Source organism: Oryctolagus cuniculus, chromosome 8 (assembly GCF_964237555.1).
Source record: "Oryctolagus cuniculus chromosome 8, mOryCun1.1, whole genome shotgun sequence".
In the NCBI taxonomy this organism is placed as follows: Eukaryota; Metazoa; Chordata; class Mammalia; order Lagomorpha; family Leporidae; genus Oryctolagus; species Oryctolagus cuniculus.
This window is the reverse complement of record NC_091439.1, coordinates 107,822,634-107,893,252: the sequence shown is the minus strand read 5'-3', so window position 1 is coordinate 107,893,252 and position 70,619 is coordinate 107,822,634. Positions and strand designations below refer to the sequence as shown.

General features: G+C 51.8%; 1 protein-coding gene across 1 annotated transcript; it reads right to left on the bottom strand.

Annotated features, from left to right (window-relative positions):
- Positions 1-59,360: 59,360 nt before the first annotated feature.
- Positions 59,361-66,961, bottom strand: SPINK2 (serine peptidase inhibitor Kazal type 2). The gene is made up of 4 exons (XM_051820245.2): positions 66,803-66,961; positions 66,217-66,260; positions 61,686-61,795; positions 59,361-59,644 (listed from the first exon to the last, which is right to left on the bottom strand). The coding sequence occupies exons 1-4, from the start codon at positions 66,855-66,857 to the stop codon at positions 59,599-59,601; spliced, it is 255 nt and encodes an 84-aa protein (XP_051676205.1). The 5' UTR covers positions 66,858-66,961; the 3' UTR covers positions 59,361-59,598.
- Between the last annotated feature and the right edge of the window lie 3,658 nt (positions 66,962-70,619).

The window sequence follows — 70,619 nt, the reverse complement described above, 5'->3', positions numbered from 1 at the left end:
GACCCTGGGTCTCAATTCCTCTTGAGCTGTAGGGCCTCAGTTCCTAATGGACTGTTGGATTAAAGACCTCTATTCCTTGTGGGTTCTTGGATCCAGGGCCACAATTCTTTATGGGCTTTTGACCACAAGTTTCCCTCTGTTCTCTGCCATTTAGGCCTCTCCAATATGGAAGCTGGCCCTACCAAAGCTGGCAGAAGAAAGGACATAACTTAATCATAGATGTGATATCATCATTGCCATGTGAGTTTCACACAGGTCACCAGGTCCAGCCCACACTCGAGGGAATTAGATCCCATAAGAGTGTGAGTACTGAGAAGTGGGAATCACAGGTGGCCCTTTGAAAAGTGAAGTCATCCCATCACAACTGCCTCGCTATTCCTTCTTCCCCAAAACTTAACACCTCCTCTGCTGAGTTTAATTCTTCACTGACAGTTGTCTTCGCCATCTTGGTTGAACCAAGGCAGAAAAAAAAATCTCATGACCTTAAGTTTTCCTGTATGAATAATAGCTAATGATTATGTAGTGCTAATTATGAGCCAGGCTTCGTGTGAGCTTTGGATAAGCATTATACATATTCACTCATTTAATCTTCACAACTTCCCTCTGAAGTGGACACTCCTTTAGCTCATTTTGCAGACAAGGCAACTGAGTCACAGAGCAGCAAGTGCCTTGGTCGAAGGCAACACAGCTATTATATTAGTGAGGTTTTCACCCCTACAACTAAAATACCGGACAAGGACTACTTAAGAGGAAGATTAGTTCAGCATACAGTTTGGGAGGTTCACAGTCCAAGATTGGGTGGCCCCAATAGTTCAGGCATGTGGTGAGGCTGGCGAGCCAAGAAGCAGGGAACCTCCATTCAGCCACACCCACCTGTCTGTCTTGGTAAAGTCACCGTGATTCCATTGCAGCCTCTTCATCCAATCTGATCATTTCCCAAAGGCCCCGCCTTCAGACATCACAACTGGATTAAGTCTCTACTCAGAATCCATTCACTGTCAATATAAAACTTTGGGGACCAAACCCCTAACACAGAGGCCTTTGGGGGTCACCCAAACTAACATCCAAACTTTGGTGATTATTAACTGATAGAGTGGGGTTTGAGATCCAGGAGCTTGATGCCAGGAGCCTGAGTTGAAGCCACCACTTGCGATGCCAGCATCTCACATGGGAGGCTGGTTCCAGTCCTGGTTGCTCTGCTTCTGATCCAGCAAATGCCCCCTGGGAAAGCAGCAGCAGATGGCCTAAATACTTGGGCATGTGGGAGACCCAAATGGAATTCCTGGCTCCTGGCTTTGGCTTGGTCCTGCCCTAGCTGTTGTGACCACTTGGGGAGTGAATAAGCAAATGAAAGATCTCTCTCTCTCTCTCTCTCTCTCATCACTCTGCCTTTCCAATAAAATAAATCTAAAGACAAACAAACAAACCAGAGTTTGATTCCAGAATGCATCTTGTCAACCATTATGCTACTCTGTAGCCCACATATGAACTGGGACGTAATGTTGTCTAATTTGGCATGGCGTGACATTAAAACAAACCTTAAAGATATAGTTGAGCAGCCAAAGCAACATTCTAACATCTATCTAGCATCAAAAGAGGTTCAATCCATATCTTAGAGCAATGCATTTGAATCTCAGAGCCTCTCATTTGTCAACTCTGCCCTGCGAGTGTCCCCAATACCTAGTCCTGTTTTTTAATTTATTTTTCTCCTTACTTCTCTCTTAGCTCCTGAACATAGATTGACTCTGTCTTCCGGCTTTAGTATTTAATAGTCTGCCAATTGAGCCCCCTGTCTGAGTTGTGTATACCAAAGGGTCATCATGGAACTGCCCCAAGCAAGAATTTTATCCTTTTTCCTCCTGCTCTCTAGTGTGACTTCTCTCTCCCTCTTTCTGTATCATAAGAAAAACAGAACCAGTGTATCGGTGAGGTTTCTGTTGCCAAAACTAAATACCTGAGGCTAGGATCGGGCAGCCCCATCCATCTGCCCTCTGGTGAGGGCCCCAATGGCCTGCTTACTGCATGGCAGATGGTGTCACTGTAGGAGCAGACAGGAGGCCAGAGAGACTCGGGTCCAGACTTGCTCTGCTTCTTTTTTTAATTTTAATTTTTTTAAAAAATTTATCTGAATGCAGAGTTACAGAGAGAGGGAGAGACAGAGAGGGCTTCCATTCCCTGACTCACTCCCCAGAAGGCTACAACGGCCAGGGCTTTGCCAGGAAACTGGAACCCCATCTGAGTCTCTCACGTGGGTGCAGGAGCCCTTGGGCCATTTTCCTCTGTTTCCCAGGCGCATCAGCAGGGAGCTGGATCAGAAGTGGAGCAGCCAGGACCAGATGCCCCTACGGGATGCCAGCGTCACAGGCAGTGGCTCAACCTGCCAGCCAGACTTGCTGCTCTTATAGCAACCACTCTCGTGGGAATCACCCAGAACTACATCAATCCCTTCAGAGGGGGCACCCCCAGTCTCACACGGGGCTCCACCTCTGAAAGCTTCGCCTGCCTCAGCACCAGCACCGTGGGGACCAAGCCCATGGACCCCCGGGGACCCACTCAAGCCAATCAAACCCAGAACAACAGCAAAGACAGAGCTCCTTTTAGAGAGAAGGGGCGAGGGAGAAGCTGAGCAAACCGGGAGAGACTCTAGCTGGAGGGGCTGGTTAGAAAGCACCACTGGCTGGGAACGCACACATTCGTGGGCTGGTCCCTCCCACGAGATGCGTGATTGGGGTGCTATGCTGTGTCCTCGTTGTCACAGACGAGGACGCTGGGTTTCTTATCCAGAAGAGTACCTGCTCCCTTTTGCTTCTGTTGGGCTGGCCCGACAGAAGGGAGGGCCTGGGGCCTGGCAGGCAGCTTCGCTCCCGGCTCGGCTCTTCGTGGTGCTTCCTCTGACACAGCACATGGCAAACCAGGGAGAACGAGGGGTGCGTCTGGCTCTCCAAGCCCCCAGCGGCACTCTCAGGGTCCATGCTTTGCTTTGCTTCCGGGCCTGGGGGGTCTGTTCATGGGAAGGCTGCTCTCTGTTCTGACTCAGGGGAGCTCAGGTAGCCACACCTCACGTTCACTGCAACATGATTCTTAAATCCCACGGTAGCCATTCCCCGTGACCTCTTACCTGTTCCTATTGCCCACACTCTTGGTCATCATTTCTTCCCTCGTCTACTTCACCTGTCTCCCAAGTCTCTGTCTACCGCAATCCATTCCGCGCGCCACTACCAGTTTAACGTCCCCAACTGCCAATCTGATCACACGCGAAATCTCTCACTTGTTCCCATTTCCCTATGCGTCCCTCACCTGGAACTCAAGACCTTGAAGGCCTCTCTTCTCATGGATCATGGATTCCTTCTAAAATTGGTGACTCAAGGCTGGTGCTGTGGCGTAGCGGGTAAAGCCACCACCTGCAGTGCCTGCATCCCATATGGATGTCAGTTCGAGACCTGGCTGCTCCACTTCTGATCCAGCTCTCTGCTATGGCCTGGGAAAGCAGTAGAGGATGGCCCAAGTCCGTGGGCCCCTGCGCCCATGTGGGAGACCAGAAGAAGCTCCTGGGCTTCAGATCAGCCCAGCTCCAGCTGTTGTGGCCATCTGGGGAATGAACTAGCAGAAAGAAGACCTCTCTCTCTCTCTCTCTCTCTCTCTCTCTCTCTCTGCCTCTCTACAATTCTGCCTTTCAAATAAATAAATAAATCTTTAAAAATAAAATAATAAGGCTGGCGCCGCGGCTTACTAGGCTAATCCTCCGCCTTGCGGCGCCAGCACACCGGGTTCTAGTCCCGGTCAGGGTGCCGGATTCTGTCCCGGTTGCCCCCCTTCCAGGCCAGCTCTCTGCTGTGGAACAGCTCTCTCTGTTGCGGCCAGCGCACCGCGCTGATCCGATGGCAGGAGCCAGGTGCTTCTCCTGGTCTCCCATGGAGTGCAGGGCCCAAGCACTTGGGCCATCCTCCACTGCCTTCCTGGCCACAGCAGAGAGCTGGCCTGGAAGAGGGGCAACTGGGACAGAATCCAGCGCCCCGACCAGGACTAGAACCCAGTGTGCCATTGCCGCAAGGCGGAGGATTAGCCTAGTGAGCCGCGGCGCCGGCCACAAATGCATGTTACATGTTCAATAAGTAGTAGCTGATTTGAAATGAAATGTATAGGGCTGATCTCTTTCTCTTTTGTGATCTAATTTATCGGTTCACATCTTTCGCTAGAATAGGTGGAGATGGTGCAAGCAACATTCCTTTGAAGAGGGAGGGTATGAGGGAAAAGCACAGGCGAGGCCCTTGACCTGGGCACTCACGGTCATGTGCATTCCACGGCTGGATGTCACCAGAGCATTTAGTCTCTGGGTGTTGCTTCGTGAGCACCGCCTTGAGCCAGCCTGACCTCATGCTCCTCAACCCTGTCACCTGCCACTGTCACAGGGCATGTCAGACAGGAAAGACAGTCACATCCGTTCACATCTACCCACTCAACACCCCTGTCAAACGCTGGCGATACGAGCCAGACGTGGTGGGCCGGGATTCGGCGCAGTGAGATGTCCGCTGGGATGCCTGCATCCATACCCAAGCACCTGGGTTCGAGTCCTGGCTCTGCAGTCAGTTTCAGTGTCCTGCTAACGTGTAGCCCGGGAAGCAGCAGGTGACATCTCAGCTATGGGTCCCTGCCATCTACGTGGGAGGCTTGCATTCAGTGTCTGCTGCCAGCTTCTGCCTGGCCCAGCTTTCGTTGTTGCAAGCATTTGGGGAGTGAACCAGTGGATGGGAGATACACATACACAGATATATTGATATTTGCTCTCTCTCGTGCACGCGCACATGCTCTCGCTCTCTCTCTCTCTCCCCCTTTCAAATAAATACAAACTTGTCAAATCTTAAAAAGCAGAGGAAGGCTGGATGTGGCTCTGGCACCTCTGGCATATAATTCCAGTAAGGGTAGCTCCAGGACACCTGCGTTATCACACTCCTCATGACCATTCCCACCACTGCCCTGATATTACAGATGGGAAAAGGGGGCTTCAAAGAGTTTCAGTATTTGTCCTGGATTAGCAGGTTGTGGAGCTAGGGTTTAAACCTAGGGTTTTACAAGGCTATTTCAAACAAAAACAGAACAAAAAACTAAGCTTATTTTGATGCAAACAACAACAACAACAACAACAACTTTAAATCCATACACACAGAGAGCCTTCCAAAAGTTCATGGGAAAATGTGTACTATGAAGAAACTATGCAAAAATTTCAAAGTTGTTTGCACCCAAACAAACTTATCTTTTCATTCCGTATCACGGGAGCTCTTTGTATACTCTTGGAAGACTTGAGTCTGTTCTTAGAAGCACTACCTCTGCCTTCTCTATGGGTGTTTTCTTCTCCCATGGATTCTTTCTCCCCTCCGTTGTTGAGTCTTGCAAAGACTGGCTTTGGGTGAAGGCGTGTATGACATAAACAATCTCGCCTTCCCGAGCCTCTGGAGATTCCACTGTGCTTGGAGCAATCTCTCCCTGGATTTTTCCAGCATCCCTCCACCCGCAACACTCACACACCAGAATCCTCGTGGGCGGAGGCATTGTTTGCTTAGACATCTTCAAGCACCCCTCCCCTTCCCTTCACCCTCATACTCTCATACGTGTTTGATCTGTTCCCATCGTGTGTATGTTTGCAAATTCTTTGTGAAACAGCTAAGGCACACAAGGAAATAAAAAAATGCGTTGTGCTACTGCTGCTCAGTGTGTCACGTGCACGTGGAATACTAGACGCCGGACGTGTGGAGACGTAGAGGGTGTCTTCCCCGCTCTCACTGTGTTTCCCAGAGATGCTTGTCGGATGTACTGGGCTCCTCACCCCCACTGCTTCTGGAGCTCTCCCCCTGAAGCCCTTTGCACATGGAAATTCCGGGAATGTTTCCCCCAAAGAATGGATTCTCTGGCTAATAGAAGTTCAAGTTCTCATGGGCTCTCTTTCACTTTGCTGGCTGGTGGAATGTAAACATGGTGATGCCAGTTGGAAAAGATTAAGACTGTTCCTTAAGAAATTACACAGAGAGGCCGCCATTGCACATTTGGATGTACATCTCCACGAACTGCAAGCAGGAAGGCAAACAGATTTGCATTCCTGGATTGATAGCAGCACTGTTCACAATGGCCCTAAGCTGGAAGCAGCCAAGTGCCTAGATGAATGGAGAGCCGAGTGTGGTGTGTGCATCCCATGGAACGTCGCTCAGCTTGAAAAAGAAGGAAATTCTTGCAGATGCTACGACATGGATGAGCCTTGCAGAAATTATGCCAAGTGAGATAAATCACACAGAGAAGGGAGGTGCTGGGTCCACTTCCATGAGGTCCCTCGAATAGTCAAACTCACAGAGACAGAAAACAGACTGCAGATGGCCAGAGGGTGGGAGCAGGAAGGAGTGAGGAGTTACTGTTGAGCAGGCGTTGAATTTCAATTTTGGAAGTTGAAAAAGTTCTGGGAATGAACGACAGTGGTGGTTACACTTAATGTAAATGATCCTTTGGAAAAAAAAAAAAAAGGTTTATTTATGTGAACATCAGAGTGACAGAGAGAGGGGGCGAGGCAGAGTGACAGAGAGAGACAAAGAGAAAGGTCTCCTAGCCCCTGATTCATTTCCCAAATGGCCACAACAGCCAGGGCTGGGCCATTCTGAAGCCATGAGCCAGTAATTCCATCCAGGTCTCCCACATGGGAGGAAGGGACCCCAGCCCTTGGGCCATCTTCCACTCCCTTACCAGGCACATTAGCAGGGAGCTGGATTGGAAATGGAGCAGCAGGGACTCAAATCAGCACTCACATGGAATGCCAGAATCACAAGCCACGGCTTAACCCTCTGTGCCACAGCGCCAGCCTCATGTAAATGTTTGTAATGTTAGTGAATTTGAAGCTGAAAGATGGTTAAAAAGGTAAAATTGCTGTTACAAACATTTTATCACATTAAAACAAATTTGAGTTTCATGTTTTATGGAAAGGGAACCCAAGTTTCAAGGTGAAGTGGCTTGTCCAAGGTCAATCGGCAAAGTGAGGGCGGGGCTGGGACTAGAACCCAGGGCTCTTGGCCTAAAAGGCAGTCCCGCCTCCCTCTAGGAGAGGTCCAGGGGAGACCCCAGGGGCACTCCTGCCTCCTTCACCCTCTAGCATCCCCAAGTGTTTCCACAGTGTCCTCCTGCTTGGGCCTGGCCATGCTGTCTCTGCCCCACTCTGCCCTTGAACAAACGCTCTTGACAGAGCAGGCGAGGTCCCCCAGAATCAGACAGGAGCGGCGTGGGCTCCGGTGGAAAACAAAGCGTGGATGCGAGTCTCTCTGTTTTCCCCGCTCTGTTGGCTCCAACCGTGAAGCCTGCATTCCAAGTGGAGTTTGCAGCACTGGGCTGGCCCCTGGTGTGAGAGCTCTGTTTTTTCCATCTCTCCTGAACTTGCTGGTTCTCTTTCCTGGACGCCCCTGGCTGCCGGCCTCCTGGGGCTCTGCCCAGCCTGCTTGGCCAGGGCCTCCGTGGCTGCGGGCGCGTGTCCTGGCAAGCTTGGAGGGCATGTCCTGTCCGGCCCGAGGGAGGGCACACCCTTGGGAAACAGGTCGCTCCAGCAGCCACAGCAGCATCTGCTCATTGTGCAGAGGGGAGGCTCACGCAGACCCCAGTGGTCTTTCTTCCTCTGTGCAAGCTTCCTGGTGGACAGACGTCTCTCCCAGGGGTGGGAACGCAAAGTGAGGTGCTGGGAGCGGGGCTGGCGGGGAAGATGAGCCTTCCCCGGGATCAGGCAGCGCCCTGCAGGGAAACAGCTGGTCTCGGGCTCTGCGGAGCATCTGCTGTGGGTTCCGACGCTGAGCTGGCAGCTGGGGGGTCACTGGTGAGTGAGGGAGGCAAGGCTTCTGTCTGCGTGGCTCCCAAGGTCTAGTACACTAGGGAGCAGCCGCAGAGACAAGACCCTTGCAGGAACAGGTAGATGATGGCAGGGAAGGGTTCAGGAGGGTGAGAGCGCTGTGGTGGATGCCCTAGATAAGGTGGTCAGGAAGGGCTAAGACTGCTGCCAGCGATACCAGCATCCCCTATGACTGCAGGTTCGAGTCCCGGCTGCTCCACTTCCCATCTAGCTCCCTGCTGGTGCACCTGGGAAAGCAGTGGAAGGTGGCCCACTGTGTGGGAGACCTAGATGAAGCTCATGACTCCTGGCTTTGGCCTGGCCCAGCCCTGACTGCTGTGGCTGTTAGAGCAAGGCTGGAACCCGGACAGTCCTAAGAGGCCAAAAATGTGAAGAGCCAGGGACAGCATCAAGGCTCAGACAGAGGGATGCTAGCCTGCGTGCAGACCAGGGGCTGCCAGGGTGCGGAGCCCTGGACGGAAGGAGAGAGGTGAGAGGCTGGTGTTCACAGGGCCTGGGGGCTACAGAAGGAGTCTGGCCTTTGTAGAGGTGAGGAAGGGTGGGAGAGACCCGGGAAGGGGCACCAGGCTCAGGCAGAAGCAATTGGCTCTGGGGGTGCACAGTGCCATGTGCGACTCTAGGCTCCAGTCCGCGTTCTGCACGCACTAAGCAGAACCGGAGGATGGGGCTCTAGCTCCAAGTGCTAAGCAAACACGAGATCACAGACATGCCAGTGACCTGATTTAATCAACTGTAGTTGCCGACGACGTGGTTAGGTGTTAGGCTTTTGCTCTGAGGACAGCAGGAAACCTTTGGAGATACAACACAAGCGGAACTGGTTCTTAACCGGCCTCACCTCCTTCACGGAGACCTCCCTGCTCATTCCTCTGGCCTCAGTTTCCCGGAAGCTCTTCTCTGCCCCTGCCCCCCGCTCATGGGCAGAAACTGGGCAGAAGTCCCAGAGACCGTGTGGACTGGACTTGGTTTAATCAGCATCTCCAGGCCTCCAATGTCTTGAATACTTTTAGGGATTGGAACTCAGCACTAAAATCTCCCTCCTGTCCGAGGCGTGGCCAGGCAGGAAGCGGGCGGAGAGCACTCGGCCGGCCTGCTCACATCTGGATTGAACATCAGGCCTGCAGGCCCCCCCACGGCAAGCCCCTGCCACACAGGACAACCCAACTCACTCCCCATCACCATGGAACTGGAAGCTGCTGTCTGAGAGCACACGGGCCCTTTTTCTGAAATCGTAACTCTGATCTGTTCCCTCTGATCCTGGATGGGGCCACAGACTGACGGCCTCAAGAGACACAGAGCAGGCCGGCGCTGTGGGGCAGCAGGTTAAAGCCCCAGCCTGCAGTGCCAGCATCCCATATGGGCGCTGGTTCGAGTCCCGGCTGCTCCACTTCCAATCAGGCTCTCTGCTATGGCCTGGGAAAGCAGTAGAAGATGGCCCAAGTGCTTGGGCCCCTGTGCCCGTGTAGGAGACCCAGAAGAAGCTCCTGGATCCTGGCTTCGGATCAGCTCAGCTCTGCAGTCATTTGCAAAGTGAATCAGTGGATAGACGATCTCTCTCTCTCTCTCTCTCTCTCTCTCTCTGGCTCTGCCTCTCTCTGTAACACTTTCAAATAATTAAAAATAAATCTTAAAAAAAAAAAAAAAAAAGACACAGGGCCATGCGGCGGGAAGCCTGGGACTCCTGACCGCTGGGCTGACCGCACACACTCTCGCATGCTGCGTTTGCCTCTCCGACTTCAGGCTCGCCGCCATCAGCGCTCAGTGAGCTCCTCCGCTCCTGCAGCTCAAGGCTGTGCATCCTTCCATGCCGGAAGCCAGTTCCAAGCAGGTCCCTTGCTGATCTAGCAGGGGGGTCTGCAGGCAACACTGGTGCTTTACTCCTCCCAGGAGGCGCTGGTGAGCCTGGAAGTAAAGGAAGCCCTCCAGCCCCTAACACAGCTGGATCCCCAAGTCCCCGTGCAAAGCTCTGTCCTCATGCTGGCACGCGGCCCCTGCTGGGACGACAGCTCCCAACTGAGGCTGCAACCCCCTCCACCAAGACGAGACCCGGAGACCTCCTCTCGCCATTGCTTTTCCCCGGGACTGTCTCCTTTCCTCCCTCGCCCCAGCAGAGCATCTCAGAATGGCAGAATCCTGCACTGGACAAAAGGATTCCAGGAGTCTGGGAACCCTCCATGGCTGGCTGGGCACAGGCGTGGGCCTCAATGCCGAGAACATGGGGGCGCTCGGCTGAACTACGTGACTCTACCTTGTTGGGCCAACCTGTTTTAAAACATCAGATCAGTAATGATTCTGACGTGGTGGGCAGAGCCCACAGGAAGTTTCCAGAAAGCAGTAGCAAGACGGAGAGAGCAGCGTTCATGTCCTCAGCTTCTGCTGAGCAAGGAGCCCTGTGTGTCGGTGACAAGGGGAGGAGGAAGGAGAGCGCCTCGGGCTGTCCACCGCTGCGGGGCACAGCGGGATGCTGGCGGATGGCTGGACTTGCCCTGGAGAGCGCTGGGGGAAGAGGCCGCCTGCCAGCCTCCTGGTGAGACACAGACAGACAGACAGACAGACAGAGCTCGAGCTAGGAGCGGCCCCCACACCTTCCAGTTCTGCGGACGGCTGAGAGAAAAGGTTGCTGATGAGCTAACCATGTCACACCCAAAGTGAGCGACATCCCAGTGGATGGTGGGAAGCATGACCCGGATGCAGTCCTGCGGCTGGAGTTCTTCCTGCCAACTCGCTTCTTGAGGGGAGCAGAGTGGAGGTGCGGGGGGAGGGGGGAGGGGGAGGGGGGCCGTGGAAGCGCCGCCTCGTCTTACACCCACGCTGTGCAGGCCTCACGGTCTTACCACGCGGGAGGAATTCATTCAGCAGAGGGTCCCAAAGGCGTTGCCATAGAACAAGGTTTTCCACAAACTTGGAACACACCGGAAAATTTTCCTTGGTCTGCAGCCAGGTCCCTGGTTTCAAAAATAAACTGTTATTTGTTGTTATTATTTTTAACTTGTAGATTTGCTTGAACTGCTATTTTTTTTTTTCTGAAAGAGAAATACACTCGTGGGAAAAGGAGTTGTCAATGTGATGAGTGGCAAACTATTTCTTCTTTTTATCTGTGCTTCTCTAATAATGAATATTTGAAAGCTGTGCTGTGGACGGCTAGCTCGCAGCCTGCATCGGCTTTTTTTTCTGTCATTGATACTTCTGTCCTCTATGTGTGAAGGAAAGCAGCATTTTGTCATACCTATTTTAAATATTTTTATTTTTTTCTTCTGTCCTTTTACTTTATTATTTATCCATGTAGAATTTTTAAGGGTTTTTTTTTTTTTTTTTTGAGGGGCAGGGGGAGGGACAGAGAGAGAGAGAGAGAGAGAGAGAGAGATCTTCTGTCTACTGGTTCATTTCCCAAAAGCCTGCAGCTGCCAGGGCTGGCCAAGGCTGAAGCCATTAATCAGGAACCTAGTCTGGGTCTCTGACACTGGTGTGGGTCCCCAAGTACTTCAGCCGTCACCTCTGCCTCCTAGGGTGCTCATTAGCAGGGTCCAGCTGAAGTCCAGGCACTCTGATGGGGGACAGGGGAGTCCCCAGTCCAAGCGCCTGATCCTTCCATGCACAAATAGACTTTAAGATTATTTTTGATGAATCCAGACTTTCCTCTGTGGATTTTAAATAGTTTTTCCAAATGTTTTCTTCTAATAAATCTTAGGTTATTCTCTCTTTTTTTATTTTTATTTTGACAGGTAGAGTTATAGACTGAGAGAGACAGAGAGAAAGGTCTTCCTTCCGTTGGTTCACCCCCCAAATGGCCGCTACAGCTGGCACGCTGCACCAATCCAAAGCCAGGAGCCAGCCTGGTCTCCCAAGCACTTGGGCCAGCCTCCACTGCCCTCCCAGGCCACAGCAGAGAGCTGGACTGGAAGAGGAGCAACCAGGGCAGAATCCGGCGTCCCGACCGGTACTAGAACCCGGGGTGCTGGCGCCGCAGGCGGATTAGCCAAGTGAGTCACGGCGCCGGCCCGGGTTATTCTTTCTAGGTTGATACTGCTTGTCTGTATGAGATTTGTTTGGGTATGAGAAATTACCCAGAATCCCAGCTTTGCTTTCTCCAGTTAACCAGCGCCCTTCACTAGCAAATCCTTCTTCTGTAATTTGAATGCTGGGGCTGCTGCTTGGTGTAGTAGGCTAAGTGGGCTAAGCCTCCGCCTGCAGCGCCGGCATCCCATATGGACGCTGGTTCGTGTCCCGGCTGCTCCTCTTCTGATCCAGCTCTCTGCTTATGGCCTGGGAAAGCAGCAGAAGATGGCCCAAGTGCTTGGGCCCCTGCACCCACATGGGAGACCAGAAAAAGCTCCAGGCTCTTGTCTTTGGATTGGCTCAGCTCCTGCCATTGCGGCCATTTGAGGAGTGAACCAGTAGATGGAAGACCTTTCTCTGTCTCCCACTCTCTCTCTGTAACTCTACCTCTCAAATAAATAAATAAATAAATAGAATCTTTAAAAACAAAAATAAAAACAAAAAATAAGTGAATAAAAAGAAATGCCACCTTCATTGCATCCTGAATTTTCAGTTTTTAGGTTGATTTCTGAGTGCCATTTTCTGAACTACTGGTTTGCTTCCTTGAGACACGGTTATTGCCAGGGCTCCCGAGACATTCACAGCAAAAACAACGAGTCTGCAGCCAAAAAGTCAAATCGCACATTTTGGTTCACCCTGCTCTCAGAAAGAGCTGGCAGACCCCTGGACCTAACCCTGTCAGGATGTGAAGTCGGAAACTTCTCTCCAGGAGGGCGAGCATTTGCCTGGTGCTTCCTCCCACGTTTTCTGCAACCTCATTCCAAACCAAGCCGCGGGGGTTCCGTTACTTGCGGAGACGCTGTTTGTGGGAGCGGGGAGGCGGTCACAGCCACCTCTCAGCATGAGCACAGCAGGGAGGAGCCTGAGCGAGCGGGTCAGGAGGACTTGACCACTGCGGCTCACCCAGGAATTCCCCGGGAGGCTGCTTCACACCTGGCTGCAAACACATGTGCGAACTCTGACCCGGAAGGAGTTGTGAAGAGCCAGGGCTCTGATTTGGAATTCGCTTCGGTGACCCCTGTGTGAAGGGCGTGGCCCCAGAGCACCAGCTGGTGAGAGTAGAGACTTGATCCAATTACGGAGAACAGAGCTGCGCCTGGTGGGAGATCCTTAGGTCACTGGTGGTGGGCCCAGAGATGCACCTGGTGGGAGATCCTTAGGTCACTGGTGGTGGGCCCAGAGCCGCGCCTGGTGGGAGATCCTTAGGTCACTGGTGGTGGGCCCAGAGCCGCGCCTGGTGGGAGATCCTTAGGTCACTGGTGGTGAGCCCAGAGCCACGCCTGGTGGGAGATCCTTAGGTCACTGGTGGTGGGCCCAGAGCCGCGCCTGGTGGGAGATCCTTAGGTCACTGGTGGTGAGCCCAGTCCCTCTCTGTCTCCTGCCTTGCCCTGCGATCACCCCCCCCATCATTTACCAGATGAATGGGGCCACCCCACCCAGGACTGTGAACCTCCAAAACCATGTGCTGAAACCAACCCTCTTCCTCCAGCCGTGGCCTCTCCGAGGTGTTTGAGTTATTGTGACCAAAAGCTGACAAGCACAGGGGGGAGGGGAGGGTCTTCTTTTCCCGTTTCCCATTCTGTTAAAGGAAGCGCAAAAAAAATTCACCCAGGCCGGCGCCGCGGCTCACTAGGCTAATCCTCCGCCTTGCAGCGCCGGCACACCGGGTTCTAGTCCCGGTCAGGGCGCCAGATTCTGTCCCAGTTGCCCCTCTTCCAGGCCAGCTCTCTGCTGTGGCCAGGGAGTGCAGTGGGGGATGGCCCAGGTGCTTGGGCCCTGCACCTGCATGGGAGACCAGGAGAAGTACCTGGCTCCTGCCATCGGATCAGCGCGGTGCGCCAGCCGCAGCACACCAGCCACGGCGGCCATTGGAGGGTGAACCAACGGCAAAGGAAGACCTTTCTCTGTCTCTCTCTCTCACTGTCCACTCTGCCTGTCAAAAAAAAAAAATAAGTATATATAAAAAGATTCACCCTTTGCTCTTTGATTGACACATGCATGCATGTATTAGGTATGTATTTATGTATTAGGTATGTATTTATGAGATGTAATGTAACATTTTGATGCGTCACACTTGTTCTTTATTTGGTGAAACAAAACAAATCGCAGGCCTTTTTTTTAAAAAAAGATTTATTTTATTTGAAAGGCAGTTACAGAGAAAGAGAGAGACCTTTCATCCGTTGGTTCACTCCCCAAATGGCCACAGCCAGTGCTAGGGCAGGCTGAAGCCAGGAGCCAGGGCTTGTCCCACAAGCACGTGGGCCATGATCTGTTGCTTGCCCAGGTGCATTAGGAGGGAGCTGGACCGGAAGTAGAGCAGCCAGAATTCAAACTGGCGCCCATATGGGTCGTAGTTGGAGTCGTAGTTGGTGATTTAACCCACTGTGCCACAATGCTGGCCCCCAAGTCACAGAGTGTTTGTCTATGAACTGGGAAAAGAATGAAAGAATATTTGGACTAATGGCTCATTTTAATATTTAAAAAGATATAGCAGATGAAAAAATTAGTTAATTTTAATCATGCTACTTATACATGATCTCAAGAAATTTTTTTAAATACACAACTGTTGATGAATTTGAAAAGAAAGTATTTGGAGAGCAATTGACAATAAAATTCCAATGAGAACATTTTTATTCCATAATAATTCTTTGTGCCTAAAGCATCAGCTTGCTATTAAATTACTGCCACTTCCTACACTCACATCAAAGGATTGCAATATGTTTATCAACGTTACCTGAGACAGTGACACTTCCTGTCCTGGCTGAGAGTTTATGACCCATACGGTGGAATTTCAGCTTTTCTCCTTTAGCTGGAGGTAGCTTCAGTAGGTTTCGCTGTTCTTGGCTGTCCAACGACAGAAACTTGAAAACCATTAGGTCTGACGGGCGACACACATGGCCTTGGCATTGGTCCAGGATAATGGCTCTGTGTGGGATCAGAGGCCTAACTGGCTTTTCAGGCTCCACAAAGCCTCCCTTCCGTGCCTCCCCCAGGTCGTGGGGGTCACTCCCTGCTCCCTGCTTTTGTGGCCCATCCTGTGGGGCAGCTGGAGGTTTACTGAGTCTGGTGCTTTGCAAAACAAATGTGCTTATTAGAAATAAATATGTAAATATTTTTAAAGTGAGCTACACTCAAAAATTAACCTTTTTATTGGAAAATATTTTACTGAGGTACTGACAGCACTACAAAATCAGTCCCTGTTTTGTTATAAGTATCCTAAATGTCCCTCATAGGGAACAAGTTAAAGAAGAAACTGCTGGAATCAGCACTGTGTAAAGAGAGAGAGAGAGACCTGCTGATATGCACACATTGAAAGGACTAGCTATACTCTTAATATGTGGATAAAAAAATTCCCTGACATATAGTATAAAACAAAAAATAAAGTTTCAAAAACAGCACGTATAACAATGGAATATTAAACACCAATAAGAGGCCGGCGCCGTGGCTCACTAGGCTAATCCTCCGCCTGCGGCACCAGCACACCGGGTTCTAGGCCCGGTCGGGGCGCCAGATTCTGTCCTGGTTGCCCCTCTTGCAGGCCAGCTCTCTGCTGTGGCCAGGGAGTGCAGTGGAGGATGGCCCAGGTGCTTGGGCCCTGCACCCGCATGGGAGACCAGAAGTACCTGGCTCCTGCCATTGGATCAGTGCGGTGCACCAGTCGTGGCGGCTTTGGAGGGTGAATCAATGGCAAAAGGAAGACCTTTCTCTCTGTCTCTCTCTCTCACTGTCCACTCTGCCTGTAAAAAAAAAAAAAAACACCAATAAGAAAGAAAAAATTCAGAGCCATTGTCTGTCAGTGTGAAGAGTCCGGAACATCATGGAGGGCAAAAGAAGCCAGATACAATCTTCTTTTTTTTTTTTTTTTAATTTCATTTATTTATTTGAGAGGTAGAGTAACAGTAAAAGGGAGAGACAGAGAGAAAGGTCTTCCTTCTATTGGTTCACTCCCCAGATGGCTGCAGCGACCAGAGCTGCGCCAGTCTGAAGCCAGGAGCCAGGAGCCAGGAGCTTCCTCCAGTTTCCCATGCGGGTGCAGGGCCCAAGCACTGGGCCATCTTCCACTGTTTTCCCAAGCACGTTAGCAGGAAGATGGATCACAGTGGAGCAGCAGGGACTCGAACCAGGTCTCATATGGTATGCCCACATTGCAAGTGATGACTTAGCCCACTGCACCACAATGCCAGACTCTCAAATAAATGTCTAAGGTAAATAAACAGAATCGTGGGGACCCTTGAAGGAAGCAGTGGCTGGGAAGGACACAGAGACCCTGGAGTCAGGCTGTGATGCTTTGTGATCTGATGGTGCCCATGTGGATTACTGAGGCGTGTACTTTGCTTTGAGTGTGCTACACATCAAGCACAGGGTTTGCAAAGTGTGCATAAGATGCTACTGCTTATGCAAAACAAAATGAAGCAAAACCCTCTGGAAGTGCAAGGAGAAGCAAACAGCCCGTTTCCTATGAACAGAGAAACAGAGTGGTGGGAGAGAAGCCCGGTGGCTGGAGGACATTGCTGCTTTCGTAGCATTTGAATAAATTACTTATTCAGGGAATTAACTGTTTTTCCAATGAGCCTTATTGTTTTGAAGAGTGTGTGTATTAGTCTGCTTTTCATTACTATAACGAAGTGACCGAGACCGGCTACCTTTATAAAGAACAGAGGTGTATTCAGCTCACCGTTTTAGCGGCTGTGTCTCTCCATGGTGCACGGCACTCTTATTGGCAAAGAACCACGGTGGCACCTGGCATTAGTTACTTGGCAAGAGACAGGGCGTGCCTGTGTGTGACTCACTAATGGCTTCTCCTCCTCTCCTGGCAAAGCCGCCAGGATCCAATCACGAACTCCTGCCTGAGTTTGCAAGGACAAACCACGTTCAAGCCATAGCAGCGAGACACACTGGGAGCAAACCCCACTGCAACATTCCTGGCCTTGGGTTCCCGAGTCGGCTGCACAAAATGATGTCACACAGTTGTGGGGGCCGGGAGTGGGGATGAAGGAGCGGGCAGCATCTCTCTCCCTCCAGGAGCACCAGCGGGTGACCCATTCCTGTCGTCTTCTGTCTTCTCACGGCTGTCCCAGCAATTCTGGACGCATCGTTGCAAAGCTGTCTTCACACTGCATTCTCCTCGGTGTGTCTCTATTGTTAGGACACCTGCCATGGTGTTCGGGGCCGGCCTGAAAGAAGACAGCATCACACCTGCGAAGACCTTTTCTTCCCAAGGGACTCATGGTCGCAGATCCCGGAGTCGGACGTGGACTTCGGTGGGGTGGTGTTTTTGTGGCCTACTATACTTCTTTATGTCCCGAAACGAGGTGAGACCTTAAAGGAGGTGGGGTGCTCCCTCCCCCACCCCGGCTTCCCAAACGCAGTGATTGCGGGCAGTGGGGTAATCAGCATTCAAGAGGAACTTCCTGGGACAGCCGGCAATGTTTACCAGGAGTCTGCACGCTGTTGCATCCCTGCATTAGCAAGGGGGCAGCAGGGGACTAGCATCCCCTGTGACTGTGCTGTTCAGTGGCTTTGTGCAAGAGAAGTCAGAACTCAACCAGGGCGGGCTGGCGTGGAGGAGTTGGGGAGGAGGCCCAGCCTCCTCCAGTTGCAGCTCCCAGGGTGCAGTGGGGCACGGCTAAGGCCGGTACCTGTTGAGGCTTTACCCCCTGCCTGGTCCCGTGGGGAGGGCTCTTTCAGGATCTGGGTGGTAGCCCTGGCCCCTGCTGCACAGATTTCAAAGAGCACCCCTGTGGGGTATCCCCCAGGAGGGCAATGGCCAAAGCAGCCAGAGCCAGAGGAGGCTAAGACGTGGTCCACGGGGGCGCTGGAGCAGGGCCTGGCAGAGCAAGCCATGTCCATGGAGACCTGGAGCTGGGCGGGTCTGGACGTTGCTGGATACTGACGGGTGAGACATAAGATCGCGCTGCAGACCTGAGCTTTGTTGTTTGGGGGCGGGGTGGGGTAGGGTGGGGTGGGGTGGTGCTAAAGAACACACAGGTGCAGATTATGCTACCGCCTTTCCCCCTGGCCTGCAGCACCCACCTCCTGCATGGTGGCCCCTGCCCCAACTCCTCAGGCAGCCAGGGCTCCCCAGCATTGGCTCCCAGGGGCTCCTGACCAGCCATCAGGAGGGAGGGCTGATGGGTTCCCTGAGCCTTGGCCTGGAAGGAGGAGGGGTGAGGAGGGAGGGCTCAGGGGTTACCTGCCAGGCTGGACTGCCCGGGAGAGGTGGGGAGGCAGTGGCACCACAGGGAACTGGGTGTTCCTTGCCCCAAGCCTGTTCCGCTCTTCAAGGGCTGGACTCAAGTACTTTTTTTTTTTTTTTTAATTTGGTTGTTTGTTTTGGGCTCTGGCTTCCTGCAGTCAGTTTCTGTCAGACCAGTTTGTAAAAGAAGTACTTTGGAAAAAAAAAAAATACCAGAGGACAGGAAGAAAGTAAAAATCGTGGCACTTACGGGAAAAGCATTGCTTGTTACATAACTTGAATTTTAGCTGCTGCTCAGGGCTCCACACGGTTCTCCTCTGGGCAAAGACTGGCAGGGCTCAGAGAGGCCTCACACAGGTGGGGCCTGGCCCCGGGGCCCAGGAAGCGTATGGTTGCCTCTGCAGGCCTCAAAATAAGACAGAAAACACAGGGGAATTGGACACTTTTTTTTTTTTTTTTTTGACAGGCAGAGTGGACAGTGAGAGAGAGAGACAGAGAGAAAGGTCTTCCTTTGCCGTTGGTTCACCCTCCAATGGCCGCCGCGGCTAGTGTGCTGCAGCCGGCGCACCGCGCTGATCCGATGGCAGGAGCCAGGTGCTTCTCCTGGTCTCCCATGGGGTGCAGGGCCCAAGCACTTGGGCCATCCTCCACTGCACTCTCTGGCCACAGCAGAGAGCTGGCCTGGAAGAGGGGCAACCGGGACAGAATCCGGCGCCCCAACCGGGACTAGAACCTGGTGTGCTGGCGCCGCAGGTGGAGGATTAGCCTAGTGAGCCGTCACGCCAGCCAAATTGGACTTTTGTTATATACCAGCGAAGTTCCTGAAAAAATTATAATTAAAAAAACAAAACAAAACAAACCTGGGGCCTGTGTTATGGCGCAGTGAGCTAGGCTGCCGTCTAAGGTGTCACCATCCCACACCAGAGCGCCAGTTCGAGTCCCAGTGCTGCACTGTTGATCCAGCTCCCTGCAAGTGCTCCTGGGAAGGCAGCAGAAGATGGCCCAAGTGCTCGGAACCGGCACCCACACGGGAGACCTGGATGGAGTTCCGGTGTTGTGTCCGAATTTCCCAATCAATGCACAAGGCACAGTCGCTGATGCAAAAGCAGAGGTTTATTTGTTACCAGGCGGCTGGGACCCCCTACCCGCACACACCATTTAGCAGTGCACAGGCAAAAGGCCCTCTCGTTTGCATGAGAGGTTTTTATAGCCTCACACTTAAGAGGGTGCAGGTCATCTCCTACGCAGGTTACCTTCTTATTCTCTATATGGCAAGGTATTGGGACCGCATCTTAGCAAATCTAAGTGAATGGGAAGAAGGCGTGGTGAACAAATCGTCAACTCTGTGAATAAAGGCAGGATTCTCCCCCTTGGAGGCTTCCAGTTCCTGCTCGGGCTTAAGCAGCGGTAAGGGCGTTAGTCCAAGTGAGACGTGGAGAGGAAGTCGGCGCCACCAGCTCCCAGGATGCTCTCCGCGGCAACACTTGGCCAAGAATGAGCTCACTTCCACCTGCCTGCGCTCGAGGGCCGCTCCGTGGGCGGCGACCGTGTGGGGTTTGGCGCCCCTTCACTGCTGCCTGCTTGAACTGGAGAGCCCCAGGGGGTGCGTTCGTCTGCTTTCTGTTGCTGGAACAACATACCTGGGGCTGGGCATTTTGTACAGAAGAGGTTTATCTGTCTCATGATTCTGGTGGGTAGAGGGTCCAAGAGCATGATGGCCGCATGCAGGGGAGGGTGCCCTGCCTGGCTCACACCAGGGCGGGGGGCGGGGGAGGGCAGAGCTGGTGCTGTGGCCTGTGGCACAGCAGGTTAATGAGGCCAGCATCCCAAATGGGATAATTGTTTGAATCCTGGCTGCTCGGCTTCTGATCCAGCTTCTCGCTAATGTGCCTGGGAGGCAGCAGGTGATGGTCCAAGTACCTGAGCCCCTGCCACCCACGCAGGAGACCAGGATGGAGTTCCAGGCTCCTGCCCAGCCTGGCCCAGACATAGCTGTGTGGCCGTTTGGGGAGTGAACCAGTAGATGGAAGCTCCTCTCTCTCTCTCTCCCTCTCGTCCTATCACTGTACTTTTAAAATATAATATAATACGTAATAAAATATGAAAAAGAACCTTTCATGTGCAGAAGGTGCCAAGCACTTTCTAACTCTCAACTCTGGGGGAATTAACTCATTCTCACACCTGCATTAATCCTGGCCATAGTCCCAGGCCCTCATTACCTCCCCCTAATCCCCACCTCTTAAAGGGCCCATCACCCCTCAACACTGCCACACTGGACAACAACCTTCTAGCCTGTGATCTTTTGGGGGACTCTCACCCCATCCCAACCCCATCGTGAAGTTCACAGCGACCATCCCAAATAGACACTGGGGCTGGAGCTGGACGATGGTGCCGATGGCCACTGACACCCTTGTAACCACCCGAAATGGACAGGAATTGCTTTCCTCTGACCTGAATGCTGGACAACCGTGTGAGGAGGCAGTGGGGGGTGGGGGTGCTCAGGAGCAGGAAAGAAAGTGGGAGGGAAGCCGGCGCCACGGCTCACTAGGCTAATCCTCCGCCTTGCGGCGCCGGCACACTGGGTTCTAGTCCCGGTCGGGGCACCAGATTCTGTCCCAGTTGCCCCTCTTCCAGGCCAGCTCTCTGCTGTGGCCAGGGAGTGCAGTGGAGGATGGCCCAAGTGCTTGGGCCCTGCACCCCATGGGAGACCAGGAGAAGCACCTGGCTCCTGCCTTCAGATCAGCGTGGTGTGCCGGCCGCAGCGCACCAGCCGTGGTGGCCATTGGAGGGTGAACCAACGGCAAAGGAAGACCTTTCTCTCTCTGTCTCTCTCTCACTGTCACTGTCCACTCTGCCTGTCAAAAAAAAAAAAAAAAGAAAAAGAAAAAGAAAAAAGAAAGTGGGAGGTTACGGAGTGAAATTCACAGAGACTGCACACAGGTCGGCCTGAAGCTCTGGGAAGGACCATGGGCACGTGGACTCTCGCCCTCCCTGGGCACATGCTGTCCCCTGGGGACCAGCTGGGCATGCTGGCAGTTTACCTCCTTGTGCCACCAGACCCACTGGCCGCCCTGCTCTACTCTGCTCTAGTTGGCCAATCCTGATGTCCATCAACAAAGATCCCTGGGGCTCTGTCTTTCAGCTGGCCCAGGCAGAGGAAAGGTGGTGGCATGAGGTCGGAGTGGGGAGCAGAGAGGTCCAGGGCTTTATTTATTTATTTATTGAACAGACAGAGTGGACAGTGAGAGAGATAGACAGAGAGAAATGTCTTCCTTTTTCTGTTGGTTCACCCCCCAATGGCCGCCACGGCCGGCGCACCACGCTGATCCGAAACCAGGAGCCAGGTGCTTCCTCCTGGTCTCCCATGCGGGTGCAGGGCCCAAGCACTTGGGCCATCCTCCACTGCACTCCCGGGCCACAGCAGAGAGCTGGACTGGAAGAGGAGCAGCCAGGACAGAATCCGGCGCCCCAACCGGGACTAGAACCCAGAGTGCCGGCGCCACAGGCAGAGGATTAGCCTAGTGAACACGGCGCCGGTCCGGGGCTTTATTTCGCTTGAGGACCTCTATTGGTCATTATTGGTCACTCCGTCTCCTCCACTGCCCTGTCTGAGCTTTGTCTGCTCCTGTCTCTTTTAGGCCTAGAGGTGACTTTTCACCCTGGGGTGCCTCTGCACCCTTTCCTGCTCTCCTTCAACCCCAAGCACAGCTTTGCAAATCATCTTCTATTGATGTGGCCAGATCGGGTGTGGTATCAGCCTCTTGCCGGGGCTCTGATGCCTCTGTCACCAAATAAAGTGGGGGGATACAGTCCGGGGCTGGGGACTCCTGGCTCTCCCAGAGAAGGAAGCAACCCTCTTGGCTTTTCCTGGCGTTGGGTCCTGTGCGAGTGAGTTGCAGGAAGTTTAAAGAATGGCGAATTCCCCTTAGCATCATCTCTGCCTCTTTGGATTTAAAATATTTATTCAAGAATAGGAAGCTTCATGTCATTCCTTGGAACGCCCGATTGCCCGCCCCTTATCGGCATAAATGAATGCCGCTGGGTAACCACGAGGCTTCCTGCCACGCTGCAGAGCAGCCGAAAGCGCCCCACAGGCAAAGCCACAGCCCGGGGGGACCATGCAGTGCACACACAGGGAGGCGCCCTCTGCAGCCAGCCGCACCTTCAATTTGCTTTCTTGTACCCGAATGGCTCCCTGAAAATCCCTGGTACTCTTTTTTAAAGATGTATTCACTTGAAAGGCAGAGTTACAGAGAGGGAGAGAGAGAAGAGAGAGAGAGCGAGAGAGAGCGAGAGAGAGAATCTTCCATCCACTGGTTGCCTCCCCAAATGGCCACAAGGGCCAGGGCTGGACCAGGCCAAAGCTGGGATCCAGGAACATGGACATCCGGACTCTCATGGAGTTGCAGGGGTCCAAGCACTTGGACCATCCTCCGCTACTTTTCCAGGCACATTAGCAGGAAGCTGGATCGGAAATGGAGCAGCCAGGACTCCAACTGGAGCTCCTATGTGATGCCGGTATGGCGGGGGCAGCTTAGCCACACCATCAGCTGTTCCCCGCACTCTTACACACTGCCTTTCCTGCCGGTTTAGGAAGCTCTTTAAATGGAGTGGTAAGTTGAGGGGTCACAGGCCAGAGCTGGAAGCAGCAGGCTCAAATCCTACTGCATGTGGAAGCCAGAGCACAGGGCCTGGGCTCAGAACTTTGTCTTCAGCAGGAGCTCCCTGCACAGCAGGCCGGGGATCTCAGGCTCCCACTGGCAGTGAGAACAAACACATCCCCATAAACCCGGCAAAGCATTCGAGAGAAACCCCTGCGGAGCCCTGTGTGAGGGCGTTCAGATGCAGCTCTCCAGGGCACCCTGCAGTGCCGGCATCCCATATGGGCGCCAGTTCGAGTCCTGGCTGCTCCACTTCTGATCCAGCTCCCTGCTAATGCACCTTGGAAAGTAGGGGAAGATGGCCTAAGTCTATGGGCCCCTGTCACCCACGTGGGAGACCCAGATGCAGCTCCTGGCTCCTGGCTTTGGCCTGGTCCAGCCCTGGCCGCTGTGGCCATCTGGGGAGCCTGGCCCTGGGCTGCTCAGATGTGGCCCTGAGTAAACCTTGTATTGGCCTTTGCTGCAGCCTGTGGGTTTCTGCAGGCAGTGCTGCTCAGGCTGCTCTGTCCTCCTCCCCCCCCCTCCCTCCCCTGCTCCTCACTCTCACCCAGGACTCTCGCAAGTGGTGCGGTGCACAGACCTGTTTCATATTTTCAGGCTAAGCGCTGGAGGTGCTAAAGAACGGAACCAAACACGGACCATTTGACAAAATTAATCCGCGTGCCAGTGTCAGAATAACGGACACCTTCAGGTGTGTGTGCAGATTCACCAAGCTCTGTATGGAGACTTGCCTGCTTCTCTCCACGCCACAAGCTGCCGGCAGGCGCTCCTGGGGATCATGAACCCTTTGCTTCTCCTCCAGGCTCGGCCCTGGCTCTCCCTTCCCTAACGCTGATCACTGCTTGGAGCTCCAATCTGTAATCCACTGGAGGGATCTTTTAAAAATAGAGGGGCCGGTGCTGTGGTGTAGCGGGTAAAGCCACTGCCTGCAGTTCCAGCATCCCATATAGATGCCGGTTCAAGTCCCGGCTGCTCCACTTTCAATCCAGCTCTCTGCTATGGCCTGGGAAAGCAGTAGAAGATGGCCCAAGTCCTTGGGCCCCTGCATCCACATGGGAGACCTGGAAGAAGCTCCAGGCTTCTGGCTTCAGATCGGTGCAGCTCCGGGCATTGCAGCCATCTGGGGAGTGAACCAGCGGATGGAAGACCTCTCTCTCTCTCTCTCTCTCTCTCTCTCTCTGCCTCTCCTCTCTGTGCGTAACTCTGACTTTCAAATAAGTGAATAAATCTTTTAAAAATAATAATTATAGTCACAAGAGGTTGCAGAAAAATACAGGGAAGTCCTATGTACTGTCCCCCTTTTCCCTCCCCCAATGTTAGTATCTTACATGATCAAAGTACAATATCAAAACCATGGAATTGACATTGATACAAGCCACAGATCTTATTCAGATTTCACCAATTACCTATTCACCCATGCATGTATTTGCTTTTATGCTATTTTATCATATATGTGTGTTTACATAGCCATTGGTACAAGCCACAAATCTTATTTGGATTTTATTAATTACATACTCACTCATGTGTGTTTGTGCAATGTTATCTTATATGTGGGTGCACACAGCCATTGCCTCAATCCAGACAAAAGGGTGCTGTTCCATAATGACGTTTGGTAGAATTTTAATAGGAGAGGAAGTACTATTGGCAGTCCTCTCCCATCCACCCCCACCTCTGCCCAATAACAGGTGTTCCCTGGTCTGTTACTCCTTCTTCTCCTTCTCCTTCTCCTTCTCCTTCTCCTTCTCCTTCTCCTTCTCCTTCTCCTTCTCCTTCTTCTTCTTTGCTTCGACTTCATCTTCATCGCAGAGGCAGAGAGGCAGACAGAGAGAGACACAGAGACAGAGTGCAAGTGCTGTCATCCACTGGTTCACTCCCCAAATTCATGCAATGGCTGGGGCCTGGCCAGACCAAAGTCAGGAGCTGGGAGCGCAATCCGTGTCTCCCACACAGACTAACTACTTGAGCCACCAGCTGCCGCCTCCTAGGGTGCACATTAGCAGGAAGCTGGAATTGGAAGTGGAGCCAGGACTTGAACCCTAGACTCAGCTAAGGCATGCAGGTGTCCCAAATAGCGCCTCAACCACTGTGGGGAACGCCCGCCCCTCCTGAGTCAAGTGGTGATCAGGTGATGGTCAGGAGACATTCAGCTGGAGAAGAGGAGTGAGTCTGAGTTCCTGGCGACATCACTCAGCAGCTGATGCACACAGACCCTGGGGCCCATCCTAACGGCAGCTTGCCCATCAGCGAGACAGGGAGATCCCTTATGGGTTTCAATTCCTTTCTTTCTTTCTTTTCTTTCTTTTTTTTTTTTTTTTTTTTTTTTTTTTTTTTTTTTTTTTTTGACAGGCAGAGTGGACAGTGAGAGAGAGAGACAGAGAGAAAGGTCTCCCTTTTTCCGTTGGTTCACCCCCCAGTGGCCACTGCAGCCAGCACGCTGTGGCCGGCGCACCACGCTGATCTGATGGCAGGAGCCAGGTGCTTCTCCTGGTCTCCCATGGGGTGCAGAGCCCAAGCACCTGGGCCATACTCCACTGCACTCCCGGGCCACAGCAGAGAGCTGGCCTGGAAGAGGAGCAACCGGGACAGAATCCGGCGCCCCGACCGGGACTAGAACCCAGTGTGCTAGCGCCGCAGGTGGAGGATTAGCCTAGTGAGCCGCGGCGCCGGCTTCAATTTCTTTCATTGCAAAACAAGATAAGTGAAGGGTATCTGCTGAAAATCTACAGCTGACGTCACACTTCACGGTGGAAGGCTGCGTGTTTCCCCTGACGTCAGGAACACGACAATGACGTGTGCTGTCACTACTTTTATCTGATGTCACGGTGGAGGGCTCGCACAGGCACTTTGGTGACGAGAAGAAGCAGAAAGCATCCTGACTGGGGAGGAAGAAGTAAAACTGTCTGTGTTCCAACATGACCTGATCCCTTGCATACAGAACATCCTAGTAAACACAAACTCATGCACAAACCAAGTAGCAGGTTTAACAAGCTTGGAAGATACAAGATCAATGCATAAAAATCAATTGCATTTCTATGGACTAGCACTTACAATCCACAAATTAAATTGAGAAAACTATTCCATTTACAATAGCACAAAAAGGATAAGCTATCTAGGAATAAATTTAACAACAGAAGTGCAAGACTTGTGTACTGAAAACTACAGAACATTGTTGAAATAAATTGAAGAACTAAATAAATACAAAGACATCTCTGGTTATGCATCAGAACACTGACTATTGTTTTAAAGGTTAATCCATTTACTTGAAAGGCAGAGTTACAGAGGTAGATGAGAGACATAAAGAGAGAGATTTTCCATCTGCTCGTTCACTCCCCAAATGGCCACAAGGGCCTGAGCTCGGCCAGGCTGATTTCAGGAGGCCAGGAGCTTCCTCCAGGTCTCCCACATGGATGCAGGGACCCAAGCACTTGGGCCATCCTCCACTACGTTCCCAGGCCATTAGCAGAGAGTTGGATCACAAGTGGAGCAGTCAGGCACCCGCATGGGATGCTGGTGTCACAGGCAGTGGCCCAATCCCCTATGCCACAAAGTCGAGCCCCTACTGATTATTGTTAAGAGAACAAATACTCCCCAGATTAGTCTACAGGGTCAAGGTGTTCCCATCAGAATCTTAGCTCCTTTGTGCAGAAGTCGGCATGCTGATCCTAAAATTCAAGTGTAAATGGAAGAGACTAAGAATATTTAAAAAAAAAAAAAAAAACTTGAAAAAGAACAGGGGTGGGCATTTGGTGCAACAGTTAAGATGCTGCTTGGGGGGCTGGCACTGTGGCACAGTGGGTAAAGCCACCTCCTGCAGCACCTGGCATCCCATAGAGGCACCAGTTCAAGTCTCAGATGCTGCAATCCAGCTCCCTGCCTAGAAAGCAGTAGAAGATGGCCCAGGTGCCTGGGCCCCTGCACCATGTGGGAAACCCAGAGGAAGCTCCTGGCTCCTGGCTCCTGGCTCTGGCTTCAGCCTGGCCCAGCCCCAGCCATTGCGGCCAACTGGAAAATGAACCAGCAGATGGAAGACTCTCTCTCTCTCACACTCTCACTCTCTTTCTCTCTCTCTCTGTCTCATCTTCCCCTTCTGTATCTCTGTCTTTCAGTAAATGAGTAAATATATATTTTTTTAAATGATACCATTTGGGGCGGCCACATCTTATGTTGGGGTACCTAGTTTCCATCCCAGCTCTGCTTTCAATTCCAGCTTTCTGGTAATGCACACCCTGGGAAGCAGAAGTAGTTGGGTCCCTGAAGTCTCCCACATGGAAGCTTCCAGCTTCAACCTGGCCCAGCCCCAACTATCATAGGCATTTGGAGAGCGACCCAGAGGATAGAAGATATGCTTCTATCTTCCGCTCTTCCTTTCTCTCTCTCTCTCTCCCTCCCTTTCAAATAGATAAAATAAACAATTTTACAGTGAAAAGAGAACTTACAGGATGTGAGATAATATTTTTGAATGCCATGTCTAATAAGGATTTGTATCTAGACTACATAGAAAGTTCTTACAACAATACAAAAAGAAAATAACACAACTTGAAAATGACAATGATTTGAATAGGTATTTTTTTCAGAGAAGGCGCACAGTGGCCAGAAAGCACATGAAATATGTCCAAGAACGTAAGTCACTAGGGAAATGCGATCAAACCGGCATAGCCACTGGGATGACCGTTATCTAATGGATGGACAGTAACAGGATTGCCTTGGATAGGCCTTCTCCAACACTCTCACCAAAACTCTAAGTACTCCACTTCTCCTTAGGAAAAGCCAGGGTTTATCCACAAGGAGAGGGCTCGCTGCCTGGCGTGGTTCACACATCCACATTCACGCATAAAACCTCCAGTGTGGAAACGCGTCCCCGGGGTAGCTACTATAATGTCCCTGGAAAGACTGAGTCTCCCGGCTGCGGGAAGTGTGGCCAGAAGACAGCTCCCAGCTAACCCCTTCCCAGGGGTAGCCTACATTCCCTGACGGCTCAACACAGGGTACCAAGGTCTGACCCCCTCACTCCAACACACTGCAGCTCTGAGGGACCACTTCAGCAGATTGGGGGTGGGGGTGGTCTGCATCACAACTCCACTGCCCCCTTTGTCCAGTCCTCTTCGTCTGTGCTCCATGGCTGAGTGAACACCTGGCACTGGGTAATGTGTAGAGAGGAGAGGTTTGTTTTGGCTCATGGATCTGGAGGCCACATGTGGCAGAGGCCTTGTGCTGCTTTACTTCTCGACAAGGCAGGCAGGTGCACCCAGAAGACACCCTCGCTTTATCACAACACACTCTCACGGTAAATAATTCAGTCCCACTCAGTCCCTGGAGACAGCATTAATGCCCCTTAATGGTTCCATCCCCTTTCAACACCGTTACACTGGGGACCAAGCCTCAGGGTAAGTTTTGGTGGTGACAAACCACATTCACACCAGAGCACAGAGCCCAGGCCTGCTTCCTTCCCCTCCCTCCCACAGGTGCTAGCCCCCAGGACTCCCTAGCAAAACCCATGCGTGCTGCTCCCTGAGTGGCTTCCAGGGAACCCAGTTCTTGATGTGGCCCCTGGCCCAGGCACAGAGAAGGTATCAGTGTGTGGGTGGGTGAACAGCAAGGGCACCAAAAAGTCAGGAGCAGGGGTCTCTGGGTTCCAAAGTCAGTGAGGGACAAGGATCCTGCTACAGGATTTTCCTTCCACTAGTCCACCAGCGTGAGTTACAGACACACTGGCCCCTTGTCCATTAACACCGTAACACCTGCGCCCATACTGGAAAAGACCCATTGCTCTCTCAGAAACTCCCCTTGTCTGGGTCCTTCTCAAAACACTTCCCTCATCCTTTGGGAAAGAACTCATTCTGTCCTCTTTAAAAGGCAAAATTCTGGGGGCTGGCATTGTTGTACAGTGGGTTAAACTGCTGCCTGCAACACCAGCATCCCATATGGGCACCAGTTCGAGTCCTGGCTGCTCCACTTCCGATCTTGCTCCCTGCTGATGCACCTGGGAAACCAGCAGATGACCCAAGTGCTTGAGCCCCTGCCACCCATGTGGAAGACATGGGAGAAGCTCCCAGATCCTGGCTTTGGCTTAGCCCAGCCTTAGTCATTACAGCCATTTGGGGAGTGATGAGCTAGCAGGTGGAAGATCTTGGTGCAGTTCAAACTTTACAGGGGACCAATGTTGTGTCACAGCAGATTAAGCAGCCACCTACAATGCTGGCATCCCATAGGAGTGCCAGTTCAAGTGCAGGCTGCTCCACTTCCAATCTAGCTCCTTGCTAATGTGCCTTGGAAAGCAGCAGAAGATGGGTTCCATCAGTAGGAACCTGAGTACTTGAGTCATCAGCTGCAACCTCCCAGGTTGTGCATTGGCAGGAAGCTGGATCAGGAACAGAACAGCTAGAGCTGGAATCAGGTACTCTGATACAGGATGTGAGCATCCCAAAGGGTGACACTGCTGCAATGAACACCCGTGCCAAGGTGACACTACTTTATCTCCACGCATGCAAACACACACATGGATAGCCAGTCCCTACTGGCCCCAAAGTCAGAGCAAGGGTATGCCGTATGCTGCTGAAAAAATTGTCTTCGACCAATTAGCTCCTTCTCATCGTCCCCAGGCTCATTATCTTGGTCATGGCCCTCTCCTTCTGACCCACAATTCAGAAGGTCAAGGGGAAGACATAGTCATTCAATTGTTCATTCATGCAACAAATACTCAGGATAGATATTCTTCAAAACACTCAAAACAGGGTGAAAATTCTGGTTACCCTACCACTGCTGCAACAATTATTTTGTAGTCTGCAAAGTATATTCTTGCACATTACCACTTCTGAGGTATTGAATTGGTCACCACTTAAAACTCCCAAAGAAGATAAGGCTGTCTCCATCCATCCACCTCTCTATCAGTAGGACTTTTTTTGCACACCCTCAGCACTATTTAATAATTATTGTGGCCCTGAATTATTCCCAACATAGAGAATGATATTGATGTCTGCAGAGAGAGGCCTAATTGAAGCTTCTTCTTGACGAGTGGTCATAAATATAGGTGCTGAAGCCAATGCAAAAACACCGCTTATAAATAATTCAGTGCACTTGAAGACTTAGTGCCCCTCTTGATAATGGAAATGACGCAAGGTGAAATAGACAAATAAGTGACCTGCGTGTTATAATGGTGTGTATTTTATAACTACCTACTTACATAATATTGCACTTGGGGGAAAAGAGTTGTACTCACAGGTGTCCCTGTCCCCTTCCTGAATTCTCCTGAATTCTCGGAATTCTCCTTGCAGGTGCTCTGACGGGGGTGTGCTCCATGCAAATTTCCTTAGGTGGGCCAGCTAAATCACTTAACAGGCCCAAGCAAATGATAATGCTAAATATTTTATTACTAACAGGAAGAGCATTTTGGGTTCATGGCAAGGTTTTCTAAAAATAGGTGAATTCTAAGAGGAGCAGAGCTGAAAAACCAAAACTCCAAGGGATAGTGTGATTTTTCCCACTTAAGATGTGAGCACTGGGGACAGGCATCTTGGGGGAGTAGTTAAGACGCTCCTTGGGATGGCCACTTCCTGTATCAGAGTGCCTGGGTTTGAGTTCTGGCTCTGCCCTTCTCTCCAGCCTTCTGTGAATGCGCCCTCTTGGAGGACGAGCACTTGGGGTCCCTGCCACGCATCTCGGGGACCTGGATAGAGTTTCAGGCTCCTGGCTGCAGGCGGCTGACTCTTGGCTGCCGTGGTCATTTGGGGAGTCAACTAGCAGATGGGCGACCTCACTCATCCATCTGTCTCCTGTTACTCTGCCTTTGAAATAAATAAAAAAAAAAGTTCTCTTTTTTTAACTTTTATTTAGTAAATATAAATTTCCAAAGTACAGTTTATGGATTACAATGGCTCCCCCCCATAACTTCCCTCCCACTCACACCCCTCCCATCTCCCACTCCCTCTTCCATTCCATTCACATCAAGATTCATTTTCAATTATCTTTATATACAGAAGATCGATTCAGTATATATTAAGTAAAGATTCCATCAGTTTGCACCCACACAGAAACACAAAGTGTAAAATACTGTTTCAGTGCTAGTTATAGCATTACTTCACATTGGACAACACACTAAGGACAGATCCCACATGAGAAGTAAGTACACAGTGACTCCTGTTGTTGACTTAACAATTTGACACTCTTGTTTATGGCGTCAGTAATCTCCCTAGGCTCTAGGCTTGAGTTGCCTAGGCTATGGAAGCCTTTTGAGTTCGCCGACTTCAATCTTATTCCGACAGTGTCATAGTCAAAGTGGAAGTTCTCTCCTCCCTTCAGAGAAAGGTACCTCCTTCTTTGATGGCCCCATTCTGAAATAAATAAAAATTAACTATTTAATTTAAAAAATATGTGAGGCAAGCAGTGTGCATGCTTGGGACACTTACATCCCATATTGGAGTGCATGGATCAAGTCTCTCTCACCCATACTGCTTATCCATTTTCCTACTAAAACATCCTGGAAGGCAGCGAGTGACGGCAAAGTACCGGGGTTCCTGCCACCTGCATAGGAGACCTGGATGGAGCTGCTAGATCCTAGCTTCAGCCTGGTCCGCCCTGACTCTTGTGGGCATTTGGGGAGTGAAGTAGTGGATGGAAGATCTCTCTCTCTCTCTCTCCCTCTCTCCCCCCCTCCCTCCCTCTCTCTCTCTCTCTCTCCTCTTCAAATAAATAAGTAAATCAAACCTTTTTTAAAAAACCTCTGTGAATGTACCTTTAAAGAAAATAAGATGTGAGCTTTGGTGCTGCATTTGCTAAAATGCTCTTACCTGTTTTCATACCGTGGACAGCTTTGTTGTGGGTATCTCCCCACTAGTGCTCATTTGAAACTTATCCTCCAGAGATTGTATCTTGGGGTCAAGAAATTTAAGATCTAGTTTTATTTTGCAGACCAGAGTGAAATTAACAGATGTTGAAAGATACTCATTCTAGAGACGATAAAAAAAATGACTTCAAAGAACCCTGTAGACATGGCTTCACTCACCTAAGAAAACAACCCTGCTAATTACATTACACGTATTATGTATAATTATATCATTATACATAGTAAACTAATCTCTCAGTGGCTTGTTTTATGGAAAGGGAAGTCGGGTCCTGGGAGAATTGTGCAGAAGTGGAAAAACCAGAAAAAAAAGAAACCTTCCCAGATGTCCTGCCTCTAGCTCAGATTACAGCTTCCCTGGAACTTGAAGTTCACGTTGTTCCTGGTCTGACGAGTTCTCTGATCGCGAGCTTGTGGATCATGGGAAGCCATCTTCCCCTTCTCTCCCAGATTCCACACTGTGACTCTCTCTGACCACGCTGCCATATTAATGTTGGCTTCTCCTCTGCCGGGTTCCTCCTCTGTTTCTGCTTTTTGGTCCTTGCATGGCCCTTTGGCTTCTGTTCCTTCCCCCTAAATGAAGTTTTCTTTCCTGTGTCTTCACCTACCAGCACGTACAGATAACTTCCAACTCTTAATCTCCAATACCCAACTGTCTCCCGAGCGGAAAACCTGTGTGTCCTGCTGCCCATGGAGCATTCAGATGCGTGTTCCAGACGCATGGCCAGCGCTGAGCCCTCACCTCTCTCTGAACACCTGCTCTCCCCATCTCTCCCCATCTCTAAGTTGAGAACTCAAATGTTGAGGACATAAAACTGAGATTCACACAAGACTCCTTTCTCTCCCTCAACCTCTACATCCAAACGATCAAATTCTGGCCATCAGCCCCAGAAACCTTTCTCAGACCTGCCCTGGCTTTTCCATGCCTCCTGACACTATTCTTTTTATTTCAAGTTTCGATTGCTTCTCTCATGAACAAAACCCAGAATCCTTTACTGCTTTCCTTGACTTCAGACACAGCCTCTGGCTGCCCATCCACCACAAAACTGCCCCCAAAGAGACTCCGGAGCTCGATCAGCTGCTAACGTTCAGTGGCTCCTTGTCCGGGACAACGTAACACGGTTCCTTTTGACCCAGGCTTCCCTCTCTTACACCAATCCCTTAGGCCCATAAGCCCCTTCCTGCTGCATTTTAAACTCCAGAAATACCAAGCTCTTTGCACCTCCCCCACATGTGCGAGGCCTCCCTGCCCTTTGGTGTTTATTCCCTCTGCCCTACTCCAGCGCCCACAAGCATAGTCCTAAATCAACACGCCCTCCCTCCCATGTGAACATTGCCTCTGCCTCCCCAAGGCAGGCCTCATGCTCCTCCCCCACGCCCACAGCACCATCCAGGCACCGCCCTGAGAGCACTGAGAACTCCAGTTGTGAGCTGAGGTTCTGTTCCGATAGATTCAGTGATACGACTGTTCTCTTTGATGTCAAGCTATAGCTTGCAGACAGGAAAGTGAGTAATAGGAAAGCGTGTAGCTCCGTGATTTTACAGGTGTGTACATTTTGTGGGTCGGTATCCAGGTGAAGACATAGAACATCTCCAGTACCACTGCTGGTTCTCTTATGCCCCTTCCACACCCATACTCACAGACGGAACCTCCTAAAGGGGCCTCGAGCCTGACTGTATCACCATAGATCAGGGCCATCTGCATTTGAACTTCATGTAAATGGAATTGTATGCAACCATATCATTTCATGTCTGGGTCCTCTGCTCAACTGTATGTCTATAAGTTTGCATCTGTGTTGTAGCATTCAGTCTTTAAAACATTCTGAGTAGTATCTCATTGAGTGACTATCCCATAATTTATCAAATTCTTATAGGCATTAGAATTTTTTTTTTGACAGGCAGAGTGGACAGTGAGAGAGAGAGACAGAGAGAAAGGTCTTCCTTTGCCGTTGGTTCACCCTCCAATGGCCACCACGGCCGGCGCGCTGAGGCCGGTGCACCGCGCTGATCCGATGGCAGGAGCCAGGTGCTTCTCCTGGTCTCCCATGCGGGTGCAGGGCCCAAGCACTTGGGCCATCCTCCACTGCACTCCCTGGCCACAGCAGAGAGCTGGCCTGGAAGAGGGGCAACCGGGACAGAATCTGGTGCCCCGACCAGGACTAGAACCCGGTATGCCAGCACCGCTAGGTGGAGGATTAGCCTATTGAGCCACGGTGCCGGCCCAGGCATTAGAATTTTTATAGCTTTCTTTTTTTACTATTAGGAAAAATCCTGCACTTATCATTTGGTGAATCTAAGGACTTGGGTGATAAAATACTCAAGGGTGGACTACACTTATGTCTAGATTTAGTAGATACTAAAAAGCAGTTTTCCAATTTATACTCCCCAAAGTAATGTATACATATAAGAGGTTTTTAAAGTTCATGGAAATGTATATTATGAAAATATTACACATGTACTTCAAAATTTTTGTGCCAAAATAAAATTATCTTTTAATTATATTTTACCATGTTATTTTTGAACTATTGTTGTGTATGTATGTATGTGTATGTGTAGAGGGGTTGGTCAAAAAGTTCATGGGTACTGCAGATTGTGAAAATTATATCTTTATTTTTTTAAATTTATTTTATTTTATTTGAAAGGCAGAGTTACAGAAAGACAGTGAGCCAGAGAGGTCTTCCATCCACTGATCCACTTCCCAGATGGCTGCAATGGCCGGAACAGCACCAATCCGAAGCCAGGAACCAGGAGCTTCTTCCCGGTCTCCCACATGGGTGCAGGGGCCCAAGGACTTGGGCCATCTTCTATTGCTTTCCCAGGCCACAGCAGAGAGCTGCTCTGGAAGTAGAGCACCCAGGACTTGAATCAGCGCCCATGTGGGATGCCAGCACTGCAGGTGGCAGCTTTACCCACCATGTCACAGTGCCAGCCTCCTATATATTTCTCTTTTTTTTCATTAGACAGGCAGAGTTAGACAGTGAGAGAGAGAGACAGAGAGAAAGGTCTTCCTTCCATTGGTTCACCCCCTAAATCGCTGCTACGGCCAGCACGCTGTCCCTATCCAAAGCCAGGAGCCAGGTGCTTCCTCCTGGTCTTCCATTTGGGTGCAGGGCCCAAGCACTTGGGCCATCCTCCACTGCACTCCCGGGCCACAGCAGAGAGCTGGACTAGAAGAGGAGCAACCGGGACTAGAACCTGGTGCCCTTATGGGATGCCAACCAAGTGAGCCACGGCACCGGCCCCAACCTCCTATATATTTCAAAAAATGTTTTTCTCCAAAATAAACTCATACTAATTTGTCATAACATGTCTGAACATGATCTAGTGAGGGACTAAGAAGGGTGAGACATCAGCCTAAAAATAGTGCCTGGTAAGGTAATATTCTACTAAAACTGAAACAAGAGCAAACATCTGATTCATGGTAAGACTTAATTAGAAACATGGTGGAATCATTGACACCTACAGAGAGTTTATCTGGACAATGCCCCAAATAAACCAGCAGTTTGCAAACAGATCACCTGTTTCAAGGAAGGACGAATGATATTAAAATTAAATCCCATAGCAGAAGATCATCTGTATCAATTTGCAGGAAAAAACTAATCTTGTTTGTACTCTAATTGAAGAGGACTGGCAATCAATAGCAAAAACAATGGCCAACACCGCAGACATCTCAATTGGTTCAGCTCTCACAAATCTGTCTGGAGAAGTATAGTATTACAACCTATCTGCTTGATGGGAGCCAAAACTGTTATGCTCAGATCAGCCACAGACAATAACAGAACTTTCAGTGACATTTCATACAAGGAGATGAAACATGGCCTTCCCAGTACAATCCTGAAGACAAAGCACAATCAGAGCAATGGCTACCAAGAGACGGGGCAGTCAGATCAAAGCCAAAGTGGACTGGTAAAGAATAAATTTCATTGCAATAGCTTTGGGGGGATGTTCAAGGCATCTTACCCGTTTACTTTCTGGAGGATCAAAGAATGATAACATCAGCTTATCATGAAATTATTTTGAGAAAGTCAGCCAAAGCCATAGCAGAAAAAAGCCCAGGAAAGCGTCACCAGGGAGTCCTTCCCTGCCATGTCAATGCTCCAGTCCATTCTTCTCTTAAACAAGGGCATTGTTTTTCGAATTTTGATGAGACATCATTAGCATCTGCTTTACAGTTCTGAATTTGTTCCTTCTGAATGCTTTTTGTTGCTAATCTTAAAAAAATCTTTTTCTTTTTTTTTTTTTTTTTTTGGCAGGCAGAGTGGACAGTGAGAGAGAGAGAGACAGAGAGAAAGGTCTTCCTTTGCCATTGGTTCACTCTCCAATGGCTGCTGTGGCCGGCGCGCTGCGGCCAGCGGGCCACGTTGATCCGATGGCAGGAGCCAGGTGCTTCTCCTGGTCTCCCATGGAGTGCAGGGCCCAAGTATTTGGGCCATCCTCCACTGCACTCCCTGGCCACAGCAGAGAGCTGGCCTGGAAGAGGGGCAACCAGGACAGAATCCGGCACCCCGACCGGGACTAGAACCCAGTGTGCCAGTGCCACAAAGCAGAGGATTAGCCTAGTGAGCTGCGGTGCCGGCTATCTTAAAAAATCTTTAAAGGGTTTACTTTTTTTTAGTTAATAATGTAAAAAAGATTGCACTGGATTAAATTCCCAGGATCCTTGGTTCCTTGGGACTAAATTAAATGGCTAATATCATCACTTAGAAGAGTGTGCTGACCTTGTGAAGGTTATTTTGAGTTTATATTTTTATTTGTATCTTTTTAGTTATTTATGAGAGAGAGAAAAAGAGAGAGAGACTCACACACATATACATACAGCTCCCACCACTAGTTCACTCTCCAAACAACTGCAATGGCCAGGGCTGGGTCAAGGTCAAAATCAGGAGCCAGGAACTCAATCCAGACCTGTCATGTGGGTGGCAGGAACCTAAGTCCTTGAGCCATCACCTGCCACCTCCTAGGGTGTACATTCATAGGAGGCCTGAATCATGAGTGGTGAAGGGACTTGAACCCAGACATTCCAACGTGGGATGTGAGCCTTCCAAGCAGAATCTTAATGGCTACTTCAAATACCTACATCCTCGGCCATCCAATATGGTCAGTGTTTTCCATTTTCGCTCTTGTATTGGAGAGCATTAGTGGATCTTACTGTGATTACGCCCAGGATTTGCTGTAACCTCCTCCTTTTCCCCACTGGAGCAGTGGTGGGGATATCTGCCTTCCGCATACAGCTGGTAGAGTGTAAATGCTGACAAAAAAAAAAAAAAAAAAAAAAAAAAGGACAGAATCAACTCTTAGTTTTTCCATTTAAAAGTAGACTTATGGGGGGGGGGGAGACGAGGGGGGGGCATTGCTGTGGCGCAGTAGGTTAATCCTCCCACTGCAGTGCCAGCATCCTGTATAGACACCAGTTCTAGTCCCAGCTGCTCCTTTTCTGATGCAGTTCTCTGCTGTGGCCTGGGAAAGCAGTGGAAGATGGCCCAGATGCTTGGGCCCCTGCACCTGCGTGGGAGACCTGGAAGAAGCTCCTGGCTCCTGGCTTCGGATCAGCCCAGCTCCGGCCATTGTGGCCATTTGGGGAGTGAACCAGCGGATGGAAGACCTTTCTCTCTGTCTCTCCCTCTCACTGTCTGCAACTCTACTTCTCAAATAAATAAATAAATTTTTTTAAAGTAGATTGTACAACTCAGCCAGAGGCAGGAGCTGGAAAGACTATCTTCAATCTCAAAATCCTTTCTTTTGAACCCCAGAATATGACTTTTTTCAAAAAATTTATTTATTTATTTGAAAGGTGGAGTTACAGAGAGACAGAAGCAGAGAAAAACAGAGAGAGAGAGAGAGAGAGAGAGAGGTGTCTTCCATTTGCTGGTTCACTCTCCAAATGGCCACAACAGGAGGAGCTGGGTCGATCTGAAGCCAGAAGCCTGGAACTTTTTCCAGTTCTCCCACGTGGGTGCAGGGGTCCAAGGACTTGGCCATTTTCCACTGCTTTCCCAGGCCACAGCAGAGAGCTGGATCAGAAGTGGAGCAGCCGGGTCTCAAACCGGCACCCATATGGGACACTGGCACTGCAGACGGCAGCTTTACAGGGTTCCCCACAGCGCCGGCCTCCAGAATCTGACTTTTAAGTACAAGAAGCTAAAATCCCAAATAATTGAGGCACCAAGGGATTTCTACCATGAATGAAGTTGTAAGAATGCATGACCGTGTGAAAGTGAGTTCTCCCCACCCTAGGGTAGGGACGGACCCTTGAGTGAGGCTGAGGAGCAAGGTCCTGCTCCAAACCAAGTCTGGAGGTGGAGTGGCGGAAGCCAGTGATACTCCAGGTGGTGTGGGGTCTCCAGGGTAGGGGAGGGGGCTCTATAACATAGTTCTCATGAGGTCTTCCATATGCAGCATGGCATGGGCCTAGGTGAGTAGCGGTTGAAGGAGTGTTGAAGCCTGGGGCAGCTGAGACAGCCCCACGGCCTTATCCACAGCCTTAGAGTCTGGGGAGCAAGCAGACAATGTCTTCCACGTCCTGCGAGAGCACAGGAGCCTAAGGAAGACTTGGGACTGCGAAGAGGGAACACGGCAGCCGCCAACCACCTGGATCTGCAGAGCAGAGAGCCGGTGCGAGACTACGCAGCCCAGGAGATGCCAAGGCCTGGACAGAATACGGCTACCGGGCCCAGACACCGCCCCGGGGCAGCATGTACAGCCGGCACCCTCAGAGCTGAGAGGCAGCCCCAGGGTGCAGCAGAGAGAGACGAGAGGCAGATTGGCTGAGACAACCACACGGGCTAAGGTTATTTATTTGTTTATTTATTTTTGCCACCAGGCAGAATGGAGCTTCCAGGCAAAACTTATTTACTTACAGCAAAAATGAGAGAAATTTTCTTGCATACCCAAACACGTGTGCTGAAATGTATGCAGGCTGCAGGAGGTTTCTCCTGTTCACTTGACTGCCCCCAACGAGGAGCAGTAGAGGTAGCTCTGACTCCCCAGCACCTACCACAGGGCCCGAAATGCAGCGGGGCGCAGTGTTTGCCCAGGGGAGTCCTCCATTCAGTGTCCTTACAGGTGCAACATCCCTGGTGTTGACAGAGGCTAGTTTTGGTGCGGGAGGATCCTGCCTTTGCCTCTGTAGTGTGATTTTAGAGACCCAAACAGCTCCCTACAAATCCCCGCTACGTGGGACTACTGAGTGATGCCTGGTATCCCACGGCCAAGACTCACTCCCTCCTGGGATTTTATTCCTCCTGAAAATGGAAGTACATTTGAGTGAGGAAATAGTTTCAGTCGCTGTCATCCTTTTATTCCTTGGGGCGACTTGAGAAAGCAGAGAACATTTTCAGGTGAACCGGTAGTTAGTTGGGTGGAGAGTGGGGAGTAGCAGGTGCCTGGAGGAGGAGGACAGAGACGCATCGCTCCCATGGCCCCCTCACGTTGGGCGCTGGGGCTGCGGGGGTTGCCACCCTGGCTTGGGGAGGTGCCAGTTTTCTAAGGAGAGAGAATGCCAAGAAGGCACAGCAGAATCAAACCCCAAGGCATGTACCAACTCCCCAGACTGTTTCGGGGGCTTGTGAAGAAGAGAAGTGTGTAATTACGGGACCACAAGACACCCAAGTTGGCTGGAAGAAACGAGACACAGTTGCTGGGAGCAGAGAGATAAGACAGATTCGTTGGAGCCAAATGGGCTGTGAGGAGGTGTGTGTCCCAGCAGCCCGGGTCTCTGATGAGGAGACGCTGCCAAGCTCCGTGGACCACGGCAGGAAGGAGCTCTTACCCACCACAGCCAAGAGACAGTGCTGGCTCTGCCAGAGCCAAGGAAAGCAGGACCCGGAAGCCTGTCCTGGGACTTTCTGAAAAATTGACTGCCTAGTTGCCCACTCTTTTCCACTTGCAATGGGGTCTTCTCAAATGGGGTGAAGGGGATTTCTCTGCAAGTTCATCTTGGCTCCATTTCTGCCCAAATTATGGATTGAGTTTGTGAATGCACTTGTGTGGCTGGGAAACAAATGGATAGCCCAATTTTTCTAAATCTTTATTTTGTGTGTTTGAAAGGAAGAGAGAGAGAGAGAGAGAGAGAGAGAGAGAATCTTCCATCTGCTGGTTCACTGCTTTGCAGTGTCTCCCACATGGCAGGGGCCCAAGCACTTGGGCCATCATCTGCTGCCTTCGCAGGTGCATTAGCGGGGAGCTGGATCAGCAGCCGTGCTCCGACTGGGGATGCCAACAATGCAGGCAAAGTAAATATGTCCTCATGATTTACACACTTTCCAAGAGCCCCCACCTCATGATATCAACAATTGAGGGTTAGGATTTTAGAGCTGGCACCATGGCTCACTTGGTTAATCCTCCGCCTACAGCGCTAGCATCCCATATGGGCGCCGGGTTCTAGTCCCTGTTGCTCCTCTTCCAGTCCAGCTCTCTGCTGTGGCCCGGGAAGGCAGTGGAGGATGGCCCAAGTGCTTGGGCCCTGTACCCGCATAGGAGACCAGGAGAAGCACCTGGAGCAGCACTGGCCATGGCAGCCATTTAGGGAGTGAACCAACTGAAGGAAGATCTTTCTCTCTGTCTGTCTCTCTCTCTCTCACTGTCTATAACTCCACCTGCTAAATAAATAAAATAAATAAAAAAAAAAGGATTTCAACACATGAATTAGCAAGGGGGTGGGGCAGCAAACCCCATAGCTATCATTGGTTGCAACTCGGGCCCCTTGAAATGGCACTGCGTCGGGAGGAAGCCAGGGGAGGTCACTTCCTGCCTCACTTCTTCCCTGAACTTCAGCCTTCCCGCCAGTGGCTCTGCCAACCCCTCGGCCTCCCTGTGTATCCGGAGGAGTGAGCTCCGTGTCCAGAGCCCAGGAAATGCTTTTTGCTGCTACAACAGGGGAAAGACGCAGTTGCAAGCTCACCACGGCAGGGAGTCGGCAGGATTTGAGAGGGCACCGTGGCCTTGGAGCCCCCTTCATTTCCCAGGGGGAGACTGGGACTGTGGCGATCATCCCCCAGTGCTCTCAAGAGAGACAACTGCAAGTGCGAGAATAACTCCACCCTGATGTCCAGACAAAAAGAGAAATCGAGAGTCATTTCCATAAAGGCATTGATGTCTTAGACTCAAGACAGGCAGTGGCAGGTGCCTCTTGCGACGCCAGCATTCCGTATTGGAGGCCCACTTGCTCTGTTTCCAATCCGGCTCCCTGCTGATGCTCCTGAGAAGGCAGTGGAAGATGGCCCAAGTATTCCTGACACTCGTGTGAGAGATTTGGGTGGAGTTCTGGGCTCCTGGATTCAGGACTGACTCCTGGATTATGGACTGACTCAGCCCTGACAGTTGTGGGCATTTAGGGGGAAAATTGATGGATGGAACACATCTCTCTCTCTCTCTCTCTCTCTCTCTCTCTCTCTCTCTCTCCTTTCTCTCTCTGTCACTCTGCCTTCCAAATAAATGAATAATGGATCTTAAAAAAGAAAGAAAGAAGCAGGACATCCGAAAGCATCAGCAATCCACCCAGGACTAGAATCGCTCACTGCATCTGGTCCAGTGAGTTTCTCTTGCCATATTTTGTTAGTACCTTGAACTGTCCAGCTCCGGTGCTCGGATTTAAGTGGTGACGTTGGTAAAGTATTCACCAACAGCTTCTTTACTGTCTCTAAATTTGGCTTTGCTTCACAACCATCTTCACGAAAGCAGCATGCCCGGGGGCGTTTCCAGTGCGGGAATGCAAGCCGCCCTCATGAAGGAGGTGGAAAGGAAGTGACGTGTGAAGGGGGCCCGGCTCCCCGCCCCTGGCTGCTGTCCATGCTCCATCCTCTCCCTGCCCTGCTGCTCTTTTGCTGCTAAAATTACCCAAGGTCATCTGATAGAGCCGCCTCCAGGGAGAGAGCGTGTCTGCAGGGGAGGGTGCCCCCTGACGTCGCTCCTGAGGGTCTGGGCTCTCTAGGGAGTGGACGCAGATGGCGTGGAGCTGAACCAGCCTCCCTTCCTCTGTCCCCTTGCCTCTGCCCCTGCGTGGGGACCACCAGGGACCAAGAGATCTCTGTAGCCTCCTCCTCATCCCTGCAGGGGGAGGCGCTTCTCCATTTATGGACCGAACGCCGATCCCGCAGCTCCCATGGGCTGAAACCTGACCCACAGCGGCTGCTTCCAGAGGTGGAGTTTGTGGGTGATTAGGGTCACACGAGGCTATGAGGGCAGGCAACGGGAGTACGTTGCTGGGATGAGGGAAAAGCAAACTTCTACAAAGAGAAGTGGGTGTTTAGCTAGCGGTTACGATGCACTGGTGTAGCTGCCCGCGTTCGGTGACAACCAGGAGGCGGCCTCTCCGCCTCCAGCGCTGCTCCCCCAACCAACCAGTGAGAACCCTGAGGAAGGACCCCTTGTGATGCGGGACAGGCAGGCAGCCACCTACGTCTACAACTGGAGATCACAAGCCCCCATGTAATTCCAGCCTAATTGTCAATTAAAACACCCCATAGGTGCCCGCACTATGGCAAAGTAGTTAAGTCCCTGCCTGAAGCGCTGGCATCCCATACAGGTGCCGGTTCGAGTCCCAGCTGCTCCACTTCTGACCCAGCTCCCTGCTAATGTGCCCGGGGAAGCAGCAGAGGACGGCCCAAGTGCTTGGCCCCTGCACCCATGTGGGAGACCCGGGTGGAGCTCCTGGCCCTTTTCTTCAGTGTGTGAGGCCTGGGACTTAGGAGGGTCTAGAAGCTTCTGCCCTGGCCCTCTGGGGAAGCCAGTGGCCCTGTGGGAAGCCGATGGTCCTGAGGCCACTGTGTAGGGAGGAAGCCCGCCCTGAGTTTCAGTGTGTTTTGTCATACGTACAGCACCAAACACGAAAAACCAAGGCTTCTTCAATCGCTGTGTGTTTAGTGTGGCAGGGGAAAGACGAAGGGGGAAAGCAGTGTTTCCTCACACAAGGGACCGAGAACAGCCACAGACAGATGTCTTCCACCCCAAGCCGAGAACGCGTGACACTGGGAGAAGGAATGGAACCAGACAACCAGGGCCTCTGACGCAGCTGTCCAAACAGCTGAGGCTCGAAAGTGCCCCAGGCACAATGGGGAGTGGGCGATGACCTTGGCTGAAGTGGGTCAGGATGACCAATAAACAGGGTGGAGGAACAGCCATGTCCCAGAAGCCCAGCGCAGCACCGTGGCGCCCCCGCTGCGTGCCAGTGGCTCTGTTCTCTTAAGGTGTGGGCACGGAGGAGCTGCTTGTCACTCAAAATCTAAGCAGGGAAAAACCAAAAATGCAGCCCATGGACCAGGCCCAAGGGTGTTTCTTTGGGTCTATGGGCACCCCAAGAACCAGGCTGCTCTGGGGAGGAGAAGAGCAACTTGGCATAGTCTCCATGGCATTTTCAAGAGACTGTTTGAAATTTTTTTTCTATTTCCTAAAAGGATTTATTTGAGGGGCCGGTGCCAGGGCGCACTAGGTTAATCCTCCACCTGCGGCGCTGGCATCCCATATGGGTGTTGGTTCTAGTCCCGGCTGCCCCTCTTCCAGTCCAGCTGTCTGCTGTGGCCCGGGAGGGCAGTGGAGGATGGCCCAAGTGCTTGGGCCCTGCGCCCGCATGGGAGACCAGGAGGAAGGACCTGGCTCCTGGCTTCGGATCAGCACAGCTTCGGTGGTTGCAGCCATTTAGAGTGAGCCAATGGAAGGAAGACCTCTCTCTCTCTCTCTCTCTCTCACTCACTGTCTGGAACTCTACCTGTCAAATAAAAAAAATTTATTTGACAGGCAGAGTTACAGAAAGAGAGAGAGAGAGAGATGTCTTCCATCCATTGGTTCACTCCCCAAATGGCCACAATGGCCCAGACAAGGTTAGGCCGAAGCCAGGAGCCTAGAACTCCATCCGGACCTCCTACATGGGTGGCAGGGACCCAAGCACTTCAGCCATCCTCTGCTGCTTTCCCACGCACATTAGCAGGGAGCTGGATCAGAAGTGGAGAAGCTGGGACTCAAGCTGGTGCCCACATAGGAAGCCGGAATCCCAGGCATTGGCTTAACCAGCTGCACTACAATGTTATGTCCATTTTCAAGGACTTTGAAAGGGTTGTTTCAGTCTGGATCAAATACACAAGGGTACATCAAAAGTTCATGGGAGGGCTGGCACTGTGGCACAGTGGGTTAAAGCCCTGGCCTGCAGTGCCGGCATCCCATGTGGGCACCAGTTAAGCATCTGCCTCCGGCACTGGCTTCCCATATGGGTGCTGGTTTTAGTTCCAGCTGCTCTACTTCTGGCCAAGTTCTCTGCTGTGGCCTGGGAAAGCAGCAGAAGATGGCCCAAGCCCCTGGGCCCCTGCACCTGCATGGGAGACTTGGAAGAAGCTCCTGGCTCCTGGCTTCTGATTGGCACAGCTCTGGCCATTTCCATCATTTGGGGAGTGAACCAGCGGATGGAAAACCTCTCTTTCTCTCTGGCTCTACCTCTCTCTGTAATTCTTTCAAATAAATAAAATAAATCTTTTTAAAAAGTTAAAAGCTCATGAGAAATGGAGTTAAGAGAAAGGAAGATCTTTGTCTTTCTCTCTGTCTGTAACTCTACATGTCAAATTGAAAAAAAAGATTTATTTGAAAGGCAGAGTTACAGAGAGAGAGAGGGCAAAAATTTTATTTTGATGCAAATAAATTTTTAAGCCATGCACACAGGGAGTCTTCAAAAGTTCACAGAAAATGTGTATTATGAAAAAAAAGTACATGGATTTTGAAATTCTTGTGCACCAGTATAAACTTTTATGTAGTCATTTATTTTGTGAAGCAGAGAGAGAGAGAGAGAGAGAGGGAGAGAGAGAGAAGGTTTCCATCCTTTGAGTCCCTCTTCAAATGCAACAGCTGGGACTGGGCCAGGCTGAAGACAAGAGGCCAGAATTCAACCCAGGTCCCCCTGAGGGTGGCGGGAACGCCATCACTGAGCCGTCACCACTGCCTTCCATGGTCTGCACGGGCAGGAAGCTGATCAGAAGCAGAGCTGGGCATCGGACCCAGGCATTGGGAATGGGTTGTGGGCACTCTAACTAGTGTTCTTAGCAACTAGGCCAAATGCCCGCCCCCAAAAGAAACTTCTTCTAAGTCCATTTTCCCACCGATCTTTTGAAGAACCACTGTAGAGATTCCTGGTGACCCACATGGACTAAGCCCCTGAGCTCAGGCTCTTACAAAAGAGACCTGGGTCACTGCCTCCCGGATGAGAGGTGAGAACATCAGGAGGCCCTGTGCCGGACGGTGATGTACTCAGGACCATGGAGCCCGAGCTTCCCACGGCTGCTGTTGTTTCTCTGGGAGTGACCCAGTACATGGTCAGTGTGGGCACGCTGCTGCTCCGGCAGAGCACTGTAACCCTAGCAAAGGAGCTCAGTGTACATACTTGCTCTTTCAAAAAAAGAGAGGGGCTGGCACTGTGGCATAGTAGCTTAAGCGTCTGCCTCTGGTGCCTGCTTCCCATATGGGAGCTGGTTTGAGTCCCAGCTATTCCACCTCTGGTCCAGCTCCCTGCTGATGGCCTGGGAAAGCAGTGGAAGATGGCCCAAGTGCTTGGGTCCCTGCACCTGCGTGGGAGACCCAGAAGAAGTTCCAGGCTCCTGATTTCAGATCGGCACAGCTCCAGCCGTTGTGGCCATCTGGGGAGTGAACCAGCAGATGGAAGACCTCTCTCTGTCTCTCCCTCTCTCTGTGACTCTGCCTCTCAAGTAAATAAATAAATCTTAAAAAAAGGTGGGGGGGGGATGTGATAGTGCAGAATACCATGTAAATACTGGCTTCATCTCACTCAGTTTCCCTTCCTCCTTCTCCCTCCTGCCCTCCACCTCCTCCTCCTTTCAATACGCCAATCAGTCCTTGGCCCAGGATTTGCCTTCTGCTACTTCCCACTGGGTGGCTTTGTCAGCGCCGTCCCATCCACGGGGAATGCGCCGCCCTTCCTTGCTGTGTGGCCAACTCCCTCCTGTTTTCCTGAGCCACTGTAGAGTGTAACCATAAAGATTTTTTTTTTTATTTGAATGTCAGAGTTACACAGAGAGAGGGAGAGACAGAGAGGAGAGAGATCTTCCATCTGCTGGTACACTCCCTAAACAGCCACAACAACCAGGGTAGGGCCAGGCAGTAGCCAGGAGCCAGGAGCTTCATCCAGGTCTCCCACGTGGTGGCAGGGGCCCAAGCATTTGGACCATCTTCCACTGCTTTCCCAGGCACATTAACAGGGAACTGGATCAGAAGTGGAGTAGCCAGGACTCGAACAGGCACTCATATGGGATGCCAGCACTGCAGGCAGTAGCTTAACCCACTATGCCACAGCACTAGGCCCGGAGGGTAGCCATTTTTATAAAGCTGTCCCACCATTGGGCCGGCGCCGTGGCTCAATAGGCTAATCCTCCACCTTGCGGCGCCGGCACACCGGGTTCTAGTCCCGGTCGGGGCGCCGGATTCTGTCCCGGTTGCCCCTCTTCCAGGCCAGCTCTCTGCTATGGCCAGGGAGTGCAGTGGAGGATGGCCCAGGTGCTTGGGCCCTGCACCCCATGGGAGACCAGGAAAAGCACCTGGCTCCTGGCTCCTGCCATCGGATCAGCGCGGTGCGCCGGCTGCAGCGGCGGCCATTGGAGGGTGAAACAACGGCAAAGGAAGACCTTTCTCTCTCTGTCTCTCTCTCTCACTGTCCACTCTGCCTGTCAAAAAAAAAAATAAATAAAAAAAAATAAATAAATAAAGCTGTCCCACCAATGCCCCAGCCCCACTGAGGGCTGTCCCTGCCCTTGTAAGTCCATGCCCACAGCAGTCCTAGGGTGGAAGCCTGCTTTGGCCGTCAGCCAACTAAGCACATCATTCTTCTCACTGTCTGGAGCTGGCGCGTATGTGTACCAAGACGTAACTTCAAGCTGTTTATTTCTTGTCTCCTGAAGGATGGGAGCACGTGTGTGGCCCCCAATAGGAAGCCCGCAGGCATCTACTGGTTTCTACTCTGTGTACCAGTTGTCTGCAAAGGAAGCAGTCTGAGAGGCTAGGTCTGGTTTTTAAAGCTTCCATTTGCTAACAAAATGGTTTTTGAGAGTTTTACATTTTTGTCAGAGACAGAGGGGTTCCTGGGAAATAAGATCTTGAGTATTAAGACTGGGGGGAGCCGGCGCCGTGGCTCACTTGGTTAATCCCATATGGGCGCCGGGGTCTAGTCCCGGTTGCTCCTCTTCCAGTCCAGCTCTCTGCTGTGGCCCGGGAGTGCAGTGGAGGATGGCCCAAGTGCTTGGGCCCTGCACCCCATGGGAGACCAGGAGGAAGCACCTGGCTCCTGGCTTCGGATCGGCGCAGCACCGGCTGTGGCAGCCATTTGGGGGGTAAACCAATGGAAGGAAGACCTTTCTCTCAGTCTCTCTCTCTCACTGTCTAACTCTGCCTGTCAAAAAAAAAAAAAGGCTGGCACCGTGGCTCACTAGGCTAATCCTCTGCCTAGCGGCGCCGGCACACCGGGTTCTAGTCCCGGTTGGGGTGCCGGATTCTGTCCCGGTTGCCCCTCTTCCAGGCCAGCCCTCTGCTGTGGCCAGGGAGTGCAGTGGAGGATGGCCCAGGTGCTTGGGCCCTGCACCCCATGGGAGACCAGGAAAAGCACCTGGCTCCTGGCTCCTGCCATTGGATCAGCGTGGTGCGACGGCCGCAGCGCGCCGGCCGCGGCGGCCATTGGAGGGTGAACCAACGGCAAAGGAAGACCTTTCTCTCTGTCTCTCTCTCTCACTGTCCACTCTGCCTGTCAAAAAAAAAAAAATTAAATTAAAAAAAAAAAAAGACTGGGGAAGTCTCATCCACACTAGGGTACACTGGCCACCCCACATGCGAGCTGTCGAGACACCTAATTCCCGTCGTGCTGCGCCCAGGGTTTCAACCAGAACACTTGCCAGTCCTATTTCCACATAAATTGCTCTTGCACCCTATGAAGTTCAAACAGGCGGTCTCCTAACAAGTTTCACTATCACTTACGTGTGGTAGAGAGGTGTTTGCAAGCCATCTGCAGTAATGATACGTTAGTACCGGAGGTTGTTTTCAATGCACGAGCTGTGAGGAGGAAGGATAGAAACGCGCTGGGTTTTCTCCAGCAGGGGTCCAGGAGGGAAGCTGTGGGCAGCAGGCACGTGCCCTCCAGCACCCAGAGTCCCCTGCGCTCCATCCTGCAGCCGAGAAGTCCAGCACTGCGCACATACCTCTGTTAGAGCGTTAGAGTGGCAGGGATGGAATCTGGCTCCAGAATGTGTTCCTTTTTTTTTTTTTTTTTTCTTTTTAAGACTGACTGATTCTTATTTATGTGAAAGTCAGGGTGACAGAGATGGAGGGACAGAGAGAGCTGCCACCTGCTGGTTCACTCCCCAGATGACCGCAACAGCTGGATCACAAGCAGGGTAGCCAGGACCTGAACCGGAACTCTGTTATGGGATGTGGGTGTAGCAAGTGGCTTAACCCTCTATGCTACAATGCTGGTCCCTAGAATGTGTTTTAGTTAGAACATAATCCTATTCAGTCTCCACAGGACCTAGCCCTGTCCCTGGCATGAGGTAGATGTTCAATATGTATTTAGGGGCTGGCGCTGTGGTATAGCAGGTAAAGCGACCGCCTGCAGTGCCAGCATCCCGGTTCGAGCCCCGGCTGCTCCATTTCTGATCCAGCTCTCTGCTGTGGCCTGGGAAAGCCGAAGCTGGCCCAACTGCTTGGGCCCCTGCACCCACATGGGAGACTTGGAAGAAGCTCCTGGCTCTTGGCCCCTGACCAACCCAGCTCCAGCTATTGTGGCCATTTGAGGAGTGAACCAGTAGATGGATGACCTCTCTCTCTCTCTCTCTCTCTCTCCTTGTTTCTCCAACTCTGCCATTCAAATAAATAAATAAATCTTTAAAAAAAAAAAAAACCATTTGGGTCCCTGCCACGCATGTGGGAGACCTAGATTGAGTTATTGGCTCCAGACTTCAGCCTGGCCAGGTCCCAGATGTTTCAAGTATTTGAAGAACGAATCAGTGACAGGAAGATCTGTCTTCTCTCTCTGTCTGTCTGTCTCTTTCTCTCCACCTCCCCCTTTCTGCCTTCAAATACAGTAAAAGTAAATAAATAAATATTTAAAAAAAAACTAAGCCTTTGGGGCTGAAGTTGTGGCATAGGGGGTTAAGCCACCACCTGCAGCACCAGCATCCCATACGGGTACCCATTCAAATCCCAGCTGCTCCTCTTCTGATCCAGCTCTCTGCTGTGGCCTGGGAAAGCAGTGGAAGATGGCCCAAGTGCTTGGGACCCTGCACCCATGTGGAGACCCGGAAGAAGCTCCTGGCTGCTGGCTTTGGTCTGGCCCAGCTCTGGCCATTGCAGCCATTAGTGGATAGAAGATCTCTTCTCTCTCTCTCTCTCTCCCCCCCTCCCCCCGTCCCCCCCACTCTGTAACTCTGAACTCTGCCTTTCACATACAATTTTTAAAAATTAATTAATTAGTTTTAGAAAACCAAGCCTTCATGCCCTGCTTCCCCATGGGCACAATTTTCATGTTCTTTTCTATCACAAAAAGTAACACAAATTAAAAAATCCCAAGTATGCAGGGCGGATGTAGAATCACACAACCCTAAGCACTCTGCAGCAAATATGCACGTTGAGAGATTGTCCTGTGAGGCTCAGACTTCTCGCACCCTGTGAAAATACACGGTTTCTGATGACAGCTTTTCCTAACAAATTACCCTGCGGCAAGCAAAGGGAGGGATTCCTCATCCTCCAAGACTTCCAACCCCACTGAAAGCTGGGCCATGCGACTGACAAGCAGCCGCTGCTGGTTCCAGGTGCACAGGTGCCTCTGAAAGTCTCCAATGTCTCGAGCTTCCACAGGGCCGCTCCGCCCCTCCTCTTCAGAGAGGAGCTTGGTGCCCAGCCCCATGACCAGCCTTCCCGCCCTGTCCCCATGCCCACGTCGGGACCTTAGCCAGAAGCCTGGAGCCCGTCACTCAGCAGCTGCTAACACCAGCTTCAGGCACTAGGATGGTGCTTTCATCTCCAAGAAAAAAGGTCGGCCAGCGCCGCAGCTCACTAGGCTAATCCTCTGCCTTGTGGCACCGGCACACTGGGTTCTAGTCCTGGTCAGGGAGCCAGATTCTGTCCCGGTTGCCCCTCTTCCAGGCCAGCTCTCTGATGTGGCCAGGGAGTGCAGTGGAGGATGGCCCAAGTGCTTGGGCCCTGCACCCCATGGGAGACCAGGAAAGGCACCTGGCTCCTGGCTCCTGCCATCGGATCAGCGCGGTGCGCCGGCCGCAGCAGCCATTGGAGGGTGAACCAACGGCAAAGGAAGACCTTTCTCTCTGTCTCTCTCTCTCACTGCCTGTCAAAAAAAAAAAAAAAAGAAAGAAAAAAGAAAGAAAAAGAAAATAGAAAAAAGGTCGTTAAATTGGGAGTCAAGAGTGAAGCCATTCCTAACCACAGGTCAAGAACATACAAAAGAGCTTCATAAAGTAGGAGGGGGTTTCGGGCCAGTGCTGTGGCGTAGCAGGTAAAGCTGCAGCCTGTGGTGTCGGCATCCCATAGGGGTGCTGGTTCGAGTCCTGGCTGCTCCACGTCTGATCCAGCTCTCTGCTGTGGCCTGGGAAAGCAGTGGAGGATGGCCCAAGTCCTTGGGTCCCTGCACCCATGTGGGAGACCCAGAGGAAGCTCCTGGCTCCTGGCTTCAGATCAGCCTAGCTCTGGCCATTGCGGCCACCTGAGGAGTAAACCAGCAGATGGAAGACTTCTCTCTCCCTCTCCCTCCTTCCCTCCTCCCCCACCCCCGTAACTCTGACTTTCATATAAATAAATCATATATATATATATATATATATATATATACACACATATACATATATAAAGAAAAGAAAAGAAGGAAAGGAAAGAAGGCATGATCCAGCCCCGGGCTCTCCATGCCCAACACCTCCCACCAGGTCCCACCCCCCAACTCTGCAGTGTTGGGGACCAAGTTTCGACTCCCGATTTGGAGGGGACAAACTGTACCCAAATCCCAGCAGAGCATGGCTGGGATGGAAGAGCGGGAGCCAGAGAGGGGCCGTGAGGCCGGAGCCCGGGGAAGCCAGGGCAGGAGCTTCTCCATCAGCCTGGGCCCCAGCGCCGCCCAGGGCCTCCGCTCAGGTGCCCGGAGCCTGACCGCAGAGGCCAGCGCCCCATCTTGTGTCTCATCCCATCTTTGCATCTCCTCGCAGCGGGCGGCACCCGCGGAGCCGGCCAGCCCACGCCGCCCGCAGCCCGCCGCTGCCCTCTCGCGGCCGGCGCCGGCCAGGACCTGCTCCAGGCCCAGCGTCAGGGGCGGCTCCTCCTGGCTCCTGGATTTGTTGGTTGAAACAAAATACTCTGACTTCGTGGTTTACAGAACCACGCGCCTCCCTCCTCTTCTCCCTCCCCACCCGGGTCTTTGCCGAGACCTATTTTATTATAATCTGATTAGCAAAAGAGCACACGCTTATTGTGTACAATGAATTGCATTTTGTTAATGTTCTAATGTATTTCCTCCCCAAGCAATTTTCTTCCTACATATAAGGAAACCCAGTTTTACTTGGGAACAGGGAAAAAAAGTGAACACCATCCTCTCTACAGTAAGAAAATAAAAGTTTTTTTTAAAAAAGATTTATTTATTTATTTGAAAGTCAGAGTTAACACAGAGAGGAGAGGCAGAGAGACAGAGAGAGAGAGAGAGAGAGAGAGAGATCTTCCATCCGACGATTCACTCCCCAGTTGGCTGCAACGGCCAGAGCTGTGCCAATCCGAAGCCAGGAGCATCTTCTGGGTCTCTCATGCGGGTGCAGGAGCCCAAGGACTTGGGCCATCCTTTACTGCTTTCCCAGGCCATAGCAGAGAGCTGGATCAGAAGTGGAGCAGCGGGGTCTGGAACCGGCGTCCATATGAGATGCAAGCACTCCAGGCCAGGGCGTTAACCACAGCACCACAGTGCCGGCCCTCTGTGAGACCCCAACGGAAAGAAGTGGCCATCGAAGAAGGATGTACTTTTATCTGAAGGGAGGCGAGAACTTCCACTTTGACTGTGGCCTTGTCTAAATACTGACGGAGTTTGTGGACTCAAAAGGCTTCCATAGCCTAGGCAGCTCATGGCAAAAGTCTTAGGTCACTGATGTCATACATAAGAGTGCTGATTGTTAAATTAACAACAGGAGTCACTGTGCACTAACTCCCCATGCAGGACCTCTGCCCTCAGAGAGTTGGATTATGAGAGTCAACTGTAAAACTAGTTCTCAAATTGTGTGTGTGTGTGTGTGTGTGTGTGTGTGGTTCTCTGTGCACAAAGTTAATTGAAAATGAATCTTAATGGAGAATGAGACTGGGAAGAGGAGAGGGAAGGAGGGGAGGGGTGGGAGTGTGGGTGGGAGGGCGGGTATGGTGGGAAGAATCACTACATTCCTAAAGCTGTACTTATGAAATTTGTATTCCTTAAAAAAACAATTAATTAATTTTTAAAGAGATTTATTTTCTTTATTTGAAATGCAGAATTACAGAGAGAGAGAGACAGAGAGAGAGATAAATCTTCCATCTGCTGATTCCCCAAATGGACACAACAGCCAGGACTGGGCCAGGCCAAAGCCATGGGCTTCATCGGGGTCCCCCACTTGGGTACAGGGGCCCAAGGACTTGGGCCATCTTCTACTGCTCTCCCAGGAGCATTAGCAGGGAGCTGGATCAGAAGTGGAGCAGCTGGGACCTGAATTAGCACTGATTTGGGGTGCTGGTGTTGCAGGTGGGAGCCCAGCCCACTGCACCACAATGCTGGCCCCAAAAATCACCTTTTGAATTCCCTGGAGTCTGAAGAACAGCCTCACTTCTTTTCTTAACACAAGGCTGAAAGGCTGGCGCTTTAGACCACAGACTCTCTTAAAATTTGCCTCCAGTTTCAGTGCAATACATTGAGAACACTGCAGCAGGTGCAAAACTCTAGATACGTGAAATGGAATATTGTCTCATTTTCAACACAGGAAAATAATCTGGCATGTGGGAATCATTTGACAGTCTAAATCCAATTATTGGTATGTACTATCAAGGGTGATTGATGCAGCTGTAAATACTGTGTACTGTCAATGGAATTTCCAAAAAATACACTGTGGGGGCCAGCACTGTGGTGGAGTGGGAAAAGCCCCCTCCTTCAGTGCCGCATCCTTGTGGACGCCGGTTCAAGTCCCGGCTGCTCTACTTCCGATCCAGCTCTCTGCTATGGCCTGGGAAAGCAGTGGACGATGGCCCAAGTCTTGGGTCCCTGCACCCACATGGGAGACCCAGAAGAAGCTCCTGGCTCCTGGCTTCGGATGGGCTCAGCTGCAGCCGTTGTATCCATGTGGAGAGTGAACCAGCTGATGAACGACCTTTCTCTCTGTCTGCCCCTCTCACTGTCTTTAACTCTATCTCTCAAATAAATAAATAAAATATTAAAAAATGCACTGTATAGGTATTTTGCTTCCTCCCACTGGGGAGCATGTGGAAGCAGAGGCTTCCATCTGGGCACCAGGGGAGGGGTGGGGAATGAGCCCTCAGTTTCCCCAACTTCCTTTCCTCCAGTGTCTTACTGCCTGTGTCCTCTAGATGTGTACAGGGCACTTCAGAAAGCCAGTGGAAAATAGGATTAAAGGGTAAATTAATTTTGATATAAAAATATTCTGAAATCCATGCATACAAGCAAGCTTTTAAAAAGTCATGAAAAATACAAATCAGGATTTAAAAAATGCAGGGATTTCAAAAATGCTTCCCACCAAAATAAGCTTTTCTTTTCAAACTCTTTTCCACTAACTCTTGGCAGTAACTTCCCAGGCAACACAGTATAGGTGTGGGTGTGTGATGAGGTTGAGGCCGGCCCTTTATTTCCCTGGAAGACCCTGCAACCAGGGTATTTCCTGTGGGCTGGGCTTCAGTGCTAGCAGGGTTTGGGGAGGGACAGGTGAAGGGGACCCTGGGACAGGTGAAGGGGACCCTGGGACAGGTGAAGGGGACCCTGGGACAGAGCCTTGATCTCCTTGTCTCTGAGATGTCTTTAGTTCCACAGGCGGGAAGCCCCCCCCCCCCCCGCCCCGGACCACCTGTTTGCACCAACCATTTTTAAAACTGTATGTGGACATTCTACCATCAACACAGGAAAATAAAACTTCTTTATCTAAAGACTACCAATGGCGGTTAGGTGATTTGGTGATTTAAATGGCCCATGTGTACATTCAAAATAATGCTATACAAACTTAAACAACATTGCTCCCCAAATCTATTGTGCATTAAACTTAATTGTTATAACTGGGCCGGCGCCGCGGCTCACTAGGCTAATCCTCCGCCTTGCGGCGCCAGCACACCGGGTTCTAGTCCAGGTCAGGGAGCTGGATTCTGTCCCGGTTGCCCCTCTTCCAGGCCAGCTCTCTGCTGTGGCCCGGGAGTGCAGTGGAGGATGGCCCAAGTCCTTGGGCCCTGCACCCCATGGGAGACCAGGAAAAGCACCTGGCTCCTGCCACTGGATCAGCGCGGTGCGCCGGCCTCAGCGCGCCGGCCGCGGCGGCCATTGGAGGGTGAACCAACGGCAAAGGAAGACCTTTCTGTCTGTCTCTCTCTCACTGTCCACTCAGCCTGTCAAAAAAAAAATTGTTATGACTGGAGTTCTCTGACCATTGTTATGACACTGTAAACGTGATACGCAGCATTCCCTGACTGGCCCCCAATAATCACACTCTTCTCACACGCAAAACACATTAATTCCATCCACCCCAATAGTTCTAAAAGTCTCAATTCATCCCTGCATCAACTTTAAGATCTAAATTCAAAATCTTATCTAGGCCGGCACCGCAGCTCACTAGGCTAATCCTCCGCCTAGCGGCGCCGGCACACTGGGTTCTAGTCCCGGTCGGGGCGCCGGATTCTGTCCCGGTTGCCCCTCTTCCAGGCCAGCTCTCTGCTGTGGCCAGGGAGTGCAGTGGAGGATGGCCCAGGTGCTTGGGCCCTGCACCCCATGGGAGACCAGGAGAAGCACCTGGCTCCTGGCTTCGAATCAGCGCGGTGCGCCGGCTGCGTCAGCCATTGGAGGGTGAACCAGCGGCAAAGGAAGACCTTTCTCTCTGTCTCTCTCTCTCTCACTGTCCACTCTGCCTGTCAAAAAAAAAAAAATCTTATCTAAATCTCATCCAAATGGTGGCAGAAAACCAAGGCCCAATTCATCCTGAGACAATGCCCCCCGTACACACACACACACACACATACACACACATGCCAGCTGTGAGCCTATGAAACCAAACCTGTCGTGGGCTTCCAGAATATAAAAGTTATGGGGCTGGTGATGTGGCGTAGCAGATAAAGCCACCGCCTGCAGTGCCGGCATCCCTTATGGGTGCTGGTTCGAGTTCCAGCTGCTCCACTTCCGATCCAGCTCTCTGCTGGCAGTAGAAAGTGGCCCACATCCTTGGGCCCCTGCACCCACAATGAGAGACCCAGAAGAAGCTCCTGGCTTTGGATTGGCACAGCTCTAACCGTTGGGACCATCTAGGGAGTGAGCCAGTGAATGGAAGCTCACTCTGTGTGTGTGTGTGTGTGTGTGTGTGTGTGTGTCTGCCTCTGCCTCTATGTAGCTCTGCCTTTCAAATAAATAAATACATCTTAAATATATATGAGTGAGACAGGCATGGAATAGACAGGAAAATCAGGAAAGAAGAAAAGGGCAACAGGTCTCTACCAAATCCAAGAGCCCTAGGGAGAAGGCTAAATCTAAGGTTCTAGGATAACCTGGACTCCACCTCCTGCTTTGCAGACCCATCGAGGGAGAGGTTGGACCCCTGTGGCTCTGGGCTGCCCTGGCCAGTGGCTTAGTTAGATGTGGTGCACACAGCAGCTCTCACACATTGGACTGAGGGGCCTGCGGCTCTCCAGGCTGGAGCTGCCTGATGGTGGGGGCTGTCTATGGTGGTCCCACCCACCAAAGGCTCCGCCTGTTAACACTATCACACTTATCACACTGGGGATTAAGCTTCAACATGAGCTTTGGAGGAACACAAACTTTCACACCATAGCATTTGAAGCTCTCTCCCTCTTTTTTCTCTATCATTCTGCCTTTTGCAGAAATAAATACATCTTTTAGAAAGACAAACAAAACAAGTGCTTCCTTAAGAAAGGATACTAGGGGCTGGCGCTGTGGCCTAGCATGTAAAGCCACCGCCTGCAATGCCCACATCCCATATGAGCACCGGTTTGAGTCCCGGCTGCTCCACATCCAAGCCAGCTCTCTGCTGTGGCCTGGGAAAGCAGTAGAAGATGGCCCAAATCCTTGGGCCCCTACACCGGTGTGGGAGACCTTGAAGAAGATCCTGGCTCCTGGCTTCGGATCAGTGCAGCTCAGGCCACTGCGGCCAACTGGGGAGTGAACCATCAGATGGAAGACCTCTCTCTCTCTCTCGACCTCTCTCTCTCTCTCTGCCTCTCCTTCTCTCCTTGGGCCCCTGCACCCACATGGGAGACCCAGAGGAAGCTCCTGGCTCCTGGCTTCAGATCAGCTCAGCTCTGGCCATTGTGGTCATTTGGGGAGAGGACCAGTGGAATGGAAGACCTCTCTCTTTCTCTGGTTCTACCTCTCTCTGTCTTTCAAAGAAATAAAATAATTCTTTTAAAAAAGTAAGTAAGAGGCAGGTGTTTGGCCTAGGGATCAAGATGCCAATCAAGACACCAGCGTCCATATGGGAATGACTGGATTTGAGTCTCGGCTCCATGCCCAGTCGCAGCTTCCTGCTAATGTGCACTCTGGGAGGTGGTCACTGAGGGCTCAGGTACATGGGGCCTTGTCACCCATGAAGAAGACCTGGATTGCGTTCCAGGCTGCTGGCGCTGGCCTAGACCAGCCCTGGGTGTTGCAGCCATCTGGGGGAGGGAATCAGCAGACAGGAACTTGCTCACTCTCTGTCTCTCTGCCTCTTGACTAAAATCAATTTTTTTTTGTACAGGAAGAGTTCGTGAGAGAGACAGAGAGAAAGATCTTCCTTTTTCCGTTGGTTCACCCCCTAAGTGGCTGCTACGGCCGGCGGCACTGCACCAATCCGAAGGCAGGAGCCAGGTGCTTCTCCTGGTCTCCCATGGGGTGCAGGGCCCAAGGACTTGGGCCATCCTCCACTGCACTCCCGGGCCACAGCAGAGAGCTGGCCTGGAAGAGGAGCTACTGGGACAGAATCTGGCGCCCCGACCGGGACTAGAACCTGGTGTGCCGGAGCCGCTAGGCAGAGGATTAGCCTACTGAGCTGCGGCGCCAGCCCAAAATAAAAGTTCTAAACCAGTAAAAAAAGAAAGAAAGAAAGAAAGAAAGAAAGAAAGAAAGAAAGAAAGAAAGAAAGAAAGAAAGAAAGAAAGAAAGAAAGAAAGAAAGAAATTTTAGAAAACGGGCCTGGTGCTGTGGCATAGAGGGTGAAGCTGTGGCCTGTGGCATTGGCATCCCATAAGGGCACCTGTTTGAGTCCCAGCTGCTCCACTTCCAATCCAGCTCCCTGCAAATGCGCCTGGGAAAGCAGTGGAGGATGGCCCAAATGTTTGAGCCCCTGCACCCACATGAGAGACCCTGAAGAAACTCCTGGCTCCTGGCTTCGGTCTGGACCAGCCCTGGCCATTGAGGCCATTTGGGGAGTGAACCAGTGGATCTCTCTCTCTGTCTCTGTCTCTGTAACTCTGCCTTTCAAATAAATATATATTTAAAAAATTATAAAAATAAAAACTTAAAAAGCAAGTTTTATATAGTTTTCCGTAATACAACCAAGATTGTATGCTTTCTAAGAACCTCAGATACAAGGGTACTTCCAGAAGTCCATAGAAAATGGAATAAAAATGTTTATTTTGGTGGAAAAAAAGTAGAAATCCACGCAATTTTTTCACACCATGAATTTTTCAGGAGCTTACTGAAAATCTCTCATATGCATGGATTTGAAAATTCTGTGTCAAAAAGATGTATCTTTTCATTCTGTTTTCCTTAAACTTGCACCGGTGCCCTGGTTTCTCCTTACTTAATCCTCACAGGGGTCGAAGAGGAACCTGGCTGTGAGCGCCGGCGTCCGGCGTCTTTGTGCCGAGTCTGCTCCCCTCCAGTTCTGCTGACCCGCGTTGGGGCTGCCCTACCTTCAACCGACAGACCCCAAATAAACCACCCCGGCGCAGGTCGTCAGGCACTGAGCGGATTCGGACACACTTAGGTACGCTACGTGCGGCTGTTAGAGGAGCTACAGATGTCAGTGTGAAAACTCTACACCCCACATTGAAGGGGAGAAGGAAGCTTACAGCACTCTGTGTCCGTGGGATTTTGCATACATGTACATAGAAGAGCCAGGGGCACGTCTATTTTTACTTTTTTTTTTTTTTAATAGGCAGAGTGGACAGTGAGAGAGAGAGACAGAGAGAAAGGTCTTCCTTTGCCATTGGTTCACCCTCCAATGGCCGCCGCGGCCGGCACACTGCAGCCGGCACACTGTGCTGATCCGATGGCAGGAGCCAGGTGCTTCTCCTGGTCTCCCATGGGGTGCAGGGCCCAAGCACTTGGGCCATCCTCCACTGCACTCCCGGGCCACAGCAGAGAGCTGGCCTGGAAGAGGGGCAACCGGGACAGAATCCGGCGCCCCGACCGGGACTAGAACCCGGTGTGCCGGCGCCGCTAGGCGGAGGATTAGCTTAGTGAGCCACGGCGCCGGCCACGTCTATTTTTAAATGGTTAGAATTTTCCAGAAAGCATATGTCATTTGTAGAAAACCTGTAAGCCGTAAGGAACCTCAGGAAATGTCACAACCACTCCCTGCTTCCTTGTCTCTGCAGCCCCCAGGAGCAGGGCCCTAGGCAGACTCAGAGCCGGGTGGCCCGGGCCCTGTCAACTGGGGCAGCTCTGTCTTCCCCTGTGGGCCTGTTTCCCTTCAAAATCTACCAGCCTCTGAAACACAGGGTCTCAGCCTCCGCACTGCTGACGTTTTGGACTGACAACTCCTTGTCACTGGGGCGGTGCTGTGCCTGGCAGTGTTCGGAAGCAGTTCTGGCCTCTATCCACCAGGGGTCAGTAGCACCTGAACTTCACCCGTGACACCAGAGATGCCTCCAGCCATCCAGGTGTCCCAAGGGAAAAGTCACCCTGGATGGAGAACCACTGTTCCCAAAGGAAGTCCTGCACCGGGGGGAACTGGGACTAACCCTGCCCTTCGACAGTTACCCACCCTCACTTGGGGAAATCCACCCTTGCTGGAGACCAGAGTGGGAGGAGACGGAGGGAGGCCAGGCCACCCCCAGACAGATGCTCAGCCACCATGGCTGTTCGGGGCTAGGGGCACGTGGATGACAACAGGGCACGATCTCTCTGAGCCTCCTTGTTTCTGGGGAGCAGGAGGGGAAAGCCCCACAGGAGAGCAGCCCCCCCCCACACACACACACCAGAGGCGAGGGTCCATTGCTACCATCGTGGACTGGACGCTGAGACCGCGGGAGGCTGCAGTGGCCAATCTGCCAGCCTGAGCCTCCTCCTCCCGTCCACCTCTCTGCCCACTCCCTTCACCTGTCACAGCGCCAGCGTTCACCCAACTCACTCCGTACACAGGGATTCAGCTCTGGGTCCCGGGGTCTCCATGTCTTCCGGAAGACCCATGCACATATAACTTGTATTAGATAAACGTGTGTCCTTTTTTCTGTTGATCACAGCCATTCAATTCTCCTATCACTCATTCCACCCTAAAAGAATGTAGATAAAAATCTGCCTCGCCTACAGAGGGCATGGCATTCCCAACAGAGAACAGCAGTCACTGAATTCGATGGTGATTTTATTACAAGGAAAGAAAGCAACACATGGGTCAGCTAGGTAATAAGTTCAATTACAGGGGCAAAGGATCTTTTTTTAGTTCTCCATCACTACACATGGCTCTCGCCCACGTCTCCTCTCAGAACACGTGGGTTAACAATCTCAAAGGGGGAGGTGGGGGATTGAAGTCCATCTGGCGGGCAGGGAGGGTGGTGCCTCCCCCTTCTCTTCTGGACACGGCCCTCAGCATGGTTCACTTCGGATGATTTTGATATCATGGCCGTCCTCCCTGCAATGGAACAACCATAAAAGCACAATCATTACCCACCAGGCTGGGGGCTGGCACCGGGGTGCACAGTTCACCTATAGCTTGTGACACTGGCATCCATATTGGAGTGCCGGTTCAAGACCCTGCTGCTCCACTTCGGATCCAGCTCCTTGCTAATGCATTCTGAGAGGCAGAAGATGATGGCTCAGGTGCTTGGGCCCTTGCCATCCACATGGGAGACCCAGGTGGAGTTCTAGACTCTCGGCTGGGGCCAGTGCTGTGGCTTAATGGGTGAAGCCACCGCCTACAGTGCTGACATCCCACATGGGCACCAGTTCAAGTCCCGGCTGCTCCGTTGCTTCCCTTCCAGCTCTCTGCTATGGCCTGGGAAAGCAGAAGATGACCCATGTCCTTGGGCCCTTGCACCTGGGGAGACCTGGAAGAAGCTCCTGATACCTGGCTTCAGATTAGCCCACCTCCGGCCGTTGTGGCCATTTGGGGAGTGAACCAGTGGATGAAAGACCTCCTCTCCTCTTCTCTCTCTCCCTCTCCCCCTCCCCCTCTCCCTTTCTCTCCTTCTCCTCTCTTTCTTCCCCTCCCCTCCCCTCCTTTCCTCTTCTCTCTCTCTGCCTCTGCCTCTCTGTAATGCTGATAGATAAATAAAATATTAAATAATATTAAATAAATATTAAAAATTAAATAAATAAAATATTTTTTAAAATAGACTCTTGGCTTTGGCCTGGCCCAGCCCTAGTCATTGAAGGCACTTGGGGATAGAACCAGCAGGTGGAAGATCACTCTGTCTCTCCCCCATCCTCTCTGCATTTCAAATTAATTAACGTAAATAATTCTCTTAAAAAACTCATGCCAGGGCAGGCAATGGGGCAGGCATCCCAAATGGTAATCCCTGGGTTCGAGTCCCAGCTCTGCTGCCCACTAACACACACTCTGGGAGGTAGCAGGTGCAGCGTAACTCCTCCAAACACTCCCGCTGGTGAAGGAGACCTGGAGGAATGCCTAGCCCCTAGCTCCAGCCTGCTCCAGCACCAGCTGTTGCTGGCATTTGGGAACTGAACCAGCAGATGTCAGATCTCTGTCTCTAACTTTCAAATAAAATTTTTTTTTCATTTTTAAAAGACCCATCACTACATACTAGATTTCTCCCAGAGTGAAAGTCCCCTTTCTGCCCCTTTTTCCCTCACCCTAGGGCATGCACCCCAAAGACTCACTCAGAGATGGCCGAGGTGTCTGGGTAAAGGCTGCGGTTGAGAATGGACCCCTGCTATACAAAGTCACGCCCCCAGAGGCGGACCCAGGGCCCCTGGGAGCTGTGTGTGTGTTACCTGAAGGGAGACAGGTAGCACACACCTGTCAGGGCTCCTGCTTCCAGACCGGCAGGACCACGTGGGCAGGCCGTCTGCACGCACCTTCTGAGTTGCAAAGACTGAATGCTCTGCAGAGCTCAGCTCCTCCCTGCACCCTTAAGGACGGAGGTGCCCCCACTGGCTGAGCTGGTCAGCAGCTGCCTGAGCGCCTACCTCATCCTCCAACTCCGACCAGGAAAACGCACTGAGGATCTGCGGCTTTGTAAATGTCAGTCAGAACTAGAACTACTCATGTCACATTTGAGGCTTAAGTGTAAGGAAAAGTCACAGCCATGGGCGCCGGTTCTAGTCCCAGCTGCTCCTCTTCCAACCCAGCTCTCTGCTATGGCCTGGGAAAGCAGTGGAAGATGGCCCAAGTCCTTGGGCCCCTGCACCCGTGTGGGAGACCCGGAAGAAGCTCCTGGCTCCTGGCTTCAGATGGGCACAGCCCCGGTCATTGCAGCCATCTGGGGAGTGAACCAGCAGATGGAAGACCTCTCTCTCTGTCTCTACCTCTCTCTGTATCTGTCTTTCAAATAAATAAATCTTAAAAAAAAAAAAAAAAGTCTTAAAAAAAAAAAAAAAAAAAAAAAAAAAAAAAAAACAGGAAAAGTCACAGCCTCCTAAGGAGGAATCTAAACCCAAGAAAAGAACAGAGCTGCAGCTGCCGCGCTGTCGCGGCCACAACGCCCCGTTACCTGATCTTCATGCACAGAGTGCATTCGTTGGGGTAAGTGGACATGTCGCTTCCACACACGGGGTTGAAGTCCCTGGGGCAGCCTGGTAACTTATACTGCGCGCAGTTCGGCTGGAAGAGGAAGGGAGACAGAAGACAGAGAATGAATTGCGACACACTCATTACAAAATAGCTCAGGGGGAGTAAGGTCTAGAGTGTCCCTCGAATTCTTAGAGATATTCCACAAAAATATTTCTATTTTCTGCAAAAAAAGAGACAGAGAAAGAGAGAGAGAGGGAGAATTTTTCCAATGCAAAAGTCCAGGTTTCTTTGAATGTGTCACTAATCATGAGTTCTGTGTGCTGCCACAGCTGATATCCATAACCTATCGTCTACGAGCTCCACTTTGGTTTCTTTAAAGCGGGGTTTCACACACTCAGCACCACTCACGTTTTGGGATAGTCCATCACTAGCCGCTTGTCTCCAGCAGGGCCAGGACTGGAACTGGTATGGTAATCAGACCACGGGGCAGAGTCCCACTTCAACCAAAGCTTAATAGACGACCTGCTCTGTTTCTGAGACACAAACACTTCAGAAAAGTTCGTGGCAGGGGGGGCCTTGTGGCCCGTTAGGATGCCCGCGTACTGTACCAGAAGTGCCAGAATCTAGACTCTCACTTCCGATTCAGCTTCCTGCGAATGCGCACCCCGGGAAGCAGCAGATGATGGCTCAAGTACTTGGGTCCCTGCCATCCACGTGGGAGACCTGGATTGAGTTCTGGGCTCCCAGCTTTGACCTGGCCCAGCCCTGGCTGCTGGAGACATTTGAAGAACGAACCAGTGCATGGATGATCTCCCTCTGTCTTTTAAATAAATAAAAACAAATGAATCTTTAAAAGCACTAAACAAACTAGGAATAGAAGGGAACTTGTTCAACCTGATAAAAGGCACTATTTTAAAGAAAAAAAAACACAGGAAGTATTTTACTTAATGGTAAAAGACTACATGCTTTTCCCTACAACCAGAAACAAGTCAAAAATGTCCACTCTCGCCTCCTGTATTCAACACTGTACTGAAGCTTCTCACCAGGACAATTGGGCAAAGAAAATAAATAAAATCAAAGACTGAAAATGAAGTAAAACTGTATTCAAAGATACCAATCTTATATGTAGAAAGTCCTAAGGAATACCCACCAAAAAACATAGAATAACCAAGTTCACAAAATTATAGGATACAAAAATCAATGTACAAAAATCAACTTTATTCTGCACACTAGCAAGAAATAATCCAAAAATAAAATTAAGAGAACAGAGGCCAGTGCAGTGGCATACTGGGTTAAGTATCTGCCTGCAGTGCCAGTATCCCATATGGGTACCAGTTCAAGTCCCAGCTGCTCCTCTTCCAATCCAGCTCTCTGCTATGGCCTGGGAAAGCAGTAAAGGATGGCCCAAGTGCTTGGACCCCTGCACCCATGTGGGAGACCAGGAAGAAGCTCCTGGCTCATGGCTTCAGATCAGCCCAGCTCCAGCCATTGTGGCTATCTGGGCAGTGAACCATGGAAGTCTCTCTCTCTCTCTGTCTGTATCTCTTTCTAACTAAGCCTCTTAAGCAAATAAATAAATCTTTAAAAAAACAAACTGAGCTTAACATTCAGCCGCAAAGACAAGGAACAGTGTCGGAAACGGAAGGCTCACTTCAGAGAGCCAGGGATGGAAACAGCGTGACACTGGGATGCGGAGGGAGGAGCGCAAGCTGAGAGAGGGCAGCAGAGGGGCTAGGTAGAAGGGCAGTCTGCATTCGGGGCACTTGCTCTGAGGGCAACAGGAAGTCCGGCAGGGTCTGCACAAGGACATGCTAGGCTCAAGGTCGGAGTTCCAGTTGCCATAGCAAGAGGGTTGGGAAGACCAGCTGGGGGTTTCTTTATATATATATATATATTTTTTTTTAATTTTTTTGACAGGCAAAGTTAGACAGTGAGAGAGAGAGACAGAGAGAAAGGTCTTCCTTTTCCGTTGGTTCACCCCCCAAATGGCCACCATGGCCGCTGTGCTGTGGCTGGTGTGCTGCGCTGATCCGAAGCCAGGAGCCAGGTGCTTCTCCTGGTCTCCCATGGGGTGCAGGGCCCAAGCACTTGGGCCATCCTCCACTGCCTTCCTGGGCCACAGCAGAGAGCTGGACTGGAAGAGGAGCAACTGGGACAGAATCTGGTGCCCCGACTGGGACTAGAACCTGGTGTGCCGATGCCACAGGCGGAGGATTAACCTAGTGAGCCGCGGCGCCGGCCAAGCTGGGGGTTTCTAAGCAAACCTAGGCGAGAGGTAATGGGGGCTGCAACTTGGCAAGTAGCAATGGAAATGGACAGGAAAAACCAAGGAGCTCCCTGGTGAGTCACCCTTTTAATAATCCTTCTAAACCGGGCAGGCCCTGCGCACCTGCCCTGCCTCCTGAGTGGGACCATGTCCTCACACTTCACACACCGTGGGCACCACACTCACCTCACCCCGAGACAAAGGCAGGGGGATTCTTTTTCTGAAAGGAGACCAGACCCAAGGTAACTGAGTCACGTGACCCAAGAGCACTACTGGGCACCCACAGGGAGCTGAGAACTGGGCCCTGCGGGCCATCATGTCTGACCCCTGCAGTGTGGCTTCCTTGCCGGGAGACAGGTGAATGAGGAATCACAATTCAGTTCCAGGCCGGGGTAGTGAGAAGCACAGGACCCGCAGTCAGACTGCCTGGACTGGAAGTTTGGTTCTATAATACCCAAGTGACCCTCACCACGGGGTAATCATGCCCACCTCACAGTGTTAGCAAAGATGGAACACAGAAAGCATGTGGAACAGGGCGGGGCACATGGGTGCCACGGTGATGACGGCACCGTATTCAACAGCAGCACAGAGAAAGTGCATGTCTGTGTGCTTTGGAGGAAGGACGCAGGGCTGGAAGCCTTCCTGGAAGAGGTCAACTACCGCCCAAACACCTGCAGTGGCTTAACCCGCTGATGTTAATCCAGCAACAGCTATCTGACAAGGTCACCGTGAGAATGGAGACTGAATGCGCAGACAGGTAACAACCAGATCCTCCAAGGGGACTTGAAAAAGGTCACAGAAAATGCGACTAAAAGACAGGCTTGGGGCTGGCACTGTGGCTCATCAGGTTAAGCCACTGCCTACCGTGCCACCATCCCACATCAGAGTACAGGTTCAAGTCCTGGTACTCCACTCAATCCAGGTTCCTGTTAATGCTTGCGGGCAGGCAGTGGAAGATGGTCCAAGTCCTTGGGCCCCTGCCACCCACATCCAAGACCCACATGGAGTTCCTGGCTGCTGGCTTCAGCCTGGCCCAGAGCTGGCGCAGAGTTGTGGTCATTTGAGGAGTGAGAAGATCTGTCTCCCTTTTCCCTCTGTCTCTCAGCCTTTCAAATAAATACATCTTAAAACAAAAACAAATAAGCTAACTTCGGTGCAAACTTTTTGAAGTCCATGCATAGCTTGTTCATAATACACCTTTCCCATAACATTCTTGAAACACTCCTCGTAGAAAAAGAACTGTAGCCACCTGCCCGGGAAACTAAGCCGCAGCATAGCAAAACCAGCCCAAGTCAGCCTTCGAGGAAGCCAGGCGGCTCCCGCCAGCAACAGGCCAGGAAGCCAGACAGCAATCAGCACCAGAAGGCCGGGACTTCCTGAACCGACGGCGCTTCCTACCTTTCGTCCTTGACTCCACCTTAAGGCCAGCCGGAGGCTGCCTGACATGGAAAGCCCCATGGCTGCTCGGCATGACCCGCGCCTGTCCCTCTCCCATACCAGGCTGCTCCCTTGCTCTGCAAGCTCTCAGTAAACAGCCTTGGCTTGTTCTCCTGGGAGCGCTGTGCCATTGACACCCACAGATTGATGTGATAAAGCACAACTCTCCAGCCATGGACTTCTTGAATTACTAGAGAAGACAAAAAAGCAAGCACAGCTCTGAGGCCAGTGAAGACTGAACTACTTTCAAGGAAAAGTTACACTCCTATCTGAATCCAAAGGGTTAGCCGGCTGCCCCTGCCTGCGACACCAGCATCCCACATGGATGAGGGTTCGAGTCCCGGCTGCTCCATCTCGAGCCAACCTCCTGCTACTGCGCCTGGGAAAGCAGCAGAAGAGGGACCAAGTACTTGGGGCCCCGTCACCCATATGGAAGGCCCAGATGGAGTTCCAGGCCCCTAGCTGTGGCATGGCTCAGCCTGGGTCATTGTGGCTATTTGGGGAATGAACCAGTGGATGAAAACTCTCTCTCTCTCTCTGGGGGTGGAGGATAGGGGGTGGTGTCTGTAACTGCCTTTCAAATAAATAAATCTTTGAAAAAATTCAGTAAATGCATTTATTGAAAGGAAGGAAGGAAAGGGGGGCGGGAAGAGAGGGAGGGAGGGACAAGATGGGCCAGCGAGCACCGGCTTTCTAAAGCAGACGACAGTTCGTAAAACGGCAGATCAGACCCTAACACCAGCCCCCAAGCAAAGCGGTTCGCGTCTCCCGGTGTCCACGAGGAAAACGCGAGTGGTTTCCCACTTACTGTTCTATACTCTGAAGGCTGCCCGAACTGAGAGTCCGCAGAGGCTGAAAGAGGAAAACAGAGGCAGATTACAGAACAGGGCCGGAGCCGGCTGGTGAGCTTCGAGCCACATCCTCCTCTCGTCCCCAGCCAGCGCCCCCACACGGGCTGCTGTCCACGGCGCAGGACGCACGGCCACTCCGGTCCCCACCCGACCTGGGGAGAACCGACCCGGCAGCCGGGGCCCACGCCCGGGCTCTGGCCAGACTCGGCCCCTTCTCAGGGCCACTCTCCACTGCAAGGCCCCGGACGTCCCCCGCGGACTCTACAAACCCAACACGCGGGCCTGGGCACAACCACCCTGCTCCAAGACACCACGAGCAGACGGGGGCACACGCTGAAGCAGCGGCTGGCCCAGCCGGCTACCAACCAAGGGGCGCCGCCGGGTCCTCGGGGCAGCGCCCACGGCGGGGAACCGCCACTAACGGGCGCGCGGGGCCGGTGGCCTAAATCTCCCGGAGCCGGGACAGCGCGGCGCCGGCCCGATGCTTCCCCCCGAGGCGCCCCGGCGCGGGTGGCTGCTCGCCTGGCCCTCAGGGAGCGCTACCTGCCAGGGCCCCGGCCAAGAGCAACAGCACCAAGCGCAGCTCCGCGAGCGCCATCCTCCCCACGTCGTGGGCCGCCGGGACTGCGCGGACCCCGCGGACGGCGCCACGCGCACCGGGAGCTCGGGGCTGGGGGCGGGGCGGTGGGCGGGGCGGCGAGCAGGGCGGGTCTGGGGAGGGGCGAAGGGCTGGGCAGCGAGGAGGGCGGGGCCGGGCAGGGGCTGGGCTGGGGCGAGATGGGCGGGTCTGGGGCGGGGCAATGGGCGATGGGCGGGGCTGGGCGGGGCCGGAGAAGGCTTTGCCTGGGAGATGAGAAGTGGTCTCAACGCTAGACTCGGAGCTGTAAGGGTGAGAACGCCTGGGGAAGACTTTTAAGGATTTATTATTTGCTTTTTTAAAAAGATTTTATTTATTTATTTATTTATTGACAGGCAGAGTTAGACAGTGAGGGGGAGACAGAGAGAAAGGTCTTCCTTTTCCGTTGGTTCACCCCCCAAATGGCCACTACGGCCGGCCGGGGCGCTGTGCCGATCTGAAGCCAGGAGCCAGGTGCTTCCTCCTGGTCTCCCATGCAGGTGCAGGGCCCAAGGACCTGGGCCATCCTCCACTGCCTTCCTGGGCCACAGCAGAGAGCTGGACTGGAAGAGGAGCAACTGGGACAGAATCCAGCTCCCCAACCAGGACTAGAATCCAGGGTGCTGGCACCGCAGGCGGAGGATTAGCCTAGTGAGCCGCAGTGCCGGCCGAATTATTTTTTATAAATGTATTATATATTTGAAAGGCAGCTCTCAAACGTCTCTGTAAGACAGAGATCTTCCATCCCCTGGTGCACTCCCCAGATGGCTGCAATGTCGAGGGCGGAGCCAGGCTGAAGCCAGGAGCCTGGAACTTCTTCCTGGTCTCCTACATAGGTGCAGGGGCCCAAGCGCTTGGGCCATCCTCTGCTGCCTTCCCAGGCGTGTTAGCAGGGAGCTGGATGGGAAGTGGATCAGTGGGTACTGGAATCAGCTCTCATATGGAATGCGGAGAGGCAGATGGTGGCTTAACCCTCTGCACCACAGCGCCAGCGCCAACTTGAGTTCTGTTCACGATCCTCCTCTCCCAGGTAAACTCCAAAAGGAGAGTGATTCTTGTTGGTTTATGCTGCATAGCCAGCACCCGGAGATGTTGATGAATGAATAGAGGGGGTTCTATGGACTTAAGAGCTTAATTTACCTAAAGGAAAGGAATGCCCACAGAATGCAACAAACCACTAGGAAGCTACCTGTGTGAACCCAAGCAAACGGCTAAGAAGAACTGAAGCTTACCAAGACCATATGATGCACCCACAGGTCCAGCCACAGCTGGGTTTTCTTTTTTAAGATTTATTTATTTATTTGAAAGAGTTATACAGAGAGAAGGAGAGGCAGAGAGAGACAGAGAGAGGTCTTCCATCCACTGGTTCATTCTCCAGTTGACCGCAACAGCTAGAGCTGTGCTGATCGAAGCCAGGAGCCAGGAGCTTCCGCCAGGTCTCCCACATGGGTGCAGGGACCCAAGGACTTGGGCCATCCTCCACTGCTTTCCCAGGCCACAGCAGAGAGCTGGATGGGAAGTGGAGCGGCCGGGTCTTGAACCGGCATCCCATATGGCGTGAACCCGCCGAGCCACAGCGCCAGCCCCTTATAGCTGAGTCTAGGTGCATGGGATCCACGTCTTCCAGACCTTGGGCACCTGGAATGGGAGAGCAATGACCTACCCCCACTATGCCGCATCCCACTCCCCCCCAAGCTCCAGAGGCAGCACCACGGGGTCCGGGGCACTGTTCCACCAGCACCGTGTCCTGCCCCTGCAGGATTAAGTGCTACACCAGGACTCTGTCCTTGTCCAAGTGCTGCTTTCCATGTGCCTGCAGGACCTCCTGGTGCTCAGCCAACGCCTGGTGGGTCCCCACGTGACTCTCCAAGTTGTTACTTAACACGTGCTGGCAGTCACAACACAATTAACGAATTTTGTTCTCTCCGGTCTTGCATGAAAAAGCAGGAAATGTTTAAGAATTTGTAAGAGGGTATGTGTGTGTGTGTGTATACACACACATATATATATATATAACTAGTAAATTCTACAACTTCGGTAGAGCATTTAAAAGGTTGGAAGCACAATATGCAGGGGCTGGCGCTGTGGCATAGTGGACTAAGCCTCTGCCTGCAGTGCCGGCATCCCATATGGCTGCCAGTTCTAGTCCCAGCTGCCCCTCTTCCGATCCAGCTCTCTGCTATGGCCTGGGAAAGCAGTGGAAGATGGTCCAAGTCCTTGGGCCCCTGCACCCATGTGGGAGACCTGGAGGAAGCACCTGGCTCCTGGCTTCGGATCAGTGCAGCTCTGGCCGTTGCGGCCATTTGGAGGGTGAACCAGCAGATGGAAGACCTGTGTGTGTGTGTGTGTGTGTGTGTGTAACTCTGCCTTTCAAATAAATAAATAAATCTTTAAAAAAAAAAGAATTAAACGTTAAAAATGCATTAAAAGAGAAGTTTATCCTAAAAAAATACGCATGCATCACCACTCCCCAACAGTGCCTCGAGTTTTCAAGTCTTCTTCCTTGAGAAGCTCCCTTTGAAAGCATGCACTGATTCTGAATACAGCTTTTGGGGCTATCCAGTAACTTCATGAGAAGTTTAGGGAAGAAAAATACTTTGGGACAGGCATTTGGCCTAGCAGCTACTGCCTGTTGGGAGGCCCATATCCCATGTTAGAGTGCCTGGGTTTGAGTCCCAGTTCCAAATTCCAGCTTCCTGCTAATGTAGACCAGACCCTGGGAGGTAGCAGGTGACAGCTCAAGTAATTAAGTCAGTGCCACCCATGTGGGAGACCCAGATTGAATTCCAGGCTCCTAGCTTCAGCCCTGGCTGTTGTGGGCATTGGGGATTGAACCAGCTGGCTGTAGGTCTCGCCCTCTCTTTCTTTTTCAAATAAATACAAACAATAAAAAAATTAAGAAGAAAAAAGTAGGCTAAACTAGTACTGGCGAAGTGAGAATCAGAAAGGGAGCAACAGGTGGCATGCCGAGAGGGCAACCCTCCGGGGTCCAGGTAGCAAAGGGAACTGGGAGGACCAGGCCCTGGCAGGAAGGGCTCAGGGCAGGGGAACCAGATGGCTGTTCTGAGAGTGTGTGAGGCTGGGGACTGGGGCCAGCTGTCTCCACCGGGGCAGACAAAGGGCCATCACGGGGGCACTGCTGCAAGAGACAGGGAGGGACTGGCATTGCAGCAGAGTGGAGGGAGCTGCACCTTGGGCTGCCCTTACCCCGGACTGGCGTGCCTGGCTCAAGACCTGGCTTTGCATTAACATGCATCCTGGGAGACAGCAGATGATGGCCCAAATACTTGGATTCCCGCCAGCCACATGGGAGATCCCGAGGGAGTTCCCGGCTCCTGGCTTCTGTCTGGCCCAGCCCCAGCTGTTGCGCTCATTTCGGGAGTGAACCAATGGACGGAAGATCTCTCTTCTCTCTGTCTGCTCTATACTCTCTCTATTTTCTATCTGTCTCCTTCTCTCGCTGTCACTCTGCCTTGCAAATAAAGAAGCAAATAGATAAACAAACAAAACTGTTAGAAGAATCAGCACATGGCAGTAAGCCTCTTCCCTCTCCTCTTGCTTCCTCGTGTCCCCCTCTTGCTTCTGTGGGCAGAACCACCTGGAAGCCAGCTGGCAATGCAGAAACGGGGCCTGCAGATTACAGAGCAGTGTGGAGCTGACCTAGAATAACCCAATGACCGGCACAGCCCCATACCCTACCCTCCACCAAAGCAGTGTCGTGTTCTGGGACAAGAAGACAATGTG

Excerpts from the sequence above, each read along its gene's own strand:
- SPINK2 (XM_051820245.2), bottom strand. The coding sequence starts at position 66,857 with ATGGCGCTCGCGGAGCTGCGCTTGGTGCTGTTGCTCTTGGCCGGGGCC. Across the intron at positions 66,261-66,802 it reads CTTGGCCGGGGCCCTGGCAG|CCTCTGCGGACTCTCAGTTC; the intron begins GTAGCGCTCCCT and ends TTCCTCTTTCAG. Across the intron at positions 59,645-61,685 it reads ACTCTGTGCATGAAGATCAG|GGAGGACGGCCATGATATCA; the intron begins GTAACGGGGCGT and ends GTTCCATTGCAG.